Source organism: Haliotis cracherodii, unplaced genomic scaffold (assembly GCF_022045235.1).
Source record: "Haliotis cracherodii isolate W230 unplaced genomic scaffold, xgHalCrac1.p SCAF_7, whole genome shotgun sequence".
In the NCBI taxonomy this organism is placed as follows: Eukaryota; Metazoa; Mollusca; class Gastropoda; order Lepetellida; family Haliotidae; genus Haliotis; species Haliotis cracherodii.
Genome location: NW_027266330.1, coordinates 51,895,306 through 51,967,394, shown reverse-complemented (window position 1 = coordinate 51,967,394; position 72,089 = coordinate 51,895,306). Strand labels below are relative to the sequence as shown.

Sequence of the window (72,089 nt, the reverse complement as noted above, 5' to 3'; positions counted from 1 at the left end):
GCCACAAAACGCAGGCGCACGCTGGAAAACGGGAAACTGCAGACATCAAAAGCACAACCAATCCTCTGCAACGTCCCGACCTTGCTGCGCGACCTCCAAAAATCCATGGAAACATACAAAAAAGGCAAAATCGAGATAACCCTAGCTAACCCCCTAACCCTCTAGGGTTAGCCCTAACCATACCCGTTAGCTCGATTTTCGACTTTAACCCTAACTAAGACAAGTTTAGGTCAAAATGACCCCAAACGAGCCAAACTAGGGTGACAAATCGTCTTTTTAAACCTCCAACCTCCAAACGCACAATCCTAGGGACACCCGAGGCCATTTCTACCTCTTTCCACACCTCGTTCTTTCGAAATAATTTCATCTTTGGAGACGTACCCTAAAGTGACACAAAAGAGTACCAAACACACTCAACCACAACAGAACACAAACCACCCCCACAACCAAACAAACGGCGCACAAAGACCATAGCAATCACAGTAAACAATAACAAATCCCAAAATAATTAAATGAGATTGACAAAAATAAATTGCACTATCTAACCCTAGCTGCAGCGCAAACAAAACGCTCAAAAACGCCACAAAACGCAGGGGCACGCGCTCGACAACGGGGAACTGCAGACATAAAAAACACCACCAATGCTCTGCAACGTCCCAACCCTTCCGCGCGACCTCCAAAAACCCATGGAAACATACAAAAAAGGCAAAATCGAGATAACCCTAGCTAACCCCCTAACCCTCTAGGGTTAGCCCTAACCATACCCGTTAGCTCGATTTTCGACTTTAACCCTAACTAAGACCAGTTTAGGTCAAAATGACCCCAAACGAGCCAAACTAGGATGACAAATCGTCTTTTTAACCTCCAACCTCCAAACGCACAATCCTAGGGACACCCGAGGCCATTTCTACCTCTTTCCACACCTCGTTCTTACGAAATAATTTCATCTTTGGAGACGTACCCTAAAGTGACACAAAAGAGTACCAAACACATTCAACCACAACAGAACACAAACCACCCCCACAACAAAACAAACGGCGCACAAAGACCATAGCAATCACAGTAAACAATAACAAATCCCAAAATAATTGAATGAGATTGACAAAAATAAATTGCACTATCTAACAATAGTTGCAGCGCAAACAAAACGCTCAAAAAACGCCACAAAACGCAGGCGCACGCTGGAAAACGGGAAACTGCAGACATCAAAAGCACAACCAATCCTCTGCAACGTCCCGACCTTGCTGCGCGACCTCCAAAAATCCATGGAAACATACAAAAAAGGCAAAATCGAGATAACCCTAGCTAACCCCCTAACCCTCTAGGGTTAGCCCTAACCATACCCGTTAGCTCGATTTTCGACTTTAACCCTAACTAAGACCAGTTTAGGTCAAAATGACCCCAAACGAGCCAAACTAGGGTGACAAATCGTCTTTTTAAACCTCCAACCTCCAAACGCACAATGCTAGGGACACCCGAGGCCATTTCTACCTCTTTCCACACCTCGTTCTTTCGAAATAATTTCATCTTTGGAGACGTACCCTAAAGTGACACAAAAGAGTACCAAACACACTCAACCACAACAGAACACAAACCACCCCCACAACCAAACAAACGGCGCACAAAGACCATAGCAATCACAGTAAACAATAACAAATCCCAAAATAATTAAATGAGATTGACAAAAATAAATTGCACTATCTAACCCTAGCTGCAGCGCAAACAAAACGCTGAAAAACGCCACAAAACGCAGGCGCACGCGCTCAACAACGGGGAACTGCAGACATAAAAAACACCACCAATGCTCTGCAACGTCCCAACCCTTCCGCGCGACCTCCAAAAACCCATGGAAACATACAAAAAAGGCAAAATCGAGATAACCCTAGCTAACCCCCTAACCCTCTAGGGTTAGCCCTAACCATACCCGTTAGCTCGATTTTCGACTTTAACCCTAGCTAAGACCAGTTTAGGTCAAAAGGACCCCAAATGAGCCAAACTAGGGTTTAAAAACGTCTTTTTAAACCTCCACCCTCCAAATGCACAATACTAGGGACACCCAAGGCCCTTTCTACCTCTTTCAACACCTCGTTCTTACGAAATAATTTCATCTTTGGAGACGTACCCTAAAGTGACACAAAAGAGTACCAAACACATTCAACCACAACAGAACACAAACCACCCCCACAACAAAACAAACGGAGCACAAAGACCATAGCAATCACAGTAAACAATAATAAATCCCAAAATAATTGAATGAGATTGACAAAAATAAATTGCACTATCTAACAATAGTTGCAGCGCAAACAAAACGCTCAAAAAACGCCACAAAACGCAGGCGCACGCTCGACAACGGGAAACTGCAGACATCAAAGGCACAACCAATTCTCTGCAACGTCCCGACCTTGCTGCGCGACCTCCAAAAATCCATGGAAACATACAAAAAAAGGCAAAATCGAGATAACCCTAGCTAACCCCCTAACCCTCTAGGGTTAGCCCTAACCATACCCGTTAGCTCGATTTTCGACTTTAACCCTAACTAAGACCAGTTTAGGTCAAAATGACCCCAAACGAGCCAAACTAGGGTGACAAATCGTCTTTTAAACCTCCAACCTCCAAACGCACAATCCTAGGGACACCCGAGGCCATTTCTACCTCTTTCAACACCTCGTTCTTACGAAATAATTTCATCTTTGGAGACGTACCCTAAAGTGACACAAAAGAGTACCAAACACATTCAACCACAACAGAACACAAACCACCCCCACAACAAAACAAACGGAGCACAAAGACCATAGCAATCACAGTAAACAATAACAAATCCCAAAATAATTGAATGAGATTGACAAAAATAAATTGCACTATCTAACAATAGTTGCAGCGCAAACAAAACGCTCAAAAAACGCCACAAAACGCAGGCGCAGGCTGGAAAACGGGAAACTGCAGACATCAAAAGCACAACCAATCCTCTGCAACGTCCCGACCTTGCTGCGCGACCTCCAAAAATCCATGGAAACATACAAAAAAGGCAAAATCGAGATAACCCTAGCTAACCCCCTAACCCTCTAGGGTTAGCCCTAACCATACCCGTTAGCTCGATTTTCGACTTTAACCCTAGCTAAGACCAGTTTAGGTCAAAAGGACCCCAAATGAGCCAAACTAGGGTTTAAAAACGTCTTTTTAAACCTCCAACCTCCAAACGCACAATCCTAGGGACACCCGAGGCCATTTCTACCTCTTTCCACACCTCGTTCTTTCGAAATAATTTCATCTTTGGAGACGTACCCTAAAGTGACACAAAAGAGTACCAAACACACTCAACCACAACAGAACACAAACCACCCCCACAACCAAACAAACGGCGCACAAAGACCATAGCAATCACAGTAAACAATAGCAAATCCCAAAATAATTAAATGAGATTGACAAAAATAAATTGCACTATCTAACCCTAGCTGCAGCGCAAACAAAACGCTGAAAAACGCCACAAAACGCAGGCGCACGCGCTCGACAACGGGGAACTGCAGACATAAAAAACACCACCAATGCTCTGCAACGTCCCAACCCTTCCGCGCGACCTCCAAAAACCCATGGAAACATACAAAAAAGGCAAAATCGAGATAACCCTAGCTAACCCCCTAACCCTCTAGGGTTAGCCCTAACCATACCCGTTAGCTCGATTTTCGACTTTAACCCTAGCTAAGACCAGTTTAGGTCAAAAGGACCCCAAATGAGCCAAACTAGGGTTTAAAAACGTCTTTTTAAACCTCCACCCTCCAAATGCACAATACTAGGGACACCCAAGGCCCTTTCTACCTCTTTCAACACCTCGTTCTTACGAAATAATTTCATCTTTGGAGACGTACCCTAAAGTGACACAAAAGAGTACCAAACACATTCAACCACAACAGAACACAAACCACCCCCACAACAAAACAAACGGAGCACAAAGACCATAGCAATCACAGTAAACAATAATAAATCCCAAAATAATTGAATGAGATTGACAAAAATAAATTGCACTATCTAACAATAGTTGCAGCGCAAACAAAACGCTCAAAAAACGCCACAAAACGCAGGCGCACGCTCGACAACGGGAAACTGCAGACATCAAAGGCACAACCAATTCTCTGCAACGTCCCGACCTTGCTGCGCGACCTCCAAAAATCCATGGAAACATACAAAAAAAGGCAAAATCGAGATAACCCTAGCTAACCCCCTAACCCTCTAGGGTTAGCCCTAACCATACCCGTTAGCTCGATTTTCGACTTTAACCCTAACTAAGACCAGTTTAGGTCAAAATGACCCCAAACGAGCCAAACTAGGGTGACAAATCGTCTTTTAAACCTCCAACCTCCAAACGCACAATCCTAGGGACACCCGAGGCCATTTCTACCTCTTTCAACACCTCGTTCTTACGAAATAATTTCATCTTTGGAGACGTACCCTAAAGTGACACAAAAGAGTACCAAACACATTCAACCACAACAGAACACAAACCACCCCCACAACAAAACAAACGGAGCACAAAGACCATAGCAATCACAGTAAACAATAATAAATCCCAAAATAATTGAATGAGATTGACAAAAATAAATTGCACTATCTAACAATAGTTGCAGCGCAAACAAAACGCTCAAAAAACGCCACAAAACGCAGGCGCAGGCTGGAAAACGGGAAACTGCAGACATCAAAAGCACAACCAATCCTCTGCAACGTCCCGACCTTGCTGCGCGACCTCCAAAAATCCATGGAAACATACAAAAAAGGCAAAATCGAGATAACCCTAGCTAACCCCCTAACCCTCTAGGGTTAGCCCTAACCATACCCGTTAGCTCGATTTTCGACTTTAACCCTAGCTAAGACCAGTTTAGGTCAAAAGGACCCCAAATGAGCCAAACTAGGGTTTAAAAACGTCTTTTTAAACCTCCAACCTCCAAACGCACAATCCTAGGGACACCCGAGGCCATTTCTACCTCTTTCCACACCTCGTTCTTTCGAAATAATTTCATCTTTGGAGACGTACCCTAAAGTGACACAAAAGAGTACCAAACACACTCAACCACAACAGAACACAAACCACCCCCACAACCAAACAAACGGCGCACAAAGACCATAGCAATCACAGTAAACAATAGCAAATCCCAAAATAATTAAATGAGATTGACAAAAATAAATTGCACTATCTAACCCTAGCTGCAGCGCAAACAAAACGCTGAAAAACGCCACAAAACGCAGGCGCACGCGCTCGACAACGGGGAACTGCAGACATAAAAAACACCACCAATGCTCTGCAACGTCCCAACCCTTCCGCGCGACCTCCAAAAACCCATGGAAACATACAAAAAAGGCAAAATCGAGATAACCCTAGCTAACCCCCTAACCCTCTAGGGTTAGCCCTAACCATACCCGTTAGCTCGATTTTCGACTTTAACCCTAGCTAAGACCAGTTTAGGTCAAAAGGACCCCAAATGAGCCAAACTAGGGTTTAAAAACGTCTTTTTAAACCTCCACCCTCCAAATGCACAATACTAGGGACACCCAAGGCCCTTTCTACCTCTTTCAACACCTCGTTCTTACGAAATAATTTCATCTTTGGAGACGTACCCTAAAGTGACACAAAAGAGTACCAAACACATTCAACCACAACAGAACACAAACCACCCCCACAACAAAACAAACGGAGCACAAAGACCATAGCAATCACAGTAAACAATAATAAATCCCAAAATAATTGAATGAGATTGACAAAAATAAATTGCACTATCTAACAATAGTTGCAGCGCAAACAAAACGCTCAAAAAACGCCACAAAACGCAGGCGCACGCTCGACAACGGGAAACTGCAGACATCAAAGGCACAACCAATTCTCTGCAACGTCCCGACCTTGCTGCGCGACCTCCAAAAATCCATGGAAACATACAAAAAAAGGCAAAATCGAGATAACCCTAGCTAACCCCCTAACCCTCTAGGGTTAGCCCTAACCATACCCGTTAGCTCGATTTTCGACTTTAACCCTAACTAAGACCAGTTTAGGTCAAAATGACCCCAAACGAGCCAAACTAGGGTGACAAATCGTCTTTTAAACCTCCAACCTCCAAACGCACAATCCTAGGGACACCCGAGGCCATTTCTACCTCTTTCAACACCTCGTTCTTACGAAATAATTTCATCTTTGGAGACGTACCCTAAAGTGACACAAAAGAGTACCAAACACATTCAACCACAACAGAACACAAACCACCCCCACAACAAAACAAACGGCGCACAAAGACCATAGCAATCACAGTAAACAATAATAAATCCCAAAATAATTGAATGAGATTGACAAAAATAAATTGCACTATCTAACAATAGTTGCAGCGCAAACAAAACGCTCAAAAAACGCCACAAAACGCAGGCGCAGGCTGGAAAACGGGAAACTGCAGACATCAAAAGCACAACCAATCCTCTGCAACGTCCCGACCTTGCTGCGCGACCTCCAAAAATCCATGGAAACATACAAAAAAGGCAAAATCGAGATAACCCTAGCTAACCCCCTAACCCTCTAGGGTTAGCCCTAACCATACCCGTTAGCTCGATTTTCGACTTTAACCCTAACTAAGACCAGTTTAGGTCAAAATGACCCCAAACGAGCCAAACTAGGGTGACAAATCGTCTTTTAAACCTCCAACCTCCAAACGCACAATCCTAGGGACACCCAAGGCCATTTCTACCTCTTTCAACACCTCGTTCTTACGAAATAATTTCATCTTTGGAGACGTACCCTAAAGTGATACAAAAGAGTACCAAACACATTCAACCACAACAGAACACAAACCACCCCCACAACAAAACAAACGGCGCACAAAGACCATAGCAATCACAGTAAACAATAACAAATCCCAAAATAATTGAATGAGATTGACAAAAATAAATTGCACTATCTAACAATAGTTGCAGCGCAAACAAAACGCTCAAAAAACGCCACAAAACGCAGGCGCACGCTGGAAAACGGGAAACTGCAGACATCAAAAGAACAACCAATGCTCTGCAACGTCCCGACCTTGCTGCGCGACCTCCAAAAACCCATGGAAACATACAAAAAAGGCAAAATCGAGATAACCCTAGCTAACCCCCTAACCCTCTAGGGTTAGCCCTAACCATACCCGTTAGCTCGATTTTCGACTTTAACCCTAGCTAAGACCAGTTTAGGTCAAAAGGACCCCAAATGAGCCAAACTAGGGTTTAAAAACGTCTTTTTAAACCTCCAACCTCCAAACGCACAATCCTAGGGACACCCGAGGCCATTTCTACCTCTTTCCACACCTCGTTCTTTCGAAATAATTTCATCTTTGGAGACGTACCCTAAAGTGACACAAAAGAGTACCAAACACACTCAACCACAACAGAACACAAACCACCCCCACAACCAAACAAACGGCGCACAAAGACCATAGCAATCACAGTAAACAATAACAAATCCCAAAATAATTAAATGAGATTGACAAAAATAAATTGCACTATCTAACCCTAGCTGCAGCGCAAACAAAACGCTGAAAAACGCCACAAAACGCAGGCGCACGCGCTCGACAACGGGGAACTGCAGACATAAAAAACACCACCAATGCTCTGCAACGTCCCAACCCTTCCGCGCGACCTCCAAAAACCCATGGAAACATACAAAAAAGGCAAAATCGAGATAACCCTAGCTAACCCCCTAACCCTCTAGGGTTAGCCCTAACCATACCCGTTAGCTCGATTTTCGACTTTAACCCTAGCTAAGACCAGTTTAGGTCAAAAGGACCCCAAATGAGCCAAACTAGGGTTTAAAAACGTCTTTTTAAACCTCCACCCTCCAAATGCACAATACTAGGGACACCCAAGGCCCTTTCTACCTCTTTCAACACCTCGTTCTTACGAAATAATTTCATCTTTGGAGACGTACCCTAAAGTGACACAAAAGAGTACCAAACACATTCAACCACAACAGAACACAAACCACCCCCACAACAAAACAAACGGAGCACAAAGACCATAGCAATCACAGTAAACAATAATAAATCCCAAAATAATTGAATGAGATTGACAAAAATAAATTGCACTATCTAACAATAGTTGCAGCGCAAACAAAACGCTCAAAAAACGCCACAAAACGAAGGCGCACGCTCGACAACGGGAAACTGCAGACATCAAAGGCACAACCAATTCTCTGCAACGTCCCGACCTTGCTGCGCGACCTCCAAAAATCCATGGAAACATACAAAAAAAGGCAAAATCGAGATAACCCTAGCTAACCCCCTAACCCTCTAGGGTTAGCCCTAACCATACCCGTTAGCTCGATTTTCGACTTTACCCCTAACTAAGACCAGTTTAGGTCAAAATGACCCCAAACGAGCCAAACTAGGGTGACAAATCGTCTTTTAAACCTCCAACCTCCAAACGCACAATCCTAGGGACACCCGAGGCCATTTCTACCTCTTTCAACACCTCGTTCTTACGAAATAATTTCATCTTTGGAGACGTACCCTAAAGTGACACAAAAGAGTACCAAACACATTCAACCACAACAGAACACAAACCACCCCCACAACAAAACAAACGGCGCACAAAGACCATAGCAATCACAGTAAACAATAATACATCCCAAAATAATTGAATGAGATTGACAAAAATAAATTGCACTATCTAACAATAGTTGCAGCGCAAACAAAACGCTCAAAAAACGCCACAAAACGCAGGCGCAGGCTGGAAAACGGGAAACTGCAGACATCAAAAGCACAACCAATCCTCTGCAACGTCCCGACCTTGCTGCGCGACCTCCAAAAATCCATGGAAACATACAAAAAAGGCAAAATCGAGATAACCCTAGCTAACCCCCTAACCCTCTAGGGTTAGCCCTAACCATACCCGTTAGCTCGATTTTCGACTTTAACCCTAGCTAAGACCAGTTTAGGTCAAAAGGACCCCAAATGAGCCAAACTAGGGTTTAAAAACGTCTTTTTAAACCTCCAACCTCCAAACGCACAATCCTAGGGACACCCAAGGCCATTTCTACCTCTTTCCACACCTCGTTCTTTCGAAATAATTTCATCTTTGGAGACGTACCCTAAAGTGACACAAAAGAGTACCAAACACACTCAACCACAACAGAACACAAACCACCCCCACAACCAAACAAACGGCGCACAAAGACCATAGCAATCACAGTAAACAATAACAAATCCCAAAATAATTAAATGAGATTGACAAAAATAAATTGCACTATCTAACCCTAGCTGCAGCGCAAACAAAACGCTGAAAAACTCCACAAAACGCAGGCGCACGCGCTCGACAACGGGGAACTGCAGACATAAAAAACACCACCAATGCTCTGCAACGTCCCAACCCTTCCGCGCGACCTCCAAAAACCCATGGAAACATACAAAAAAGGCAAAATCGAGATAACCCTAGCTAACCCCCTAACCCTCTAGGGTTAGCCCTAACCATACCCGTTAGCTCGATTTTCGACTTTAACCCTAGCTAAGACCAGTTTAGGTCAAAAGGACCCCAAATGAGCCAAACTAGGGTTAAAAAACGTCTTTTTAAACCTCCACCCTCCAAATGCACAATACTAGGGACACCCAAGGCCCTTTCTACCTCTTTCCACACCTCGTTCTTACGAAATAATTTCATCTTTGGAGACGTACCCTAAAGTGACACAAAAGAGTACCAAACACATTCAACCACAACAGAACACAAACCACCCCCACAACAAAACAAACGGAGCACAAAGACCATAGCAATCACAGTAAACAATAATAAATCCCAAAATAATTGAATGAGATTGACAAAAATAAATTGCACTATCTAACAATAGTTGCAGCGCAAACAAAACGCTCAAAAAACGCCACAAAACGCAGGCGCACGCTCGACAACGGGAAACTGCAGACATCAAAGGCACAACCAATTCTCTGCAACGTCCCGACCTTGCTGCGCGACCTCCAAAAATCCATGGAAACATACAAAAAAAGGCAAAATCGAGATAACCCTAGCTAACCCCCTAACCCTCTAGGGTTAGCCCTAACCATACCCGTTAGCTCGATTTTCGACTTTAACCCTAACTAAGACCAGTTTAGGTCAAAATGACCCCAAACGAGCCAAACTAGGGTGACAAATCGTCTTTTAAACCTCCAACCTCCAAACGCACAATCCTAGGGACACCCGAGGCCATTTCTACCTCTTTCAACACCTCGTTCTTACGAAATAATTTCATCTTTGGAGACGTACCCTAAAGTGACACAAAAGAGTACCAAACACACTCAACCACAACAGAACACAAACCACCCCCACAACAAAACAAACGGAGCACAAAGACCATAGCAATCACAGTAAACAATAATAAATCCCAAAATAATTGAATGAGATTGACAAAAATAAATTGCACTATCTAACAATAGTTGCAGCGCAAACAAAACGCTCAAAAAACGCCACAAAACGCAGGCGCAGGCTGGAAAACGGGAAACTGCAGACATCAAAAGCACAACCAATCCTCTGCAACGTCCCAACCTTGCTGCGCGACCTCCAAAAATCCATGGAAACATACAAAAAAGGCAAAATCGAGATAACCCTAGCTAAACCCCTAACCCTCTAGGGTTAGCCCTAACCATACCCGTTAGCTCGATTTTCGACTTTAACCCTAGCTAAGACCAGTTTAGGTCAAAAGGACCCCAAATGAGCCAAACTAGGGTTTAAAAACGTCTTTTTAAACCTCCAACCTCCAAACGCACAATCCTAGGGACACCCGAGGCCATTTCTACCTCTTTCCACACCTCGTTCTTTCGAAATAATTTCATCTTTGGAGACGTACCCTAAAGTGACACAAAAGAGTACCAAACACACTCAACCACAACAGAACACAAACCACCCCCACAACCAAACAAACGGCGCACAAAGACCATAGCAATCACAGTAAACAATAACAAATCCCAAAATAATTAAATGAGATTGACAAAAATAAATTGCACTATCTAACCCTAGCTGCAGCGCAAACAAAACGCTGAAAAACGCCACAAAACGCAGGCGCACGCGCTCGACAACGGGGAACTGCAGACATAAAAAACACCACCAATGCTCTGCAACGTCCCAACCCTTCCGCGCGACCTCCAAAAACCCATGGAAACATACAAAAAAGGCAAAATCGAGATAACCCTAGCTAACCCCCTAACCCTCTAGGGTTAGCCCTAACCATACCCGTTAGCTCGATTTTCGACTTTAACCCTAGCTAAGACCAGTTTAGGTCAAAAGGACCCCAAATGAGCCAAACTAGGGTTTAAAAACGTCTTTTTAAACCTCCACCCTCCAAATGCACAATACTAGGGACACCCAAGGCCCTTTCTACCTCTTTCAACACCTCGTTCTTAGGAAATAATTTCATCTTTGGAGACGTACCCTAAAGTGACACAAAAGAGTACCAAACACATTCAACCACAACAGAACACAAACCACCCCCACAACAAAACAAACGGAGCACAAAGACCATAGCAATCACAGTAAACAATAATAAATCCCAAAATAATTGAATGAGATTGACAAAAATAAATTGCACTATCTAACAATAGTTGCAGCGCAAACAAAACGCTCAAAAAACGCCACAAAACGCAGGCGCACGCTCGACAACGTGAAACTACAGACATCAAAGGCACAACCAATTCTCTGCAACGTCCCGACCTTGCTGCGCGACCTCCAAAAATCCATGGAAACATACAAAAAAAGACAAAATCGAGATAACCCTAGCTAACCCCCTAACCCTCTAGGGTTAGCCCTAACCATACCCGTTAGCTCGATTTTCGACTTTAACCCTAACTAAGACCAGTTTAGGTCAAAATGACCCCAAACGAGCCAAACTAGGGTGACAAATCGTCTTTTAAACCTCCAACCTCCAAACGCACAATCCTAGGGACACCCGAGGCCATTTCTACCTCTTTCAACACCTCGTTCTTACGAAATAATTTCATCTTTGGAGACGTACCCTAAAGTGACACAAAAGAGTACCAAACACACTCAACCACAACAGAACACAAACCACCCCCACAACAAAACAAACGGAGCACAAAGACCATAGCAATCACAGTAAACAATAATAAATCCCAAAATAATTGAATGAGATTGACAAAAATAAATTGCACTATCTAACAATAGTTGCAGCGCAAACAAAACGCTCAAAAAACGCCACAAAACGCAGGCGCAGGCTGGAAAACGGGAAACTGCAGACATCAAAAGCACAACCAATCCTCTGCAACGTCCCAACCTTGCTGCGCGACCTCCAAAAATCCATGGAAACATACAAAAAAGGCAAAATCGAGATAACCCTAGCTAAACCCCTAACCCTCTAGGGTTAGCCCTAACCATACCCGTTAGCTCGATTTTCGACTTTAACCCTAGCTAAGACCAGTTTAGGTCAAAAGGACCCCAAATGAGCCAAACTAGGGTTTAAAAACGTCTTTTTAAACCTCCAACCTCCAAACGCACAATCCTAGGGACACCCGAGGCCATTTCTACCTCTTTCCACACCTCGTTCTTTCGAAATAATTTCATCTTTGGAGACGTACCCTAAAGTGACACAAAAGAGTACCAAACACACTCAACCACAACAGAACACAAACCACCCCCACAACCAAACAAACGGCGCACAAAGACCATAGCAATCACAGTAAACAATAACAAATCCCAAAATAATTAAATGAGATTGACAAAAATAAATTGCACTATCTAACCCTAGCTGCAGCGCAAACAAAACGCTGAAAAACGCCACAAAACGCAGGCGCACGCGCTCGACAACGGGGAACTGCAGACATAAAAAACACCACCAATGCTCTGCAACGTCCCAACCCTTCCGCGCGACCTCCAAAAACCCATGGAAACATACAAAAAAGGCAAAATCGAGATAACCCTAGCTAACCCCCTAACCCTCTAGGGTTAGCCCTAACCATACCCGTTAGCTCGATTTTCGACTTTAACCCTAGCTAAGACCAGTTTAGGTCAAAAGGACCCCAAATGAGCCAAACTAGGGTTTAAAAACGTCTTTTTAAACCTCCACCCTCCAAATGCACAATACTAGGGACACCCAAGGCCCTTTCTACCTCTTTCAACACCTCGTTCTTAGGAAATAATTTCATCTTTGGAGACGTACCCTAAAGTGACACAAAAGAGTACCAAACACATTCAACCACAACAGAACACAAACCACCCCCACAACAAAACAAACGGAGCACAAAGACCATAGCAATCACAGTAAACAATAATAAATCCCAAAATAATTGAATGAGATTGACAAAAATAAATTGCACTATCTAACAATAGTTGCAGCGCAAACAAAACGCTCAAAAAACGCCACAAAACGCAGGCGCACGCTCGACAACGTGAAACTACAGACATCAAAGGCACAACCAATTCTCTGCAACGTCCCGACCTTGCTGCGCGACCTCCAAAAATCCATGGAAACATACAAAAAAAGACAAAATCGAGATAACCCTAGCTAACCCCCTAACCCTCTAGGGTTAGCCCTAACCATACCCGTTAGCTCGATTTTCGACTTTAACCCTAACTAAGACCAGTTTAGGTCAAAATGACCCCAAACGAGCCAAACTAGGGTGACAAATCGTCTTTTAAACCTCCAACCTCCAAACGCACAATCCTAGGGACACCCGAGGCCATTTCTACCTCTTTCAACACCTCGTTCTTACGAAATAATTTCATCTTTGGAGACGTACCCTAAAGTGATACAAAAGAGTACCAAACACATTCAACCACAACAGAACACAAACCACCCCCACAACAAAACAAACGGCGCACAAAGACCATAGCAACCACAGTAAACAATAACAAATCCCAAAATAATTGAATGAGATTGACAAAAATAAATTGCACTATCTAACAATAGTTGCAGCGCAAACAAAACGCTCAAAAAACGCCACAAAACGCAGGCGCACGCTGGAAAACGGGAAACTGCAGACATCAAAAGAACAACCAATGCTCTGCAACGTCCCGACCTTGCTGCGCGACCTCCAAAAACCCATGGAAACATACAAAAAAGGCAAAATCGAGATAACCCTAGCTAACCCCCTAACCCTCTAGGGTTAGCCCTAACCATACCCGTTAGCTCGATTTTCGACTTTAACCCTAGCTAAGACCAGTTTAGGTCAAAAGGACCCCAAATGAGCCAAACTAGGGTTTAAAAACGTCTTTTTAAACCTCCAACCTCCAAACGCACAATCCTAGGGACACCCGAGGCCATTTCTACCTCTTTCCAAACCTCGTTCTTTCGAAATAATTTCATCTTTGGAGACGTACCCTAAAGTGACACAAAAGAGTACCAAACACACTCAACCACAACAGAACACAAACCACCCCCACAACCAAACAAACGGCGCACAAAGACCATAGCAATCACAGTAAACAATAACAAATCCCAAAATAATTAAATGAGATTGACAAAAATAAATTGCACTATCTAACCCTAGCTGCAGCGCAAACAAAACGCTGAAAAACGCCACAAAACGCAGGCGCACGCGCTCGACAACGGGGAACTGCAGACATAAAAAACACCACCAATGCTCTGCAACGTCCCAACCCTTCCGCGCGACCTCCAAAAACCCATGGAAACATACAAAAAAGGCAAAATCGAGATAACCCTAGCTAACCCCCTAACCCTCTAGGGTTAGCCCTAACCATACCCGTTAGCTCGATTTTCGACTTTAACCCTAGCTAAGACCAGTTTAGGTCAAAAGGACCCCAAATGAGCCAAACTAGGGTTTAAAAACGTCTTTTTAAACCTCCACCCTCCAAATGCACAATACTAGGGACACCCAAGGCCCTTTCTACCTCTTTCAACACCTCGTTCTTACGAAATAATTTCATCTTTGGAGACGTACCCTAAAGTGACACAAAAGAGTACCAAACACATTCAACCACAACAGAACACAAACCACCCCCACAACAAAACAAACGGAGCACAAAGACCATAGCAATCACAGTAAACAATAATAAATCCCAAAATAATTGAATGAGATTGACAAAAATAAATTGCACTATCTAACAATAGTTGCAGCGCAAACAAAACGCTCAAAAAACGCCACAAAACGCAGGCGCACGCTCGACAACGTGAAACTGCAGACATCAAAGGCACAACCAATTCTCTGCAACGTCCCGACCTTGCTGCGCGACCTCCAAAAATCCATGGAAACATACAAAAAAAGACAAAATCGAGATAACCCTAGCTAACCCCCTAACCCTCTAGGGTTAGCCCTAACCATACCCGTTAGCTCGATTTTCGACTTTAACCCTAACTAAGACCAGTTTAGGTCAAAATGACCCCAAACGAGCCAAACTAGGGTGACAAATCGTCTTTTAAACCTCCAACCTCCAAACGCACAATCCTAGGGACACCCGAGGCCATTTCTACCTCTTTCAACACCTCGTTCTTACGAAATAATTTCATCTTTGGAGACGTACCCTAAAGTGATACAAAAGAGTACCAAACACATTCAACCACAACAGAACACAAACCACCCCCACAACAAAACAAACGGCGCACAAAGACCATAGCAATCACAGTAAACAATAACAAATCCCAAAATAATTGAATGAGATTGACAAAAATAAATTGCACTATCTAACAATAGTTGCAGCGCAAACAAAACGCTCAAAAAACGCCACAAAACGCAGGCGCAGGCTGGAAAACGGGAAACTGCAGACATCAAAAGAACAACCAATGCTCTGCAACGTCCCGACCTTGCTGCGCGACCTCCAAAAACCCATGGAAACATACAAAAAAGGCAAAATCGAGATAACCCTAGCTAACCCCCTAACCCTCTAGGGTTAGCCCTAACCATACCCGTTAGCTCGATTTTCGACTTTAACCCTAGCTAAGACCAGTTTAGGTCAAAAGGACCCCAAATGAGCCAAACTAGGGTTTAAAAACGTCTTTTTAAACCTCCACCCTCCAAATGCACAATCCTAGGGACACCCAAGGCCATTTCTACCTCTTTCAACACCTCGTTCTTACGAAAATATTCACCTTTAGAGATGTACCCTAAAGTGACACAAAAGAGTACCAAACACATTCAACCACAACAGAACACAAACCACCCCCACAACAAAACAAACGGAGCACAAAGACCATAGCAATCACAGTAAACAATAATAAATCCCAAAATAATTGAATGAGATTGACAAAAATAAATTGCACTATCTAACAATAGTTGCAGCGCAAACAAAACGCTCAAAAAACGCCACAAAAGGCAGGCGCACGCTCGACAACGGGAAACTGCAGACATCAAAAGCACAACCAATCCTCTGCAACGTCCCGACCTTGCTGCGCGACCTCCAAAAATCCATGGAAACATACAAAAAAGGCAAAATCGAGATAACCCTAGCTAACCCCCTAACCCTCTAGGGTTAGCCCTAACCATACCCGTTAGCTCGATTTTCGACTTTAACCCTAACTAAGACCAGTTTAGGTCAAAATGACCCCAAACGAGCCAAACTAGGGTGACAAATCGTCTTTTTAAACCTCCAACCTCCAAACGCACAATCCTAGGGACACCCGAGGCCATTTCTACCTCTTTCCACACCTCGTTCTTTCGAAATAATTTCATCTTTGGAGACGTACCCTAAAGTGACACAAAAGAGTACCAAACACACTCAACCACAACAGAACACAAACCACCCCCACAACCAAACAAACGGCGCACAAAGACCATAGCAATCACAGTAAACAATAACAAATCCCAAAATAATTAAATGAGATTGACAAAAATAAATTGCACTATCTAACCCTAGCTGCAGCGCAAACAAAACGCTCAAAAACGCCACAAAACGCAGGCGCACGCGCTCGACAACGGGGAACTGCAGACATAAAAAACACCACCAATGCTCTGCAACGTCCCAACCCTTCCGCGCGACCTCCAAAAACCCATGGAAACATACAAAAAAGGCAAAATCGAGATAACCCTAGCTAACCCCCTAACCCTCTAGGGTTAGCCCTAACCATACCCGTTAGCTCGATTTTCGACTTTAACCCTAGCTAAGACCAGTTTAGGTCAAAAGGACCCCAAATGAGCCAAACTAGGGTTTAAAAACGTCTTTTTAAACCTCCACCCTCCAAATGCACAATACTAGGGACACCCAAGGCCCTTTCTACCTCTTTCAACACCTCGTTCTTACGAAATAATTTCATCTTTGGAGACGTACCCTAAAGTGACACAAAAGAGTACCAAACACATTCAACCACAACAGAACACAAACCACCCCCACAACAAAACAAACGGAGCACAAAGACCATAGCAATCACAGTAAACAATAATAAATCCCAAAATAATTGAATGAGATTGACAAAAATAAATTGCACTATCTAACAATAGTTGCAGCGCAAACAAAACGCTCAAAAAACGCCACAAAAGGCAGGCGCACGCTCGACAACGGGAAACTGCAGACATCAAAAGCACAACCAATCCTCTGCAACGTCCCGACCTTGCTGCGCGACCTCCAAAAATCCATGGAAACATACAAAAAAGGCAAAATCGAGATAACCCTAGCTAACCCCCTAACCCTCTAGGGTTAGCCCTAACCATACCCGTTAGCTCGATTTTCGACTTTAACCCTAGCTAAGACCAGTTTAGGTCAAAAGGACCCCAAATGAGCCAAACTAGGGTTTAAAAACGTCTTTTTAAACCTCCAACCTCCAAACGCACAATCCTAGGGACACCCAAGGCCATTTCTACCTCTTTCCACACCTCGTTCTTTCGAAATAATTTCATCTTTGGAGACGTACCCTAAAGTGACACAAAAGAGTACCAAACACACTCAACCACAACAGAACACAAACCACCCCCACAACAAAACAAACGGCGCACAAAGACCATAGCAATCACAGTAAACAATAACAAATCCCAAAATAATTGAATGAGATTGACAAAAATAAATTGCACTATCTAACAATAGTTGCAGCGCAAACAAAACGCTCAAAAAACGCCACAAAACGCAGGCGCACGCTCGACAACGTGAAACTACAGACATCAAAGGCACAACCAATTCTCTGCAACGTCCCGACCTTGCTGCGCGACCTCCAAAAATCCATGGAAACATACAAAAAAAGACAAAATCGAGATAACCCTAGCTAACCCCCTAACCCTCTAGGGTTAGCCCTAACCATACCCGTTAGCTCGATTTTCGACTTTAACCCTAACTAAGACCAGTTTAGGTCAAAATGACCCCAAACGAGCCAAACTAGGGTGACAAATCGTCTTTTAAACCTCCAACCTCCAAACGCACAATCCTAGGGACACCCGAGGCCATTTCTACCTCTTTCAACACCTCGTTCTTACGAAATAATTTCATCTTTGGAGACGTACCCTAAAGTGATACAAAAGAGTACCAAACACATTCAACCACAACAGAACACAAACCACCCCCACAACAAAACAAACGGCGCACAAAGACCATAGCAACCACAGTAAACAATAACAAATCCCAAAATAATTGAATGAGATTGACAAAAATAAATTGCACTATCTAACAATAGTTGCAGCGCAAACAAAACGCTCAAAAAACGCCACAAAACGCAGGCGCACGCTGGAAAACGGGAAACTGCAGACATCAAAAGAACAACCAATGCTCTGCAACGTCCCGACCTTGCTGCGCGACCTCCAAAAACCCATGGAAACATACAAAAAAGGCAAAATCGAGATAACCCTAGCTAACCCCCTAACCCTCTAGGGTTAGCCCTAACCATACCCGTTAGCTCGATTTTCGACTTTAACCCTAGCTAAGACCAGTTTAGGTCAAAAGGACCCCAAATGAGCCAAACTAGGGTTTAAAAACGTCTTTTTAAACCTCCAACCTCCAAACGCACAATCCTAGGGACACCCGAGGCCATTTCTACCTCTTTCCACACCTCGTTCTTTCGAAATAATTTCATCTTTGGAGACGTACCCTAAAGTGACACAAAAGAGTACCAAACACACTCAACCACAACAGAACACAAACCACCCCCACAACCAAACAAACGGCGCACAAAGACCATAGCAATCACAGTAAACAATAACAAATCCCAAAATAATTAAATGAGATTGACAAAAATAAATTGCACTATCTAACCCTAGCTGCAGCGCAAACAAAACGCTGAAAAACTCCACAAAACGCAGGCGCACGCGCTCGACAACGGGGAACTGCAGACATAAAAAACACCACCAATGCTCTGCAACGTCCCAACCCTTCCGCGCGACCTCCAAAAACCCATGGAAACATACAAAAAAGGCAAAATCGAGATAACCCTAGCTAACCCCCTAACCCTCTAGGGTTAGCCCTAACCATACCCGTTAGCTCGATTTTCGACTTTAACCCTAGCTAAGACCAGTTTAGGTCAAAAGGACCCCAAATGAGCCAAACTAGGGTTTAAAAACGTCTTTTTAAACCTCCACCCTCCAAATGCACAATACTAGGGACACCCAAGGCCCTTTCTACCTCTTTCAACACCTCGTTCTTACGAAATAATTTCATCTTTGGAGACGTACCCTAAAGTGACACAAAAGAGTACCAAACACATTCAACCACAACAGAACACAAACCACCCCCACAACAAAACAAACGGAGCACAAAGACCATAGCAATCACAGTAAACAATAATAAATCCCAAAATAATTGAATGAGATTGACAAAAATAAATTGCACTATCTAACAATAGTTGCAGCGCAAACAAAACGCTCAAAAAACGCCACAAAACGCAGGCGCACGCTCGACAACGTGAAACTGCAGACATCAAAGGCACAACCAATTCTCTGCAACGTCCCGACCTTGCTGCGCGACCTCCAAAAATCCATGGAAACATACAAAAAAAGACAAAATCGAGATAACCCTAGCTAACCCCCTAACCCTCTAGGGTTAGCCCTAACCATACCCGTTAGCTCGATTTTCGACTTTAACCCTAACTAAGACCAGTTTAGGTCAAAATGACCCCAAACGAGCCAAACTAGGGTGACAAATCGTCTTTTAAACCTCCAACCTCCAAACGCACAATCCTAGGGACACCCGAGGCCATTTCTACCTCTTTCAACACCTCGTTCTTACGAAATAATTTCATCTTTGGAGACGTACCCTAAAGTGATACAAAAGAGTACCAAACACATTCAACCACAACAGAACACAAACCACCCCCACAACAAAACAAACGGCGCACAAAGACCATAGCAATCACAGTAAACAATAACAAATCCCAAAATAATTGAATGAGATTGACAAAAATAAATTGCACTATCTAACAATAGTTGCAGCGCAAACAAAACGCTCAAAAAACGCCACAAAACGCAGGCGCAGGCTGGAAAACGGGAAACTGCAGACATCAAAAGAACAACCAATGCTCTGCAACGTCCCGACCTTGCTGCGCGACCTCCAAAAACCCATGGAAACATACAAAAAAGGCAAAATCGAGATAACCCTAGCTAACCCCCTAACCCTCTAGGGTTAGCCCTAACCATACCCGTTAGCTCGATTTTCGACTTTAACCCTAGCTAAGACCAGTTTAGGTCAAAAGGACCCCAAATGAGCCAAACTAGGGTTTAAAAACGTCTTTTTAAACCTCCACCCTCCAAATGCACAATCCTAGGGACACCCAAGGCCATTTCTACCTCTTTCAACACCTCGTTCTTACGAAAATATTCACCTTTAGAGATGTACCCTAAAGTGACACAAAAGAGTACCAAACACATTCAACCACAACAGAACACAAACCACCCCCACAACAAAACAAACGGAGCACAAAGACCATAGCAATCACAGTAAACAATAATAAATCCCAAAATAATTGAATGAGATTGACAAAAATAAATTGCACTATCTAACAATAGTTGCAGCGCAAACAAAACGCTCAAAAAACGCCACAAAAGGCAGGCGCACGCTCGACAACGGGAAACTGCAGACATCAAAAGCACAACCAATCCTCTGCAACGTCCCGACCTTGCTGCGCGACCTCCAAAAATCCATGGAAACATACAAAAAAGGCAAAATCGAGATAACCCTAGCTAACCCCCTAACCCTCTAGGGTTAGCCCTAACCATACCCGTTAGCTCGATTTTCGACTTTAACCCTAACTAAGACCAGTTTAGGTCAAAATGACCCCAAACGAGCCAAACTAGGGTGACAAATCGTCTTTTTAAACCTCCAACCTCCAAACGCACAATCCTAGGGACACCCGAGGCCATTTCTACCTCTTTCCACACCTCGTTCTTTCGAAATAATTTCATCTTTGGAGACGTACCCTAAAGTGACACAAAAGAGTACCAAACACACTCAACCACAACAGAACACAAACCACCCCCACAACCAAACAAACGGCGCACAAAGACCATAGCAATCACAGTAAACAATAACAAATCCCAAAATAATTAAATGAGATTGACAAAAATAAATTGCACTATCTAACCCTAGCTGCAGCGCAAACAAAACGCTGAAAAACGCCACAAAACGCAGGCGCACGCGCTCGACAACGGGGAACTGCAGACATAAAAAACACCACCAATGCTCTGCAACGTCCCAACCCTTCCGCGCGACCTCCAAAAACCCATGGAAACATACAAAAAAGGCAAAATCGAGATAACCCTAGCTAACCCCCTAACCCTCTAGGGTTAGCCCTAACCATACCCGTTAGCTCGATTTTCGACTTTAACCCTAGCTAAGACCAGTTTAGGTCAAAAGGACCCCAAATGAGCCAAACTAGGGTTTAAAAACGTCTTTTTAAACCTCCACCCTCCAAATGCACAATACTAGGGACACCCAAGGCCCTTTCTACCTCTTTCAACACCTCGTTCTTACGAAATAATTTCATCTTTGGAGACGTACCCTAAAGTGACACAAAAGAGTACCAAACACATTCAACCACAACAGAACACAAACCACCCCCACAACAAAACAAACGGAGCACAAAGACCATAGCAATCACAGTAAACAATAATAAATCCCAAAATAATTGAATGAGATTGACAAAAATAAATTGCACTATCTAACAATAGTTGCAGCGCAAACAAAACGCTCAAAAAACGCCACAAAAGGCAGGCGCACGCTCGACAACGGGAAACTGCAGACATCAAAAGCACAACCAATCCTCTGCAACGTCCCGACCTTGCTGCGCGACCTCCAAAAATCCATGGAAACATACAAAAAAGGCAAAATCGAGATAACCCTAGCTAACCCCCTAACCCTCTAGGGTTAGCCCTAACCATACCCGTTAGCTCGATTTTCGACTTTAACCCTAGCTAAGACCAGTTTAGGTCAAAAGGACCCCAAATGAGCCAAACTAGGGTTTAAAAACGTCTTTTTAAACCTCCAACCTCCAAACGCACAATCCTAGGGACACCCAAGGCCATTTCTACCTCTTTCCACACCTCGTTCTTTCGAAATAATTTCATCTTTGGAGACGTACCCTAAAGTGACACAAAAGAGTACCAAACACACTCAACCACAACAGAACACAAACCACCCCCACAACAAAACAAACGGCGCACAAAGACCATAGCAATCACAGTAAACAATAACAAATCCCAAAATAATTGAATGAGATTGACAAAAATAAATTGCACTATCTAACAATAGTTGCAGCGCAAACAAAACGCTCAAAAAACGCCACAAAACGCAGGCGCACGCTCGACAACGGGAAACTGCAGACATCAAAGGCACAACCAATTCTCTGCAACGTCCCGACCTTGCTGCGCGACCTCCAAAAATCCATGGAAACATACAAAAAAAGTCAAAATCGAGATAACCCTAGCTAACCCCCTAACCCTCTAGGGTTAGCCCTAACCATACCCGTTAGCTCGATTTTCGACTTTAACCCTAACTAAGACCAGTTTAGGTCAAAATGACCCCAAACGAGCCAAACTAGGGTGACAAATCGTCTTTTAAACCTCCAACCTCCAAATGCACAATCCTAGGGACACCCGAGGCCATTTCTACCTCTTTCAACACCTCGTTCTTACGAAATAATTTCATCTTTGGAGACGTACCCTAAAGTGACACAAAAGAGTACCAAACACATTCAACCACAACAGAACACAAACCACCCCCACAACCAAACAAACGGCGCACAAAGACCATAGCAATCACAGTAAACAATAATAAATCCCAAAATAATTGAATGAGATTGACAAAAATAAATTGCACTATCTAACAATAGTTGCAGCGCAAACAAAACGCTCAAAAAACGCCACAAAACGCAGGCGCAGGCTGGAAAACGGGAAACTGCAGACATCAAAAGCACAACCAATCCTCTGCAACGTCCCGACCTTGCTGCGCGACCTCCAAAAATCCATGGAAACATACAAAAAAGGCAAAATCGAGATAACCCTAGCTAACCCCCTAACCCTCTAGGGTTAGCCCTAACCATACCCGTTAGCTCGATTTTCGACTTTAACCCTAGCTAAGACCAGTTTAGGTCAAAAGGACCCCAAATGAGCCAAATTAGGGTTTAAAAACGTCTTTTTAAACCTCCAACCTCCAAACGCACAATCCTAGGGACACCCAAGGCCATTTCTACCTCTTTCCACACCTCGTTCTTTCGAAATAATTTCATCTTTGGAGACGTACCCTAAAGTGACACAAAAGAGTACCAAACACACTCAACCACAACAGAACACAAACCACCCCCACAACAAAACAAACGGCGCACAAAGACCATAGCAATCACAGTAAACAATAACAAATCCCAAAATAATTGAATGAGATTGACAAAAATAAATTGCACTATCTAACAATAGTTGCAGCGCAAACAAAACGCTCAAAAAACGCCACAAAACGCAGGCGCACGCTCGACAACGGGAAACTGCAGACATCAAAGGCACAACCAATTCTCTGCAACGTCCCGACCTTGCTGCGCGACCTCCAAAAATCCATGGAAACATACAAAAAAAGTCAAAATCGAGATAACCCTAGCTAACCCCCTAACCCTCTAGGGTTAGCCCTAACCATACCCGTTAGCTCGATTTTCGACTTTAACCCTAACTAAGACCAGTTTAGGTCAAAATGACCCCAAACGAGCCAAACTAGGGTGACAAATCGTCTTTTAAACCTCCAACCTCCAAATGCACAATCCTAGGGACACCCGAGGCCATTTCTACCTCTTTCAACACCTCGTTCTTACGAAATAATTTCATCTTTGGAGACGTACCCTAAAGTGACACAAAAGAGTACCAAACACATTCAACCACAACAGAACACAAACCACCCCCACAACCAAACAAACGGCGCACAAAGACCATAGCAATCACAGTAAACAATAATAAATCCCAAAATAATTGAATGAGATTGACAAAAATAAATTGCACTATCTAACAATAGTTGCAGCGCAAACAAAACGCTCAAAAAACGCCACAAAACGCAGGCGCAGGCTGGAAAACGGGAAACTGCAGACATCAAAAGCACAACCAATCCTCTGCAACGTCCCGACCTTGCTGCGCGACCTCCAAAAATCCATGGAAACATACAAAAAAGGCAAAATCGAGATAACCCTAGCTAACCCCCTAACCCTCTAGGGTTAGCCCTAACCATACCCGTTAGCTCGATTTTCGACTTTAACCCTAGCTAAGACCAGTTTAGGTCAAAAGGACCCCAAATGAGCCAAACTAGGGTTTAAAAACGTCTTTTTAAACCTCCACCCTCCAAATGCACAATCCTAGGGACACCCAAGGCCATTTCTACCTCTTTCAACACCTCGTTCTTACGAAAATATTCACCTTTAGAGATGTACCCTAAAGTGACACAAAAGAGTACCAAACACATTCAACCACAACAGAACACAAACCACCCCCACAACAAAACAAACGGCGCACAAAGACCATAGCAATCACAGTAAACAATAACAAATCCCAAAATAATTGAATGAGATTGACAAAAATAAATTGCACTATCTAACAATAGTTGCAGCGCAAACAAAACGCTCAAAAAACGCCACAAAACGCAGGCGCACGCTCGACAACGGGAAACTGCAGACATAAAAAGCACAACCAATCCTCTGCAACGTCCCGACCTTGCTGCGCGACCTCCAAAAATCCATGGAAACATACAAAAAAGGCAAAATCGAGATAACCCTAGCTAACCCCCTAACCCTCTAGGGTTAGCCCTAACCATACCCGTTAGCTCGATTTTCGACTTTAACCCTAACTAAGACCAGTTTAGGTCAAAATGACCCCAAACGAGCCAAACTAGGGTGACAAATCGTCTTTTTAAACCTCCAACCTCCAAACGCACAATCCTAGGGACACCCGAGGCCATTTCTACCTCTTTCCACACCTCGTTCTTTCGAAATAATTTCATCTTTGGAGACGTACCCTAAAGTGACACAAAAGAGTACCAAACACACTCAACCACAACAGAACACAAACCACCCCCACAACCAAACAAACGGCGCACAAAGACCATAGCAATCACAGTAAACAATAACAAATCCCAAAATAATTAAATGAGATTGACAAAAATAAATTGCACTATCTAACCCTAGCTGCAGCGCAAACAAAACGCTGAAAAACTCCACAAAACGCAGGCGCACGCGCTCGACAACGGGGAACTGCAGACATAAAAAACACCACCAATGCTCTGCAACGTCCCAACCCTTCCGCGCGACCTCCAAAAACCCATGGAAACATACAAAAAAGGCAAAATCGAGATAACCCTAGCTAACCCCCTAACCCTCTAGGGTTAGCCCTAACCATACCCGTTAGCTCGATTTTCGACTTTAACCCTAGCTAAGACCAGTTTAGGTCAAAAGGACCCCAAATGAGCCAAACTAGGGTTTAAAAACGTCTTTTTAAACCTCCAACCTCCAAACGCACAATCCTAGGGACACCCAAGGCCATTTCTACCTCTTTCCACACCTCGTTCTTTCGAAATAATTTCATCTTTGGAGACGTACCCTAAAGTGACAAAAAAGAGTACCAAACACACTCAACCACAACAGAACACAAACCACCCCCACAACAAAACAAACGGCGCACAAAGACCATAGCAATCACATTAAACAATAACAAATCCCAAAATAATTGAATGAGATTGACAAAAATAAATTGCACTATCTAACAATAGTTGCAGCGCAAACAAAACGCTCAAAAAACGCCACAAAACGCAGGCGCACGCTCGACAACGGGAAACTGCAGACATCAAAGGCACAACCAATTCTCTGCAACGTCCCGACCTTGCTGCGCGACCTCCAAAAATCCATGGAAACATACAAAAAAAGGCAAAATCGAGATAACCCTAGCTAACCCCCTAACCCTCTAGGGTTAGCCCTAACCATACCCGTTAGCTCGATTTTCGACTTTAACCCTAACTAAGACCAGTTTAGGTCAAAATGACCCCAAACGAGCCAAACTAGGGTGACAAATCGTCTTTTAAACCTCCAACCTCCAAATGCACAATCCTAGGGACACCCGAGGCCATTTCTACCTCTTTCAACACCTCGTTCTTACGAAATAATTTCATCTTTGGAGACGTACCCTAAAGTGACACAAAAGAGTACCAAACACATTCAACCACAACAGAACACAAACCACCCCCACAACCAAACAAACGGCGCACAAAGACCATAGCAATCACAGTAAACAATAACAAATCCCAAAATAATTGAATGAGATTGACAAAAATAAATTGCACTATCTAACAATAGTTGCAGCGCAAACAAAACGCTCAAAAAACGCCACAAAACGCAGGCGCAGGCTGGAAAACGGGAAACTGCAGACATCAAAAGCACAACCAATCCTCTGCAACGTCCCGACCTTGCTGCGCGACCTCCAAAAATCCATGGAAACATACAAAAAAGGCAAAATCGAGATAACCCTAGCTAACCCCCTAACCCTCTAGGGTTAGCCCTAACCATACCCGTTAGCTCGATTTTCGACTTTAACCCTAGCTAAGACCAGTTTAGGTCAAAAGGACCCCAAATGAGCCAAACTAGGGTTTAAAAACGTCTTTTTAAACCTCCACCCTCCAAATGCACAATCCTAGGGACACCCAAGGCCATTTCTACCTCTTTCAACACCTCGTTCTTACGAAAATATTCACCTTTAGAGATGTACCCTAAAGTGACACAAAAGAGTACCAAACACATTCAACCACAACAGAACACAAACCACCCCCACAACAAAACAAACGGCGCACAAAGACCATAGCAATCACAGTAAACAATAACAAATCCCAAAATAATTGAATGAGATTGACAAAAATAAATTGCACTATCTAACAATAGTTGCAGCGCAAACAAAACGCTCAAAAACGCCACAAAACGCAGGCGCACGCTCGACAACGGGAAACTGCAGACATAAAAAGCACAACCAATCCTCTGCAACGTCCCGACCTTGCTGCGCGACCTCCAAAAATCCATGGAAACATACAAAAAAGGCAAAATCGAGATAACCCTAGCTAACCCCCTAACCCTCTAGGGTTAGCCCTAACCATACCCGTTAGCTCGATTTTCGACTTTAACCCTAACTAAGACCAGTTTAGGTCAAAATGACCCCAAACGAGCCAAACTAGGGTGACAAATCGTCTTTTTAAACCTCCAACCTCCAAACGCACAATCCTAGGGACACCCGAGGCCATTTCTACCTCTTTCCACACCTCGTTCTTTCGAAATAATTTCATCTTTGGAGACGTACCCTAAAGTGACACAAAAGAGTACCAAACACACTCAACCACAACAGAACACAAACCACCCCCACAACAAAACAAACGGCGCACAAAGACCATAGCAATCACATTAAACAATAACAAATCCCAAAATAATTGAATGAGATTGACAAAAATAAATTGCACTATCTAACAATAGTTGCAGCGCAAACAAAACGCTCAAAAAACGCCACAAAACGCAGGCGCACGCTCGACAACGGGAAACTGCAGACATCAAAGGCACAACCAATTCTCTGCAACGTCCCGACCTTGCTGCGCGACCTCCAAAAATCCATGGAAACATACAAAAAAGGCAAAATCGAGATAACCCTAGCTAACCCCCTAACCCTCTAGGGTTAGCCCTAACCATACCCGTTAGCTCGATTTTCGACTTTAACCCTAACTAAGACCAGTTTAGGTCAAAATGACCCCAAACGAGCCAAACTAGGGTGACAAATCGTCTTTTAAACCTCCAACCTCCAAATGCACAATCCTAGGGACACCCGAGGCCATTTCTACCTCTTTCAACACCTCGTTCTTACGAAATAATTTCATCTTTGGAGACGTACCCTAAAGTGACACAAAAGAGTACCAAACACATTCAACCACAACAGAACACAAACCACCCCCACAACCAAACAAACGGCGCACAAAGACCATAGCAATCACAGTAAACAATAACAAATCCCAAAATAATTGAATGAGATTGACAAAAATAAATTGCACTATCTAACAATAGTTGCAGCGCAAACAAAACGCTCAAAAAACGCCACAAAACGCAGGCGCAGGCTGGAAAACGGGAAACTGCAGACATCAAAAGCACAACCAATCCTCTGCAACGTCCCGACCTTGCTGCGCGACCTCCAAAAATCCATGGAAACATACAAAAAAGGCAAAATCGAGATAACCCTAGCTAACCCCCTAACCCTCTAGGGTTAGCCCTAACCATACCCGTTAGCTCGATTTTCGACTTTAACCCTAGCTAAGACCAGTTTAGGTCAAAAGGACCCCAAATGAGCCAAACTAGGGTTTAAAAACGTCTTTTTAAACCTCCACCCTCCAAATGCACAATCCTAGGGACACCCAAGGCCATTTCTACCTCTTTCAACACCTCGTTCTTACGAAAATATTCACCTTTAGAGATGTACCCTAAAGTGACACAAAAGAGTACCAAACACATTCAACCACAACAGAACACAAACCACCCCCACAACAAAACAAACGGCGCACAAAGACCATAGCAATCACAGTAAACAATAACAAATCCCAAAATAATTGAATGAGATTGACAAAAATAAATTGCACTATCTAACAATAGTTGCAGCGCAAACAAAACGCTCAAAAAACGCCACAAAACGCAGGCGCACGCTCGACAACGGGAAACTGCAGACATAAAAAGCACAACCAATCCTCTGCAACGTCCCGACCTTGCTGCGCGACCTCCAAAAATCCATGGAAACATACAAAAAAGGCAAAATCGAGATAACCCTAGCTAACCCCCTAACCCTCTAGGGTTAGCCCTAACCATACCCGTTAGCTCGATTTTCGACTTTAACCCTAACTAAGACCAGTTTAGGTCAAAATGACCCCAAACGAGCCAAACTAGGGTGACAAATCGTCTTTTTAAACCTCCAACCTCCAAACGCACAATCCTAGGGACACCCGAGGCCATTTCTACCTCTTTCCACACCTCGTTCTTTCGAAATAATTTCATCTTTGGAGACGTACCCTAAAGTGACACAAAAGAGTACCAAACACACTCAACCACAACAGAACACAAACCACCCCCACAACCAAACAAACGGCGCACAAAGACCATAGCAATCACAGTAAACAATAACAAATCCCAAAATAATTAAATGAGATTGACAAAAATAAATTGCACTATCTAACCCTAGCTGCAGCGCAAACAAAACGCTGAAAAACGCCACAAAACGCAGGCGCACGCGCTCGACAACGGGGAACTGCAGACATAAAAAACACCACCAATGCTCTGCAACGTCCCAACCCTTCCGCGTGACCTCCAAAAACCCATGGAAACATACAAAAAAGGCAAAATCGAGATAACCCTAGCTAACCCCCTAACCCTCTAGGGTTAGCCCTAACCATACCCGTTAGCTCGATTTTCGACTTTAACCCTAGCTAAGACCAGTTTAGGTCAAAAGGACCCCAAATGAGCCAAACTAGGGTTTAAAAACGTCTTTTTAAACCTCCACCCTCCAAATGCACAATACTAGGGACACCCAAGGCCCTTTCTACCTCTTTCAAAACCTCGTTCTTACGAAATAATTTCATCTTTGGAGACGTACCCTAAAGTGACACAAAAGAGTACCAAACACATTCAACCACAACAGAACACAAACCACCCCCACAACAAAACAAACGGAGCACAAAGACCATAGCAATCACAGTAAACAATAATAAATCCCAAAATAATTGAATGAGATTGACAAAAATAAATTGCACTATCTAACAATAGTTGCAGCGCAAACAAAACGCTCAAAAAACGCCACAAAACGCAGGCGCACGCTCGACAACGGGAAACTGCAGACATCAAAGGCACAACCAATTCTCTGCAACGTCCCGACCTTCCTGCGCGACCTCCAAAAATCCATGGAAACATACAAAAAAAGGCAAAATCGAGATAACCCTAGCTAACCCCCTACCCTCTAGGGTTAACCCTAACCATACCCGTTAGCTCGATTTTCGACTTTAACCCTAGCTAAGACCAGTTTAGGTCAAAAGGACCCCAAATGAGCCAAACTAGGGTTTAAAAACGTCTTTTTAAACCTCCACCCTCCAAATGCACAATCCTAGGGACACCCAAGGCCATTTCTACCTCTTTCAACACCTCGTTCTTACGAAAATATTCACCTTTAGAGATGTACCCTAAAGTGACACAAAAGAGTACCAAACACATTCAACCACAACAGAACACAAACCACCCCCACAACAAAACAAACGGCGCACAAAGACCATAGCAATCACAGTAAACAATAACAAATCCCAAAATAATTGAATGAGATTGACAAAAATAAATTGCACTATCTAACAATAGTTGCAGCGCAAACAAAACGCTCAAAAAACACCACAAAACGCAGGCGCACGCTCGACAACGGGAAACTGCAGACATAAAAGGCACAACCAATTCTCTGCAACGTCCCGACCTTGCTGCGCGACCTCCAAAAATCCATGGAAACATACAAAAAAAGGCAAAATCGAGATAACCCTAGCTAACCCCCTAACCCTCTAGGGTTAGCCCTAACCATACCCGTTAGCTCGATTTTCGACTTTAACCCTAACTAAGACCAGTTTAGGTCAAAATGACCCCAAACGAGCCAAACTAGGGTGACAAATCGTCTTTTAAACCTCCAACCTCCAAATGCACAATCCTAGGGACACCCGAGGCCATTTCTACCTCTTTCAACACCTCGTTCTTACGAAATAATTTCATCTTTGGAGACGTACCCTAAAGTGACACAAAAGAGTACCAAACACATTCAACCACAACAGAACACAAACCACCCCCACAACCAAACAAACGGCGCACAAAGACCATAGCAATCACAGTAAACAATAATAAATCCCAAAATAATTGAATGAGATTGACAAAAATAAATTGCACTATCTAACAATAGTTGCAGCGCAAACAAAACGCTCAAAAAACGCCACAAAACGCAGGCGCAGGCTGGAAAACGGGAAACTGCAGACATCAAAAGCACAACCAATCCTCTGCAACGTCCCGACCTTGCTGCGCGACCTCCAAAAATCCATGGAAACATACAAAAAAGGCAAAATCGAGATAACCCTAGCTAACCCCCTAACCCTCTAGGGTTAGCCCTAACCATACCCGTTAGCTCGATTTTCGACTTTAACCCTAGCTAAGACCAGTTTAGGTCAAAAGGACCCCAAATGAGCCAAACTAGGGTTTAAAAACGTCTTTTTAAACCTCCACCCTCCAAATGCACAATCCTAGGGACACCCAAGGCCATTTCTACCTCTTTCAACACCTCGTTCTTACGAAAATATTCACCTTTAGAGATGTACCCTAAAGTGACACAAAAGAGTACCAAACACATTCAACCACAACAGAACACAAACCACCCCCACAACAAAACAAACGGCGCACAAAGACCATAGCAATCACAGTAAACAATAACAAATCCCAAAATAATTGAATGAGATTGACAAAAATAAATTGCACTATCTAACAATAGTTGCAGCGCAAACAAAACGCTCAAAAAACGCCACAAAACGCAGGCGCACGCTCGACAACGGGAAACTGCAGACATAAAAAGCACAACCAATCCTCTGCAACGTCCCGACCTTGCTGCGCGACCTCCAAAAATCCATGGAAACATACAAAAAAGGCAAAATCGAGATAACCCTAGCTAACCCCCTAACCCTCTAGGGTTAGCCCTAACCATACCCGTTAGCTCGATTTTCGACTTTAACCCTAACTAAGACCAGTTTAGGTCAAAATGACCCCAAACGAGCCAAACTAGGGTGACAAATCGTCTTTTTAAACCTCCAACCTCCAAACGCACAATCCTAGGGACACCCGAGGCCATTTCTACCTCTTTCCACACCTCGTTCTTTCGAAATAATTTCATCTTTGGAGACGTACCCTAAAGTGACACAAAAGAGTACCAAACACACTCAACCACAACAGAACACAAACCACCCCCACAACCAAACAAACGGCGCACAAAGACCATAGCAATCACAGTAAACAATAACAAATCCCAAAATAATTAAATGAGATTGACAAAAATAAATTGCACTATCTAACCCTAGCTGCAGCGCAAACAAAACGCTGAAAAACGCCACAAAACGCAGGCGCACGCGCTCGACAACGGGGAACTGCAGACATAAAAAACACCACCAATGCTCTGCAACGTCCCAACCCTTCCGCGCGACCTCCAAAAACCCATGGAAACATACAAAAAAGGCAAAATCGAGATAACCCTAGCTAACCCCCTAACCCTCTAGGGTTAGCCCTAACCATACCCGTTAGCTCGATTTTCGACTTTAACCCTAGCTAAGACCAGTTTAGGTCAAAAGGACCCCAAATGAGCCAAACTAGGGTTTAAAAACGTCTTTTTAAACCTCCAACCTCCAAACGCACAATCCTAGGGACACCCAAGGCCATTTCTACCTCTTTCCACACCTCGTTCTTTCGAAATAATTTCATCTTTGGAGACGTACCCTAAAGTGACACAAAAGAGTACCAAACACACTCAACCACAACAGAACACAAACCACCCCCACAACAAAACAAACGGCGCACAAAGACCATAGCAATCACAGTAAACAATAACAAATCCCAAAATAATTGAATGAGATTGACAAAAATAAATTGCACTATCTAACAATAGTTGCAGCGCAAACAAAACGCTCAAAAAACGCCACAAAACGCAGGCGCACGCTCGACAACGGGAAACTGCAGACATCAAAGGCACAACCAATTCTCTGCAACGTCCCGACCTTGCTGCGCGACCTCCAAAAATCCATGGAAACATACAAAAAAAGGCAAAATCGAGATAACCCTAGCTAACCCCCTAACCCTCTAGGGTTAGCCCTAACCATACCCGTTAGCTCGATTTTCGACTTTAACCCTAACTAAGACCAGTTTAGGTCAAAATGACCCCAAACGAGCCAAACTAGGGTGACAAATCGTCTTTTAAACCTCCAACCTCCAAATGCACAATCCTAGGGACACCCGAGGCCATTTCTACCTCTTTCAACACCTCGTTCTTACGAAATAATTTCATCTTTGGAGACGTACCCTAAAGTGACACAAAAGAGTACCAAACACATTCAACCACAACAGAACACAAACCACCCCCACAACCAAACAAACGGCGCACAAAGACCATAGCAATCACAGTAAACAATAATAAATCCCAAAATAATTGAATGAGATTGACAAAAATAAATTGCACTATCTAACAATAGTTGCAGCGCAAACAAAACGCTCAAAAAACGCCACAAAACGCAGGCGCAGGCTGGAAAACGGGAAACTGCAGACATCAAAAGCACAACCAATCCTCTGCAACGTCCCGACCTTGCTGCGCGACCTCCAAAAATCCATGGAAACATACAAAAAAGGCAAAATCGAGATAACCCTAGCTAACCCCCTAACCCTCTAGGGTTAGCCCTAACCATACCCGTTAGCTCGATTTTCGACTTTAACCCTAGCTAAGACCAGTTTAGGTCAAAAGGACCCCAAATGAGCCAAACTAGGGTTTAAAAACGTCTTTTTAAACCTCCACCCTCCAAATGCACAATCCTAGGGACACCCAAGGCCATTTCTACCTCTTTCCACACCTCGTTCTTACGAAAATATTCACCTTTAGAGATGTACCCTAAAGTGACACAAAAGAGTACCAAACACATTCAACCACAACAGAACACAAACCACCCCCACAACAAAACAAACGGCGCACAAAGACCATAGCAATCACAGTAAACAATAACAAATCCCAAAATAATTGAATGAGATTGACAAAAATAAATTGCACTATCTAACAATAGTTGCAGCGCAAACAAAACGCTCAAAAAACGCCACAAAACGCAGGCGCACGCTCGACAACGGGAAACTGCAGACATAAAAAGCACAACCAATCCTCTGCAACGTCCCGACCTTGCTGCGCGACCTCCAAAAATCCATGGAAACATACAAAAAAGGCAAAATCGAGATAACCCTAGCTAACCCCCTAACCCTCTAGGGTTAGCCCTAACCATACCCGTTAGCTCGATTTTCGACTTTAACCCTAACTAAGACCAGTTTAGGTCAAAATGACCCCAAACGAGCCAAACTAGGGTGACAAATCGTCTTTTTAAACCTCCAACCTCCAAACGCACAATCCTAGGGACACCCAAGGCCATTTCTACCTCTTTCCACACCTCGTTCTTTCGAAATAATTTCATCTTTGGAGACGTACCCTAAAGTGACACAAAAGAGTACCAAACACACTCAACCACAACAGAACACAAACCACCCCCACAACCAAACAAACGGCGCACAAAGACCATAGCAATCACAGTAAACAATAACAAATCCCAAAATAATTAAATGAGATTGACAAAAATAAATTGCACTATCTAACCCTAGCTGCAGCGCAAACAAAACGCTGAAAAACGCCACAAAACGCAGGCGCACGCGCTCGACAACGGGGAACTGCAGACATAAAAAACACCACCAATGCTCTGCAACGTCCCAACCCTTCCGCGCGACCTCCAAAAACCCATGGAAACATACAAAAAAGGCAAAATCGAGATAACCCTAGCTAACCCCCTAACCCTCTAGGGTTAGCCCTAACCATACCCGTTAGCTCGATTTTCGACTTTAACCCTAGCTAAGACCAGTTTAGGTCAAAAGGACCCCAAATGAGCCAAACTAGGGTTTAAAAACGTCTTTTTAAACCTCCACCCTCCAAATGCACAATACTAGGGACACCCAAGGCCCTTTCTACCTCTTTCAAAACCTCGTTCTTACGAAATAATTTCATCTTTGGAGACGTACCCTAAAGTGACACAAAAGAGTACCAAACACATTCAACCACAACAGAACACAAACCACCCCCACAACAAAACAAACGGAGCACAAAGACCATAGCAATCACAGTAAACAATAATAAATCCCAAAATAATTGAATGAGATTGACAAAAATAAATTGCACTATCTAACAATAGTTGCAGCGCAAACAAAACGCTCAAAAAACGCCACAAAACGCAGGCGCACGCTCGACAACGGGAAACTGCAGACATCAAAGGCACAACCAATTCTCTGCAACGTCCCGACCTTCCTGCGCGACCTCCAAAAATCCATGGAAACATACAAAAAAAGGCAAAATCGAGATAACCCTAGCTAACCCCCTACCCTCTAGGGTTAACCCTAACCATACCCGTTAGCTCGATTTTCGACTTTAACCCTAGCTAAGACCAGTTTAGGTCAAAAGGACCCCAAATGAGCCAAACTAGGGTTTAAAAACGTCTTTTTAAACCTCCAGCCTCCAAATGCACAATCCTAGGGACACCCAAGGCCATTTCTACCTCTTTCAACACCTCGTTCTTACGAAAATATTCACCTTTAGAGATGTACCCTAAAGTGACACAAAAGAGTACCAAACACATTCAACCACAACAGAACACAAACCACCCCCACAACAAAACAAACGGCGCACAAAGACCATAGCAATCACAGTAAACAATAACAAATCCCAAAATAATTGAATGAGATTGACAAAAATAAATTGCACTATCTAACAATAGTTGCAGCGCAAACAAAACGCTCAAAAAACACCACAAAACGCAGGCGCACGCTCGACAACGGGAAACTGCAGACATAAAAAGCACAACCAATCCTCTGCAACGTCCCGACCTTGCTGCGCGACCTCCAAAAATCCATGGAAACATACAAAAAAGGCAAAATCGAGATAACCCTAGCTAACCCCTTAACCCTCTAGGGTTAGCCCTAACCATACCCGTTAGCTCGATTTTCGACTTTAACCCTAACTAAGACCAGTTTAGGTCAAAATGACCCCAAACGAGCCAAACTAGGGTGACAAATCGTCTTTTTAAACCTCCAACCTCCAAACGCACAATCCTAGGGACACCCGAGGCCATTTCTACCTCTTTCCACACCTCGTTCTTTCGAAATAATTTCATCTTTGGAGACGTACCCTAAAGTGACACAAAAGAGTACCAAACACACTCAACCACAACAGAACACAAACCACCCCCACAACAAAACAAACGGCGCACAAAGACCATAGCAATCACAGTAAACAATAACAAATCCCAAAATAATTGAATGAGATTGACAAAAATAAATTGCACTATCTAACAATAGTTGCAGCGCAAACAAAACGCTCAAAAAACGCCACAAAACGCAGGCGCACGCTGGAAAACGGGAAGCTGCAGACATCAAAAGCACAACCAATCATCTGCAACGTCCCGACCTTGCTGTGCGACCTCCAAAAACCCATGGAAACATACAAAAAAGGCAAAATCGAGATAACCCTAGCTAACCCCCTAACCCTCTAGGGTTAGCCCTAACCATACCCGTTAGCTCGATTTTCGACTTTAACCCTAACTAAGACAAGTTTAGGTCAAAATGACCCCAAACGAGCCAAACTAGGGTGACAAATCGTCTTTTTAAACCTCCAACCTCCAAACGCACAATCCTAGGGACACCCAAGGCCATTTCTACCTCTTTCCACACCTCGTTCTTTCGAAATAATTTCATCTTTGGAGACGTACCCTAAAGTGACACAAAAGAGTACCAAACACACTCAACCACAACAGAACACAAACCACCCCCACAACCAAACAAACGGCGCACAAAGACCATAGCAATCACAGTAAACAATAACAAATCCCAAAATAATTAAATGAGATTGACAAAAATAAATTGCACTATCTAACCCTAGCTGCAGCGCAAACAAAACGCTGAAAAACGCCACAAAACGCAGGCGCACGCGCTCGACAACGGGGAACTGCAGACATAAAAAACACCACCAATGCTCTGCAACGTCCCAACCCTTCCGCGCGACCTCCAAAAACCCATGGAAACATACAAAAAAGGCAAAATCGAGATAACCCTAGCTAACCCCCTAACCCTCTAGGGTTAGCCCTAACCATACCCGTTAGCTCGATTTTCGACTTTAACCCTAGCTAAGACCAGTTTAGGTCAAAAGGACCCCAAATGAGCCAAACTAGGGTTTAAAAACGTCTTTTTAAACCTCCACCCTCCAAATGCACAATACTAGGGACACCCAAGGCCCTTTCTACCTCTTTCAACACCTCGTTCTTACGAAATAATTTCATCTTTGGAGACGTACCCTAAAGTGACACAAAAGAGTACCAAACACATTCATCCACAACAGAACACAAACCACCCCCACAACAAAACAAACGGAGCACAAAGACCATAGCAATCACAGTAAACAATAATAAATCCCAAAATAATTGAATGAGATTGACAAAAATAAATTGCACTATCTAACAATAGTTGCAGCGCAAACAAAACGCTCAAAAAACGCCACAAAACGCAGGCGCACGCTCGACAACGGGAAACTGCAGACATCAAAGGCACAACCAATTCTCTGCAACGTCCCGAATTGCTGCGCGACCTCCAAAAATCCATGGAAACATACAAAAAAAGACAAAATCGAGATAACCCTAGCTAACCCACTAACCCTCTAGGGTTAGCCCTAACCATACCCGTTAGCTCGATTTTCGACTTTAACCCTAACTAAGACAAGTTTAGGTCAAAATGACCCCAAACGAGCCAAACTAGGGTGACAAATCGTCTTTTAAACCTCCAACCTCCAAACGCACAATCCTAGGGACACCCGAGGCCATTTCTACCTCTTTCAACACCTCGTTCTTACGAAATAATTTCATCTTTGGAGACGTACCCTAAAGTGATACAAAAGAGTACCAAACACATTCAACCACAACAGAACACAAACCACCCCCACAACAAAACAAACGGCGCACAAAGACCATAGCAATCACAGTAAACAATAATAAATCCCAAAATAATTGAATGAGATTGACAAAAATAAATTGCACTATCTAACAATAGTTGCAGCGCAAACAAAACGCTCAAAAAACAACACAAAACGCAGGCGCAGGCTGGAAAACGGGAAACTGCAGACATCAAAAGCACAACCAATCCTCTGCAACGTCCCGACCTTGCTGCGCGACCTCCAAAAATCCATGGAAACATACAAAAAAGGCAAAATCGAGATAACCCTAGCTAACCCCCTAACCCTCTAGGGTTAGCCCTAACCATACCCGTTAGCTCGATTTTCGACTTTAACCCTAGCTAAGACCAGTTTAGGTCAAAAGGACCCCAAATGAGCCAAACTAGGGTTTAAAAACGTCTTTTTAAACCTCCACCCTCCAAATGCACAATCCTAGGGACACCCAAGGCCATTTCTACCTATTTCAACACCTCGTTCTTACGAAAATATTCACCTTTAGAGATGTACCCTAAAGTGACACAAAAGAGTACCAAACACATTCAACCACAACAGAACACAAACCACCCCCACAACAAAACAAACGGCGCACAAAGACCATAGCAATCACAGTAAACAATAACAAATCCCAAAATAATTGAATGAGATTGACAAAAATAAATTGCACTATCTAACAATAGTTGCAGCGCAAACAAAACGCTCAAAAAACGCCACAAAACGCAGGCGCACGCTCGACAACGGGAAACTGCAGACATAAAAAGCACAACCAATCCTCTGCAACGTCCCGACCTTGCTGCGCGACCTCCAAAAATCCATGGAAACATACAAAAAAGGCAAAATCGAGATAACCCTAGCTAACCCCCTAACCCTCTAGGGTTAGCCCTAACCATACCCGTTAGCTCGATTTTCGACTTTAACCCTAACTAAGACAAGTTTAGGTCAAAATGACCCCAAACGAGCCAAACTAGGGTGACAAATCGTCTTTTTAAACCTCCAACCTCGAAACGCACAATCCTAGGGACACCCAAGGCCATTTCTACCTCTTTCCACACCTCGTTCTTTCGAAATAATTTCATCTTTGGAGACGTACCCTAAAGTGACACAAAAGAGTACCAAACACATTCAACCACAACAGAACACAAACCACCCCCACAACAAAACAAACGGCGCTTAAAGACCATAGCAATCACAGTAAACAATAACAAATCCCAAAATAATTAAATGAGATTGACAAAAATAAATTGCACTATCTAACCCTAGCTTCGGCGCAAAGAAAACGCTGAAAAACGCCACAAAACGCAGGCGCACGCGCTCGACAACGGGGAACTGCAGACATAAAAAACACCACCAATGCTCTGCAACGTCCCAACCCTTCCGCGCAACCTCGAAAAACCCATGGAAACATAAAAAAGCAAAATCGAGATAACCCTAGCTAACCCCCTAACCCTCTAGGGTTAGCCCTAACCATACCCGTTAGCTCGATTTTCGACTTTAACCCTAACTAAGACCAGTTTAGGTCAAAATGACCCCAAACGAGCCAAACTAGGGTGACAAATCGTCTTTTTAAACCTTCAACCTCCAAACGCACAATCCTAGGGACACCCGAGGCCATTTCTACCTCTTTCAACACCTCGTTCTTACGAAATAATTTCATCTTTGGAGACGTACCCTAAAGTGACACAAAAGAGTACCAAACACATTCAACCACAACAGAACACAAACCACCCCCACAACAAAACAAACGGCGCTTAAAGACCATAGCAATCACAGTAAACAATAACAAATCCCAAAATAATTAAATGATATGAACAAAAATAAATTGCACTATCTAACCCTAGCTTCGGCGCAAAGAAAACGCTCAAAAACGCCACAAAACGCAGGCGCACGCACTCGACAACGGGGAACTGCAGACATAAAAAACACCACCAATGCTCTGCAACGTCCCAACCCTTCCGCGCGACCTCCAAAAACCCATGGAAACATACAAAAAAGGCAAAGTCGAGCTAACCCTAGCTAACCCTCTAACTCTCTAGGGTTAGCCCTAACCATACCCGTTAGCTCGATTTTCGACTTTAACCCTAGCTAAGACCAGTTTAGGTCAAAAGGACCCCAAATGAGCCAAACTAGGGTTTAAAAACGTCTTTTTAAACCTCCACCCTCCAAATGCACAATCCTAGGGACACCCAAGGCCATTTCTACCTCTTTCAACACCTCGTTCTTACAAAAAAAATTCACCTTTAGAGATGTACCCTAAAGTGACACAAAAGAGTACCAAACACATTCAACCACAACAGAACACAAACCACCCCCACAACAAAACAAACGGCGCACAAAGACCATAGCAATCACAGTAAACAATAATAAATCCCAAAATAATTGAATGAGATTGACAAAAATAAATTGCACTATCTAACAATAGTTGCAGCGCAAACAAAACGCTCAAAAAACGCCACAAAACGCAGGCGCAGGCTCGACAACGGGAAACTGCAGACATAAAAAGCACAACCAATCCTCTGCAACGTCCCGACCTTGCTGCGCGACCTCCAAAAATCCATGGAAACATACAAAAAAGGCAAAATCGAGATAACCCTAGCTAACCCCCTAACCCTCTAGGGTTAGCCCTAACCATACCCGTTAGCTCGATTTTCGACTTTAACCCTAGCTAAGACCAGTTTAGGTCAAAATGACCCCAAACGAGCCAAACTAGGGTTTAAAAACGTCTTTTTAAACCTCCACCCTCCAAATGCACAATCCGAGGGACACCCAAGGCCATTTCTACCTCTTTCAACACCTCGTTCTTACGAAAAATATTCACCTTTAGAGACGTACCCTAAAGTGACACAAAAGAGTACCAAACACATTCAACCACAACAGAACAGAAACCACTCCCACAACAAAACAAACGGCGCACAAAGACCAAAATATTTAAATAAGTTTTACAAAAATAAATTGCCCTATCTAACCCTAGTTGCGGCGCAAACAAAACGCTCAAAAACGCTACGCGCGCGCACAACAACGGGGAACTGCAGACATCAAAAACACCACCAACGCTCTGCAACGTCCCGACCCTGTCGCGCGACCTCTAAAAATCCACCGAAACATCAAAAGAAAAGCAAAATCGAGCTTACCCTTTCAACAAGTTGTTTAGCTACTGCAAATGAAATGTTTCTTTCGCGACGACTGACAAATCTAGCCAAACATTAAAATGACACATATGCTACGATCAAAAACGTGGAAGAAATAAATATACTTTGAAAGACGTTGTCTTACATACCCTCTCAGGGGGACAATAATTTTACACTACTTTAACCCCTTCGAGGATGTACCCACTAACAATCTCAGTTACTGATTTATTCAACCAATTTATAAAAACATAATTATTTACAACAACAAAAATAAAAAAAATATGGATTAATTGAATTTCCTTAAAAAAACAACAAGAATTAAGTGAGAACTTACCTGCGTAAAAAGATCCTTGATTCCTGTAACATTAAAATATTGATCCCATGTGATGGAAAAATCAATGTAGTCAAACAGGACATGCTTGACCATGATTCTTTCATCACAAGGGATGCAGAATGGAGGATCCTCACCTTTCAACAATTTTTCATGAGTATATCTAGAATGGCCCATGCGGCATCATCTTAATACGACCTCTTCAAATCTGGACTGACAACCAAGTAGGTATAACCGATATTTGCATGTAGTTTATTTATTCCCACTTCTTCTGCATTAGATCTCTGATGAAACGTCTAATAACAGGTTTATAATCACTATAGGGTATAAGAAGTGGAGTCGCAGATTTGTTGAGTGAGTGAGTGAGTTACCATAGATATCAGCAATATTTCAGCCATATCGTGACTTTCAAAGGTCATACATAATAAATACAATAGATATATAAATATAATAGTAAACTATATAATCAAGCCAACAAGGGACAGTAAAATAACTAGACTTATCACGGATTCTAATTTTAAACTAGGATAGAAGCATAAAATCACATCACTAGACAGAACAAAACATTATAAAAAAGAGCTATAGATCGCCAGCAACTGAAGGTAGATCACCATACTGGTGACCATGGGGACTTACAGTACCTTTGCGGTGTGGTCGGGTAGCCTAGTGGTTAGAAGACCAGGGTTCGATTCCCTACATGGGTACAATGTGTGAAGCCCATTTCTGGTGTCACCCGCCGTGATATTGTTGGAATATTGCTAAAAGCGGCGTAAAACAATACTCACTCACTCACTACAGTACCTTTGCTACCTGCATGGATCCCAATAGGATTTACATCATCCCTTCAGTTGTTCCCTTCAAATCTGAACTGACAACCCAAGTAGGTGTAACCGATGGTTGGTTTAATTTCATGTAATTTATTGATAACCACTTGGGTGTCCCACTTCTGTTGCATTACATCTCTGATGTAACATCTAATAACAGGTTTGATGTCTTTGAATGGGATCAGAAGTGGTGTCACAGATTTGTTGAGTGCTGCTTTTGCAGCAGCATCGGCCTTTGTGTTACCATTGATTCCATCATGGCTTGGTAACCAACAGAAAACGATGTTGTATTGGCCAGTAGCAAGATCATTAAACAATTCAACAATTTCTATTAAAAGTGGATGTGAGGCGGACATGTTTTTAATAGCTTGAATGCAAAAAAAGAGAGTCTGAAAAAAATATGAACTGTTAATGTTTAGTTTGGCCGTGGATGTATTTTAGAGCTGTTAAAATAGAACGTTTATCTGGTAATTTGGTTGAGATAGTTCTGATTCCAATGACGGTTGCGCTCGCAACAACGTCACCATCCTTGGATCCCTCTGTAAATGTAGATTTATGAGTACCACACGTGCTTCGTAATTCATTATATTGCTGTTGATAAACTAGTTGATTTGTTTCGGATTTCCTGAGTTTACTTAATGTTAGGTCCACCTCTGGCTTTACTAACTGCCAGGGTGGAGACGTAAACAGCCGAATGGGGGCTATATTTTCAAGATTGATTTGGGCAGCAGAAACATCAGATTGTATTCTTATTCCAAGTGGTGGAATAAGATAAGCCTTTTTATTGTAGAGATTTTTGTACAGAGGATTAAAAACACAGTCATATGCTGAATTGGATTCAGTAGAACGTAATTTGGAGATACACTGTAAAGATAATTTATCGTCTCGGTGTTTAAGGGATGGCTCATCAGCTTCCACATACAAACTGTGAATAGGTGAAGTTCGGAAGGCTCTAAGACAAAGCCTCAGGCCTTGGTGATGCATGGTGTCTAATAATTTTAAATTGCTCTTACAAGCCCAACCATAGATGATGGAGCCGTAATCAAGCATAGAGCGTATAAGAGCGCAGATTTGTTGAGTGCTGTCTTAGCAGCAGCATCAGACATTGTGTTACCAACGATCCCAACATGGCTGGGTAACCAACAAAAAACGATGTCGTATTGGCCCGTAGCAAGATCATTAAATAACTCAAGAATTTCAACTAAAAATGGATGTTTACATGACATATTTGTAATAGCCTGAAGGCACGAAAGAGAATCAGAATAACTAATGAATTGTTTATATTTGGATTGTTTCTTAATATATTCAAGTGCTGTTAGAATTGCGTTTGCTTCTGCTGTGAATATCGAACTGTTATCGGGTAATCATGAAGATATTGTTCTGATCCAATGACAGTGGCACTAGCAACTGCGCCACCATCCCTGGATCCATTTGTAAATATAGATTTATAAGTGTCATAAGAGTTTCGTAATTGATTGTATTCTTGTTAAAAAATTAGTTGATTCGTATCTGATTTCTTAAGTTTTGTTAATGTGAGGTCCTCATTTGGTCTAACCATTTGCCAAGGAGGTGATGAAAACAGTTGTGTGGGAGCTATATCTTGAAAGTTAATCTTCGCAGCGGAAACGACTGATTTAATTCTTATTACAAGTGGTGGAACAAAAGATGTTTTATTATTGTAAATATTTTCGTCTCATAAACAGGAGGAATCTAATGACCAGCTGATTGAGGGCCCATTCAAAAACTAATCTGGTTGAAGGTCTAGATGAATGGTGAAAGTGGTTTGTTTGACGAATACTGTTCCCGTCATCCGCTGACACAAGTCGCAACCAATGACAAACAGATTTCCCAGTTCGGTTGTCTTTACGTCCAGCTGCAGCAGTTGCGTGCTGGGGACAAATATTTACCTGGGGTCCCAACATGGATGAGTGAGTGTGGGTGTTTTCAACATATTGAACATTATATATGTCAAATGACAAAGGAAAGACACACGTGGCAGTTCTAGCAACTTTAACCACTGTTATGATGTCAGCCTCAGCCTTTCCAAACACTACAAAGGGATGCAACTCTCCATATCCTTCGAACATAAGCAAATGTAGTTGAGGGGTCTAATTGACAGCCAAAACAACTCAAACACAATAAATAGGGTACAGTTATCAAACGCGCAGTCGATTGATAGAGCCGGGCCCATTCAATGTCCCATCCAAATACTTCAAAGGGTCAAAGTTGTGTGTCGGGCGAAGACTGTTCCACACAGGGACGCAAATCATGGCCAACAGCTTGTTCAATTCGGTTGCCCACTTCGTCCAGTAATGGGTTGCTTGGGACACATTTTAATACTGGTCCCCACTGGAATGAGTGTGTAGTTGTAGTGATAAAGTCACGACCTTCCAGTTAAATGCAGGAGAAAAACCAAAAGTGGGGGTTTAAAGAACATTAACAATTCTTTTCTTACCAACAACCAAGGCTGTTAAGGGATCAGCAGATCCAAATCTGACAAAGGAATGCAACTCTGCATAGCCTTCGAACATGTGGTAAACTTTGCCAAAATGACACGTTACAAGAAAGGCGTTAACGAAGGTCAACGTGATCTTTACCATGGTATTTGATTATCGTAGCTCTGTCACACGAAATTGTACAACAAAATGCAAGGGGAAGTTGGAATTTATTTATTTACTTATGAATTTGTAATCTATAAAACCCTATACAATCCACGAAATCAATAAGTCCATAAACATCCATCACACGGATAAGCATGTGATTATTTAAACAACATAAAACAAATTTCGAGACAGGGATTAGAAGTAAACAGCAACATAGGCCAGAATACCTCACATTGTGAATAATAGTCAGTTGCTGCGTTAATAAAAGCATCTCAACTGACAACAAAAGCAAATAATCTACCTCAGGCCCTTGGTGTTTCACAACATTTCTAGCATAGCCTCCAGGTCTCTATACAGATAAACCTAACTACCAAACATCCATGACACTGTAGGTAGACACTACATAATAATGACAACCTAACCAAACACAACATTCGTAATTAAAATCTGTAGAAGACAAATTCATCAAAATAACTGCGAAGTGGAAAACTCGTATTAAACTCAAACCGCATTACTCAAACAGTTGATTAGATAAACTTACTTCTACCGTTGACACATCAATGAATGTATACACAAGAGTTAAATGGTTTGTTGATGTGACAACCACAGAGCATCTACTGCAAGAATACCGGTAATACATAAACAGGGACAAATATTATTAACGATAATTAACTCCATGTATAACCATCGAAACAAGTCAGCATCGACGATCACATAACATCTTGACGACTGATGACAGAAACCGTAAGTTTTAGTGTGCCTAGGAAAATAGAAATATATTTTACCCCATCTATCATTGTTCCAGGAGACTCAGTACTGGTCTTATTAGTCCTACTTTGGAGAAGTCCCCAGTATTGTGCCCTAACTGTCGTTGCTGGCGACGTATAGCCTGACTAATATGTTGCATCCTTGTCCTGTAGTCACTATGTTCCCTAAACAGTAAATCTGTGATATATACTACTGAACAATATTAAAGAACCTCCGATTTATTCATAACTATAGTTAATCTGCCATGGTTGCTGATTATTGCTAGAGCCTTCCAATTGAGGGTGTTCTTAAAGTGGCATACTACTGGTGACTATTTGGTGACAAGTTTGCAAATAGTGCACTTGTTCAATGCATAAGATGGGTGAAATATTGCGGACTTGACTTAAAGATTTAACTCACCCACCAACATAATGTAAAAAAAAGGTGCATTTTACGTTCTAAACATTCATGTTATAGTTTTTCATGCTTAATTTCAGACTATTCCACTTTTTGTCACTGTGTCACTGGTCGTGCAATTGAACGTCACAGATTGGATTTAACCAACCAATCAAGCATATGTTCGTTTTAATGTTTTGTTTCAAACAACCATTTCTGCCATCAATGTGTTTTTCTTTTTTTCTATTAATAGTGTTGTTAGTACCGATTGTTTTGTATCATATCGGGAAATAAACTTATATTATCCAAAAGTACAACGAATATATTCGCATTATGGACATGTTTTTATTTCAGTGCTTGTGAAATTGAAGACAAAGCTCTGGAGACGTTCAACCCTATCAGAACTTAAGATGATGCATCTTCAGACCTACCTGCTGCTGATAGTGGTTTCGTCAGGGTTGATTCTAGCAAAACGAAGACGAATCACATTTATGAATTGCCAATCAGCAAAATCCAACAGAAACCTTGTGACAACAACACCGGCCCAAACAAAGATAGAGTGTTCCGTGATCTGCCTGAATGACCCTGAATGTCTTTCAGCCTCCTTCTGCAAGGCGGACGGTGGCTACACGTGTCAACTGAGCCGGTTTTATGCAGATGGAGACTGTTCCCAGCTTGTAGCTGATGGTGACTGTAGCCTGACTGCTATAGTAAGTTACCAGCCTTTTGCCTCACGAGTGAGTGAGTGAGTAATTCAGTGAGTGAGTGAGCCATATCGTGACGAAACAGTTATAATAATTTTATCAATAATTATTATTTATCTAGATTTAAAAGCTGTCAACGATGAACAGTATAATAACTGGAGTATTACAGTTTCGATTTTAAAACGAGTTAAGAATATTTAAAAGAATCCATTATCATTCAAGAATACAATATAAAAAGAGACTATAGATCCCCTTCAACCAAAGTTTAGCCACCTTACTAGGGACCGTGGGGACAGACGATACGTCCGCTACGTGCATGGTCCCCAAGCAGGATTTACACCAACCCTTCAGCTGCTAGCGGTGATACGGAATTTAGCCATCAATTAAAATTACAAAGATTCCCCATTTACAACTGTGGCATGATGAGATCTTACATATCCCCTCGGGGTTACGCTACTTCAACCACCTTTGAGGATACAGCCACTTACCATCTAAGTTACAAATTATTCATTACCAATACCATACTCAACAACAAAAGTTCCTGTGACACCAATATTGTAGTGTATTTTTCAAACAAGTAAAGTTTGATTTTCGATATTGCAGTACATGTATGGAATCAAGTCACAAAAACGCAACTGCCACAGAAAAGAATGCATTTCATGCAAAAGTTGACTTTTATGCAAGCCCCATGCATTTCACTACCCAAGAATGGGTATAAAAACATGTGCGTTAACGGGATTCCATATGCATAGTTTAGCATCGTGCTGACAACAATCACTCAGAAAAACAACAAAAATTACGCAATGCCACACCTATCGAGTCAACGTGATGTTGCAAGACAACTTAACGTCCACAGAAACGCCATTTGGTGTGTATGGCAACGTTGACAACAGACGAATGCAGCCAGAGAACATACTCGGAGTGGTAGGCCACGCGTAACCAAGGCAAAACATTTGGAATCGAACAACACACCTACTAAATCGATTCCAGCCAGCATCAGTGACTGCAAGAAGCATCCCTGGCCTTCAACGAATACCTTCACAAACCGTACGTCGCCGCCTCAGATGTGCAAGGATTGTCGCCAGAAGACCCGCCAGACGTCCCATTTTGACAGGAAACAACAGTCAAGCACGTCTACAGTGGTGCAGACACCGTGTACGCTGGACGGCCATGCAGTGGGGACAAGATCTATTCACTGACGAGTCTCGTTTTCAACTCAGCCACAGCGATGGACGGATTCGAGTGTACCAACGTCAAGGCGAACGTTACGTCAATCATTGTGTCATGGAATAAGATCGGTTCGGTGGCGGCAGCGTGATGGTATGAGGTTTGATTACAGCAAGACAGAGGACCCGTTTGATAGTGGTAGAGGGAAATCCCAATGAACAGTGCTCCCGAGACGAGATCATCAGCCCTGATTTGTGAATCAACATTTTGGCATGTTCATGTTTTTGATTAAATCACGCATTTTCTGAGGTCAGTGTGGCAAATTAAACCATTGAACACTTACAGGGGTCTTTTATCTGTTGCAAACCGAAATTGTTTCAGATTTGGTAAAAAACATAACTTTGCATTAGTTCTTATTCAATGTCACAGGAACTTTTGTTCAGTGTATAAAATATAACTATTTACACGTTTCAAAACTTCATAACTTCAATATCTTTGTACAAAACAAATAATAAATGAGAACAGGACATGCTTGACCGTGATTCTTTCATCACAAGGGATAAATAATGGAGGATCCTCACCTTTCAACAAATACTCAAATAATCTTCGGTGTAACGAGAATGGTCAATAGACATCATCGTAAAATGACCTCTTCAAAATCTGGACTGTCAACCAAAGCAGGTGTAACCCATACGGATATGTGATCCAATAACTGGCTTGTTATCACTGTAGGGAATCAGAAGTGGTGTTGTTACCATTGATGCCAACATGACTTGGTAACCAGGGAAAAAACGATGTCGTATTGGCCAGTAGCAAGTTCGTTAAATAATTCAAGAATTTCGATTAAAAGTGGATGTTTTGAAGAATGATTTGCAACTGCCTGAAGACAGGAAAGAGAGTCGGAAAATATTTAAAAAAATGTTTATGTTTTGATTGTTTACGAATGTACTCTAGTGATGGGAATAAAGCGTTTGATTCGGCTGTAAAAATGGAACAGTTATCTAGCGTTCTGGATGATATAGTCCTGGATCCAATGACAGTGGGTTTTGCAACTGCGTCACCATCCCATGAGTGAATGAAAAGTGAAAAGTTTAACTATCAAAAATGAAACAATCTTAAAATTTGGCCTTCAGATCGCAAGCAACTCAATTTCGGTGACCTATAAGTACTAAGAATCTGATAACAGTCACATCTTAATGACAGAAGTAATCGAAATGGTAACGATGCCTGATATTTCACAGGTGAACCCGTGTGAAAATGGAGGGAGTTTCTTTCCCCAAAACAGAACATGTCAGTGTGTTGACGGCTTTGTTGGGGACTACTGTCAGAGGCGCTACCGAGGTGGGTATATTGCTGATACTACATGGCAATCTTATCATCCTTTGTACTTGCACATTGGTGTGATCAATATTCTGTTTCACTCTCTCGGTAACATCCAAATGATGCTTCTGTTGTAACAAAAACGATGACCATGTTTACAACGTGTAGCTTGGCATTCTTTGCCCTTACCACTGCACGCTTTAGAAGAGACGTCATATTGCACGCTTGGCAGATACACGTCCATTGTGAAGCAATCAGAAAGGAAAGCACAAAGTTACAAGTCCAAGAGAACTTCATGTCTCTTGTACAACATGTAATTGTAATAGTAATCGCACTTACGACATAGTCCAAGTTTAGTTAGTCATATATATTTTTACTTTATTGAATTGCCAACGCTAAATCATTGTCCACTCCCTCACTACATATCGTTCTCTCGATGCTTTATGGTTTGTCTTATGTTCAGTCTGAAATAACGATCATGCAATCATTTAATTTGTCCTCGTCTGTACACGTGGCCGTGACACTGCCGATTGAGTCTTCGTAGATATTATATTACTACATAAGTATTCTTTCTCATTTCATTTCAGACTGCACGGAAACCACAAAGAGTAAACTTTCCTTCATTCAGCCACTGGAGTCAGACTATATCTCCGAGATATATTGTCTGAATTACCCAAATCTGCCAAAACAACCTACCCCCATCACGACTTACACCGACACTTATAGCGGAAATTTTACACGGACGTGGCAGGCGATGAGACAGGGTATTCCACGTCAAATCCATTACTACTTTCTCGGCCTTGAAAATCTACACCACTTAACGAAACAGGGTGTGTATGATCTGTGGGTTTTCCTGTTTGTTAACAATAAAAGTGCGGGGAGCATATGGTACAAAAATGTGGGCGTTGACTCTGTAGAAGAAGGCTATGCATTGCACTGGGATTACATTGAACATGGGAACTGGGGCAGCTATGACGACAATCCTTATATGGATGGGTTCGGTGGTGTAGGTGATGTCACGACGAACATAAACGGAGCACGTTTTGGGACCTATGACAACGACGTCAGTGGCTGTGCCGGTTTCAAAGGAGCTGGATGGTGGTATAACCCTCTCGGATGCACAATGTTGAAATTTGACCCCGATGGACTATATTGGCCAGTTAACAGAACTGGGACAGTTGAATTAGAGAAAATAGACTATGTTCATATGATGCTCTTGCCAGTGTACTGGTATGTGGAAGACGACCTTGTTCTTTAATAACGTTAACGAGTTATTATTTAACATTGCTCACCAGGTAATATTCCAGCAAAATATGTGATGTGTTCTTTTAATGTCGGATAAAAATCTGATGAAGGACATTTCATCAAAGTATGATATAATTGATCCATCGTGTAAACTTGATCTCAATGGGTTTTTTGTTTTGTTTTGTTTGTTGTTAAACGCTGCACTCAGCAATATTCCAGCCATGTGACGGTGGTCTGTAAAATAATCGAGTGTTGACCAGACAATCCAGCCACCCGTTCCCCCTAGCCGAACATTAAAACAACACATATTCTATGAATAAAAACGTGGTAGCAATAAATACACTTTGAAAGACGTGGTCTTACATACCCTCCCAGGGGGACAATAATGACAAATTTAGCAAACATTAAAACAACACATATGCTACGATTAAAACTGTAGTTGGAATAACATACTTTGAATGACATGGACTAATGATACCCTCTCAGGGGGACAATAATTTGACACTACTTTAATCCCTTTCGAGGATAAAGCCACTAACAATCTCAGTTATTAATTTTATTTAACCAATTATAAAAAAAACAACAACACTGACTATATACAGGATATATCATTCAAAATTTATGTAATAATTCAATTTCCTTTAACAGATCGATGATTAGGTGAGAACTAAGATAAAAAAGATCCATGAAGAGTGAAACTTTGAAATAGTTATCCCTTGTGACTGAAAAATCTATACAGTCCTCCTTGACTGTGATTCTTTCATCACAAGGGATGCAAAACGGAGGATCTTTACCCTTCAACAAATACTCGTGTGTATATCTGCCATGGCCAATATGACATCGTTGCATTATGACCTCTTCAAATCTGGACTGACAACAAAAGTAAGTGTAACCGACATTTGGTTTTATTTCGTGTAATTAATTGATACCTACCTGGGTTTCCCACTTCTTTTGCATTAGATCTCGGATGTAAGATCTAATACCAGTTTTATAATCACTGTATGGGATCAGAAGCGGTGTCACAGAATTGTTGAGTGCTGCTTTTGCAGCAGCAGCAGCCATTGTATTACCAACGATTCCAACATGGCTGGATAACCAACATAAAGCAATGTCGTAATGGCCCGTAGCTAGGTCATTATAAAACTCGACAATTAATAGTGGATGTGTACTGGGCATATTTTCAATAGCCTGACGACAGGAAAGAGAGTCTGAACATATTATGAACGGCTTATGCTTAGATTGATTATTAATATATTTAAGAGCTGTTAAGATGGCGTGAGATTCTGCCGTGAAAATTGAACTATCATGTGGCAACCTGAACGATATTGTTTTGGATCCACTCACTCACTGTCCTGGATCCAAAAATAGTAGCGTTAGCAACTGCGTCATCATCCTTGGATCCTTCTGTAAACCTAGTTTTGTACGTATCATATGTATGTCTTAGTTGATGGTATTCTTGTTGATAAATTAGTGGATTAATTTGTGATTTCTTTAGTTTTGATAATGTCAGGTCTACCTCTGGCTTTATTAGTTGCTAAGGAGGTGAAGATAGCAGGCGGTGATGAGAAATGTTTTCAAGGCGTATATCCGCATTAGATATTGCAGTTTTCACCTCATTCAAAGAGGGGGGAATAAGAGAAGATTTCGTTTGGTTAAGCTCCTCATATAGGGTATGAAAAACGCAATCATATGCAGGATTTGACTGATTTGAAGATAACTTGGTAATGTACTGTAAAGATAATTTTAGACGTCAGAGTTTAAGTGATGGTTCGTAGGCCTCTACATATAAACTGTTAATGGAAGAAGTTCTGAAGGATCCAAGGCAGAGCCGTAGTCCTTGGTGATGTATAGAATCCAGTATTTTTAGATTGCTTCTGCAGGCGCCCTCATTAACGATGGAGCCTTAATCCATATTTGAATAGATGAGAGCTCAATATAGTTGGAGGAGGGTCTTCTGATCACCTCCCCACTTTGAATATGAAACGACAAGTGCTTTCAGGCATTTAGTTTTAAGGTATTTGATATGGGGTTTAAGTGTCAAGTGGCTATCAAAAATAAGTCCCCGGAATTTAGCTTCCTTTACAATTTTGATAGGTGTGCCATCCAAATATAGTTCAGGGTCTTGATGTGACTTGATATTTTCGACAAAAATGTGTAATGTTAGTCTTGGCTTTAGAAAATTTAAAGCCATTTTCCAGTGCCGATTTTTAAATTTTATTAAGGCATAACTGTACTTGTCTTTCAACTGAATGCATATTTATACCACGACAAGATATGTTAAAATCATCGACGAAAAGTGACCCATCGGTAGAGTCATTTATAACCTTAGACAGGCTATTTATCTTAATTCTAAATAATGTAACAGACAAGATACTGCCTTGTGGGACACCCTGATCCTGCTTATAATGGTCAGACATGGTTGAGCCCACAGGGACTTGAAATTGTCTGTTAGTTAAAAACTTGGATATAAATTGAGGCAAACGACCTCACAATCCAAAATCATGTAAATCCTTTAAAATACCATGCTTCCATGTAGTGTCGTTAGCTTTTTCTAGATCGAAAATGTAGACACTGCATGTTGATTATATTGCATTTTTAACAAATGACTCTAATCTAAATAAATGGTCAACAGTACTTCGGTTTTTACAAAAAAAACACATTGAATATTTGTGATTAAATTATTGGATTCCAAGTACCATGTTAATCTATTGTTGACCATGCGTTCCATGTTTTTGCAAACGCATCTGGTCAATGTAATGGGTCTATAGTTTGAGGGATCACTTCGATCCCGTCCAGGTTTTGGTATGGGTACAACTATGGCATCACACCAGGAAGAAGGAAACTTACCTGATGTCAATATATCATCAAAAATTAACAAAAGGGTTTCTAAACATGGTTCTGGTAAGTCCTTCAGAAGTTGATTGTGTGTATATTATCAGCTCCTGTAGCAGTATCATAAGCTTGTCCGAGAGCAGTATGAAGTTCATGGATTGAAAATAGTTCATTATAATCTTCCCCATGATCTAATTTAAAATTTATAAATTTCATCAGCAATTTTGTTTCGTTCATCAGAATAATTGAACAGGGTCAGGAACGTTGATAAACAAATCAGGTGTTAATTTGTTTAACGAAAGTAGTTCAAACTAAGGCCATTTTGCTTTCGATAAATTCCGTCTTGAGGATGGCGGAACATCCGATGGGGTAACCGGTTTCAGAATGGTTGGAAAGTGGTCACTTCCACAGAGGTCATCGTGGACTGACCACTCAAATTCATTTAGCAGATCTGGGTCTGTATTAGACAAATCAAGTGATGAGTAAGTACCTGTACCAGGATGTAGATAAGTGTTCGAACTGTCATTAAAAATTCATAAAAACTTCTACAATCTTTTCCTTGCTACATGTATGGACAATACCCCAGTGTGGATTATGCCCGTTCAAATCTCTCATTATGATACAGGGCTTAGGAAGCTGGTCATAAAGAGCTTGAAGTTCACTTTGCTGAAGTGAAGACGACGGAGGAATGTAAAGTCAGCACAAAGTAAAAACGATGTGCATGGTGATACGAGCTGCAACAGCTTGAAGAGGGGTATTGTGAAGAACAGGACTATGTATAACGCCCTGACTCACAAAGATGGAAGATCCCCCAGTTGCCTTAGCTTCTGGAAGAGAAGAGAAACGATATGAATCATATATTCTGATATAGAGTTGATCCGTATTTTTCAAGAATGTTTCTTGTAAACAAAATGCTGATGGCTCCAAATCTTGAGTAAATAACTGTAAATCATTGTAATTGTTCTTCAGTCCTCTGCACTTCCACTGTAGAACATGGCTGTGACCATTCATGTGCTATGGTTCAACAGGTGAACGCGAGCGTGATGGAGGGTCACTCTTAAGAACAGGGAGTGAAGGGCTGACCTCCATGTCCAAAGGTTCAAACTGAGAAGAAGGCACCTCCAAGTGTTGGAGGGCCCTGGTCCTTCTTCTCACTTGTCTCTTTTGATGTCTGGTTAGTTGGGCAACGCCCTAAACTCTTTCATTTTCCTAAACATATTCTGGGTCTGATGTCATGTCTGATTGTTGTGCCAGTTGGACATCTGTTTGTGTTTCTGATACTGATGTTGTTGGTACAGAGACAATTGGTTCAAGAATGATCTGATCATCATTTACCCAACTGACTAACTTTTGGCAAGACATAGGGACACTGGTAGGTTTAACAACGGGACGATAAGAAGAGGAAACTGCATCTGAATAAGTAATTGTTGAAGTAGCTTAAGAAGGGATAGGAACAAGTCGCCTCATATGACAAGCATTGCGGTGCTGAGGACATATTCTAACCCGGGTCCACACGGGAGAAGAGCTATTAGCATTACCCAGCATTCACCATGGGGAGGTTGCTCTTCACGAGTGCCATACTGGGATGTAGATATGTGTTTGAACCGTCATAATGGATACACAAGTCGTTGTTATAAATGAAATCTTCCAAACGTTTTTACCCTTGTTATTTATTTGAACACTACCCCAGAGTGGATTGTGCCCATTTAAATCGCCCATAATAATACAGGGCTTGGGGAGTTGATCATAAAGAGCTTGATGTTCAGAGTGTCGAAGGGAAGAAGATGGTGGAATATAGAGCGAACACTAAGTAAAAACTATGTGTAAGGTTACACGGACCGCAACAAGTGAAGGGGAGTAGCAAGATGGACGGGACTGGATATCTCCATGAATATTGAAGAACCCCCAAAAACTTTTGGGGTCTAAAAGACATTGTAGGAGGTATAACCTCTTATATCGAATTTATCAGTGTCTTTGTGATATGTATCTTGTAGACATATCGCCGCTGGTTTGAAACCCTGAATTAAAAGTTATTAATCATCATAACTTTTGTTAAGCCCTCTACAGTTCCATTATATTAAATGTGATGATTAAGTCATGGTGGCTCAGTGGGTGATCTCTCATGTGTCAAAAAAGAACAGTAAAATAACTAGAAGATCACAGAATATTATTTAAAACTAGTATACAGCCTTAAAAAGATTTCACTTTATGTAACGATACAATATAAAAAAGGCTATAGATCGCCAGCAACTGAAGATAGATCACCTCACTAGGGACCATGGGAACTTACAGTACTTTTGCTACCTACATGGACCCCAACAGGATTTACACCATCCCTTCAGGTGTTGGCGATGGCTGACACAATTAGCCGAACATTAAAACAACACATATTCTACGATTAAAAACGTAGTAGCAATAAATACACTTTGAAAGACGTGGTCTTACATACCGTCTTAGGGGGGCAATAATTTTACACAACTTCAATCCCCTTCGAGGGTACAGCCACGGTTATCAAATCTATTTTATCAATTATAAAAACTATATTATATACAAAACATATCAATCAAAATTTAAGTAACAATTCAATTTCATTTAAAAAGTCAATAATTAAACGAGCACTGATATTAAAAAGATCCTTTAAGAATGAAACTTTAAAATAGTTATCCCTTGTGATGGCAATATCAACACAGTCAAGCAGGACATGCTTGACCGTGATTTTCACATCACAAGGGATACAAAAAGGAGGATCCTCGCCTTTCAATATATATTCATAAGTATATCTGCTATGGCCAATACGATATCGTCGCATTATGACCTCTTCAAATCTGGACTGACAACCCAAGTAGGTGTAGCCAATAGTTGGTTTAATGTCATGTAATTTATTTACACCCACTTGAGTGTCCCATTTCTTTTCCATTAGATCACGGATGTAAGATCTAATTACGGGTTTATAATCACTGTATGGAATAAGAAGTGGTGTCACAGATTTGTTGAGTGCTGCCTTAGCAGCAGCAGCAGCCATTGTGTTCCCAGTAACTCCAACATGGCTGGGGAACCAACAGAAAACGATATCGTATTGGCCAGTAGCAAGATCATTAAACAATTCAACAATTTCTATTAAAAGTGGATGTGTGGAAGACTTGTTTTTAATAGCTTGAATGCAAGAAAGAGAGTCTGAAAAAAGAATGAACTGTTTATGTTTACTTTTGGCTGTGGATGTATTTTAGAGCTGTAAAAATAGCATTTGCTTCTGCTGTGAAAATAGAACATTTATCTAGTAATCTGGTTGAGATAGTTCTGGATCCAATGACGGTGGCGCTGGCAACAGCGTCACCATCCTTGGATCCATCTGTGAATATAAATTTATGAGTATCATACATGCTTCGTAATTCATTATATTGCTGTTGATCAATTAGCTGATTTTACCCGTGGCTTCACTAACTGCCATGGTGGAGAAGTGAACAGCCTAGTGAGGGCTAATTTTTCAAGATTGATTTGGGCAGCAGAAACATTAGATTGTATTCTTATTCCAAGTGGTGGAATAAGAGATGTCTTTTTATTGTAGAGATTTTTGTACAGAGGATTAAAAACACAGTCATATGCTGGATTTGATTTTGTAGAACGCAATTTCGATATATATTGTAAAGATAATTTAATGCGTCGGTATTTAAGGGATGGCTCATCAGCCTCCACATAAACTGTGAATAGGTGAAGTTCGGAAGGCTCCAGGCCTCAGACCTTGGTGATGAATGGTGTCTAATAATTTTAAATTGCTCTTACAAGCCCCACCACAGATGATGGAACCATTATCAAGTTTAGAGCGTATAAGAGCTGTGTATAGTTGAAGGAGGGTTTTCTGATCCCCTCCCTACCTGGAACTTTTAACAAATCTAGGGCTTTCAGACATTTATGCTTTAAGTATCTTATATGTGGTAAAAATGTTAAATGATGATCGAAAATTATACCCAAAAATTTCGTTTCTTTTACAACTTTAATGGGTTGTTATCTAATATTAGTTATGGGTCTTTCTGAGGTTTATATTTTCTGCAAATGTGAATACAGTTTTAGATTTGGAAAGTTTAAAGCCATTTTCTAGACACCATTTTTGGATTTTGTATAAACACAATTGCATTTGCCTCTCAATCATATGCATGTTTTTACCACGTCAAGAAACATAAAAGTCATCCACAAACAACGATCCATCAAATTGAATAACTAAAAGGTCAATGGTACTGCGATTTTTACAAAATTCACATTGAATATTTGTGATTAAATTATTGGATTCTAAGTACCAAGTTAATCTATTATTGACCATGCGTTCCATGGTTTTGCAAACGCAGCTAGTCAATGAAATGGGTCGATAATTGGAAGGTTCAGTATGATCATGTCCAGGCTTAGGTATGGGAACAATGATAGCTTCACGCCATGAAGCAGGGAATTCTCCTGACGTTCAGATTTTATCAAATATTATCAAAAGGGTTTCTAAACAGGGTAGCGGGAAATGGTTTACGAGTTGATAGTGTATATTATCAGACCCTGCAGCAGTATCATGAGCCTGCCCAAGTGCAGTTTGGAGCTCATGAATGGAAAATACTTCATTGTAATCTTCTCCGTTATCTAAATTAAAATGTAAAGGTTTCTTTTCCTGCAGATTTTTGTATTTTTGAAATTGAGGGACATATTTAGACGGGGAAGAATGTTTAGCCAGAGTTTCACCAAGTTTATTTGCAATATCTGATGTATCAGTTAATAAGTGATCCCCATCTTTCAGATGATTGATGCTTGATTTAGAACCCTTAACTATTATTTTCTGAATCATGTTCCATACCTTGGACATAGGCGTCCGTGAATTTATCTTGGATACATAATTTTGCCAAGATTGACGTTTGTTTTGTTTGAATGTGTACCTTGTTGTAGCATTTACAATTTTAAATTTATTGAGATTATGGACCATTGGATGGCGCCGGAAATATTGTTCAGCTTTTTTCCGTGCCTTCCTAGCTTGTCCAGACAAGAGTAAGTACCAGTTGCAGGATGAAGATACGTGTGAGAACCATCATTAAAAAGGAATAAATCATTATTTAAGAACAAATCCTCCAGTAATTTTCCTTTAGTATTAGTGACATTACTACCCTAAAGTGGGTTATAACCATTCAAATCTCCCATGATGACACATGGTTTGGGGAGCTGGTCATACAGTGCCTGAAGATAAGATTGTTGAAGAGAACAGGATGGTGGTACATATAACGAACACAAAGTAAAAACAATATTCAATGTTACACGTACTGCAACAGCCTGAAGAGGGGTATTGAGAGGTACAGGACTATGGTGAATGCCCTGCCTCATCATAACAGAAGATCCTCCAGTTGCTTTATCACCCGGTGGGGAAAAGCAATGGTAGGAATCATATTGTCATAAAACGAAATTATCTGTAGGTTTAATGAACGTTTCTTGCAAGCAAAATGCCGATGGTTTAAAATCTTGAATTAAGAGCTGAAGATCATTAAAATTGGTCCGAAGTCCTCTACAATTCCATTGTATAAAAGAGGGAGAGCAACTCATTGAGGTTCAATTGGAGATCGCGAGTGGGGGGGGGGGGGGGTCCTCTACGCTGTAATGGTAGCGATGGTGTGACCTCCATGTCTAGAGGTTCAAAGGGGTTATGAACCTCTAGGGGATCTATCATTGAAGCTTAAGGCCTTTTGCTTCTTTTCTTATCTTTTTTGTTGTTTTATTTCTTTTTTACTTAAACGAACATTTGTTGTTTGTTTAGACTAGGATTCTGGCACAGGTTCAGATTCTGGATCAGGGTCGGGAGGGAGGTCTGGTGGCCGAGACTGAGAGGTAGATGGTGTATCAGTCTGAGTTTCAGTTGTTGGTACAGTCATCTCAAGTGGGAACAGCATTGTTTGTTGGTCTTAGACCCAGCTAATTGATGTCTGACATGCACTATTTACCTTTTGGATAGAAGAAAAGACTGCGACAGAGTATGGTTTCGAAAATAAATTAGTTGGAGCCTGGTCTGCTACAAATGTATTGGCATCGGAGAAAGAAATATTATGGGCTTATTTGATTTTAAATTTGATTCTCGCTCAAATGTTGGACAGGACTTGGAATATGACATGTGGTCACCATTGCAGTTTGCAAACATGATGTCATTGGTGCAATCGGCGTTATCATGTTTACAACCACAGCAGGAGCAAATTGGAGAGGAGGTACAAGACCTGACTCCATGTCCAAAACGTTGACACTTGAAACAACGGAGGGGAGTTGGTATATTCATATACACCCCGATGCTAAAATATCCAGCTTTGATGTTTGTTGGAAGTTTTGAAAGAGCAAAAGGGAAAAGATAAGTATTAGTTTTTACTACTCTGCCATTATCTTTTCTGGTGAATCGTTTGACCGATGACACCCCTTAAGATTTCAGTTCCATCGGAATCTCCTCTTCAGACATGACAGACAGACATTTAGCCTGATCACGAACAATGCCTCTGCAACTACTATCTCAGTATCTGCAAAGTGGTGTGCCTTGAGCAGATTGAGAGACTGTTGTCTCTTGGCACATTCTATTAGTAGAGAACCTAACCGTAAACGAGTGACGCTCTTAACATCACCACATATACCTTGAACTGCTTTTGAAACAACATTTGGGTTTATCTTGAGTGACAGGCCATTAAACACCCTTCCAAAACTAGAAATCGAGGCGATGAATCTGCATTAGTAACACAATTTTCATCATCAGAAGATGAAACTGTATCTGTGTCAACCAGCCTTCTCTTTTTTTTGTAACAAGAACCAGTGATTTGTGGGGAAGCCATGATGAAAGAAAACGGATTCGACAACCCTGCTCCCCACCCACCATGGAGTGTCAACAAGGACAGTGTTGCAGTGGAAGCCATCTACATACACTAGGGCTACAAGAGTGCGATACTCAAGCAACACCAACACAGGTAGCTAATACTGACAAACAAAATAAAAGACAGGTTGGTTCTACCCTATACAATTATCTGAAGACAATCAGAACCTGGAAGTCAATAATGCCAGATTGGCCAATGAGCCACCGCCTTCTGGCATAGGACGCTAGGCTAAGTTTAATATGTGCAGAATGCCATAATATACCATATTTACTGCATGATGTACTTATATAATCAAGACTGACATTGACCATGCACAGGACATGGCATGACTAGCCGCTTGAAGTAAGGGTCACAGAGGTGTGTTCGGCGAAAGGAATCCCGTCCTCCGCCGACATAGGGGCGCAACCCATGGCAAACAGGTTGCCCAATTCGATCGCCTTTTACGACCAGCAATAGGGTGCTGAGGGCACATTCTACCCCGGGTCCACACAGGGGAAGATCTATTAGCGTTACCCAGCACTCACCACGAGGAGTTTGCTCTTCAGTGCCGATTAAAATGTGAATAAACCTTTAGTTTCTATTTGAAATTAAAGGACATTATCATGGGGAAACCAATTGAAATACATAGGTCTGATACCTGAATACTTAATAATGAGTGTTTTTGTTCTCTAAGTCAACTTCTTGGGATGATGTAGGGTATTACAACACGAAATTGTCATGTAGAATACATATGTTTACAGAGGAGTCTGCATGTCCCTGTCGACCAGTCACAACACAGAAAACATAATTTGCCCTGGATTTATGTTTAAATAAAAAAATGTGCCATGGACATGCTGAGCAACCAAACTTTGGAATATGTACTCACTTTACATAGATATAGCCACACACATTACTAACAAGACAAATTCCGGATAATGATTGCTACGTAATGATGAAGACCTGGCACAGATTTAATGAAACTAAACACAGTACGTTGCAAAAAAAGAATAAGTTTAACGTCCACCTGAATGTTTGATTGGAAATACTTTTGGGGAAAGGGATGTCTTGAAAAGATGTCCAAATAGAGTGAGTGAGTGAGTTAAAATTGCATTATTTCAGCCATACAGAGACGAGATCAGGTTAAGATATTCACAATTGAATCATTTATGCAAAGTTATCAGCTTATTTGTTATGTGGTTGCCTTTATTCAAATGGTTTGCCTATGATGACATCATAATAGATCCGGGTTAGTATTGGTCTGAAGCAACCCATGCTTGACGTAAAAGGCGACTATGCTTGTTGAATGAGGCGACTAGCGTGATTGGGTGGTCAGACTCATGCATGTCATCGTATTCCAATTGCGTACATTGATGCTCATGATGTTAATCAGTGGAGTGTCATGAATACCGTGGCATTACACGTGGTTATGTTAAGTGAGATACAGGGACGTATCTCAATTAAAACTAAGAAACTTGTTTTGTGGAATATTGTTTGTCTAATAAACGCCTAACTAAACGATAGGAACTGAATAAATTTTGTGTTGCTGCTGATGTATTTCTGCAAGTGATTGATTCACACAGTATTACACATTCAACTGAAATTATTGTACGTATTCATGTTATGTGATTTTTACCACCGTATTTCCAAAGGTTTAATTAAATAGTTTTAATGGTAAATATTGACCCTCTACTTTGTGTAGTTGATAAATAATAAACAGAAAGAGGATGTGGAGGTATGTGATATTTTTGTGTGTGGCCCACCAGAAAGACAAATATTTCATGCTGGAAGATGTTGCTGAGAAACAAATGTGAGGACTGTCTTCATATCAACACTGACATCATTTATACTAAAAGAATTAGTTTTGCAAATAATCAAGATCTTTAAATGTAAATTAAAATGATATTGCCCATTTAATCGACATATTTTGATATTAAACAATGTATTTCCGTTTGTAAAGAAGTATGAGATGCGTGAGCATCACATTGTGGATGTTTGTTGGCTATTTACTGAATGTGTTTTATGACATACAGTAACATAAACTGGGCGGCAAAAGAAAGTATAGGTCGAGTTCCATGATCAATAAAAAAATAACATGGAGGGGTTTTGTTGTGAATTATAATAATGTAATCTAGGTAGGGGTAATAAATGATGGATCAACCACAGTTTGAATGAAATTGTGCAATCACATGTAATGTAAGCTCAAGGTAAACAATGGTGGGGTGAGAAATTTCATTTCAAAAGTTGTCTGTAATGTCAGCAAAAAATCGCCAGACACACTACAAGTTCATTGTCGACACAGTTGCCTTCAAAAGCGTGTATGACCTCCAGCTGCCTCAATGCATGCTGTGATACGTCTTCTGATGACATGGACTGGAATCCGTTGCCACTCGTCTCTCAGGGCCTGCTGCTGTTCTTGTCTGTTGACGGGAGGCTGATGGCGTGCTCTAATCTGTCTGTCACGATGGTCCCACAGATGTTCAATAGGATTCATATCGGGTGAGTGGGCAGGCCAGGGCAAAACGTCAACGTTCTGCTGGTTTAGAAAGTTCCGAGTCAGTCTTGCAGTATGGGGCCTGGCTTTGTCCTGTTGAAACAATGTCCCCTGCTGTTGGTTTTGTAAGAACGGAAGCACAACTGGCTGCAACACTTGGTCTCTGTACTGCACAGCGTTCAAGTTTCCCTGTACAATCACCAAATTAGTCTTCTGATCTCCACAAATACCGCCTCACGCCATGACACCTCAGCCGCCGAATGGATGGACCTCTCGAATACACATCGGAGCCAAACGCTCCCCTCTGCGTTTTTATACCCGTTCTCTGCCGTCATTTCGAAACAAGTTAAACCGACTTTCTTCAGTAAACAGCCCTCGACGCCAATTTCTCACTTGCCAGCGTCGAACCTGCCTCGCCCATCGCAGTCTCAGGCGTCGATGTTGAGCAGTCAGTACCATTCCTCGGAAAGGACGATACGCTCGGATTCCAGCAGCACAAAGTCGTCGTAGTACTGTACGTTGGCTAATGGGATGTCCGTATCTGACCATCTTCCCGTGGTGTTGTCACTCGGTGTCGTCCGGTGCTAGGCCTGTCCTGTGTCCTCCCTGTCTGCCTGTACCGTTAAATCATCCTGGCTACTGTCAGTGGAGTACAACCAAACCTGGCAATTTGGGCCTGTGTTGCCGCCATTTCGGCCATACCGATTGCTCTCTCTCTGCTCCTGTGACAGTAGTGGCATTTCTTTTGTGTACTTTCATCACGTGTGGTTATACCCTGCATACGAACGCATCTATACAGCTAACATGCACGTGCAGTTTATGCCATAGGCGGGAAACCTGTTTCACCATTTTTTGGTCACCGCACGAGCGCCATCAAAGGTGGCACGTTCGGGTGAGGGTTTTTTTGGTACCTGTTCCTGGGCAGTAATATTCCCAATACCCACTTTCCACTAGTTATCGCTGTTTTTAGGAAAAGTACAAATTGCCAACCTATACTTTCTTTTGCCGCTTAGTTTATAATTTGTTCGCATATAAAAATGCTTCAAACAAATAAGCGTATATTAGACACGCTGTAAACGCTGTTTTCTCGGCCTATTGATTCCACGAAAAAAAAAATAGAAACAGAATATGTTCTTGTTGAAACCAGCATACGCTGGCAACCGTCTTATACAGAAAACATTTCAATCGATTCGCGTTTCCAAATCAAAATCTGCTCGTCCCTACGTTAAAGCAAGGAAATCCTACTCACAGACACAATGTTAGAGGTCCATTTAGGCTTACCAAAAAGCAAGTCAAATTCCATTATTAGCCTGGGTGTCGAGTTTCTGAACATGAGGGTTTGAAAGTCTGGCGTCCCTATGTGGTTATGTGAAGCTCAAAGGCCACGTAGATGTGCACACAAATTACAATCAGCGTAAAAGTATATTATTCGTGCCTGGTTGAACATGGATTATATTGATTCGTCTCAGCCAACAATTTACACAGCTGGAAACATGTCGCGGGTTCAGATCGGGTGAAGTTGAACAAACCTAAAGCTCGGGCTAAGGCACTTAAGTTCACCTCGATGTTTAGTCAACAATGTGTATCTTTGTGACGAGCTTGTAGCCATATATTTAAACTTGTTCTAGTTGCTATGTGACTGAAATGATGCTGATGCGATGTTGAATATAAACTCACTCATCAGTTGCATTTAAAACGTCGGAAACAAGAGTCATCATAAGATGATAAATCAAGCCGACCTCAACAGTAGCAACAGTCTATAATGCGGGGGATATAGTTATCTGATATCTGGTCTGTCTGTCCGTTCGTTCGTCCATCGGTCCATATTTCGTTTCAGGAGCATAGCTTGAAAATCGTGAAAGATTTTTTCATCCAAATAGTGTACGTGTTTTAATGAAGTTTTATTACCCTTCATAATTTAAGATTTTTTGTAATATTAATTTTTCCCTGTTTCCTTGGACACAAGGTAGACTTGGCTGAAATAGGGGTAGGTGTCGTTTCCAGAGCAGAACTGAAATACGATTCAACATTTTGCATCCTAACTAGGTACATGTATTACCAGGGTTGTATTTTGGTGTTTATGAATTTAATTGTTGTCTGTTTCCATGGTAACACCTTTTGTTCATAGTGGGGTGTTTGTTCGGACCGATTTTCATAGACTAATAAGTACTCTTTCTAGAAATTGTGCACACACAAGGGCCAGGTTTTAGATATCCGTTTCCATGGCAACATATTTGACGTTGACGCTGTTCATATTGGTTGGTTGATTTGTATGTTGTTTAACGCCAAACTCGGCAATATTCCAGCTATGTGACAGCGGTCTGCGTAAATAATTGAGTCTGGACCAGACAATCCAGTGAGTTATATCATGAGCATCGATCCAGGCAAATGGGGTCGATAACATGCATAAACCAAGTCAGGGAGCCTGACCACCCGATCCTCTTACGACAAATATAGTCGCCTTTTACGGCAAGCATAGGTAGCTGAAGACCTGTTCTAACCCGGATCTTTGTGTGAGTCACTCCGCCCGTACGGGCTATGAAAGTGTCATTTTGATTTTGTGTCTTCTACAGTTTTTATTTTAAGTCAAAGGAGATGTAAGGTCTAATGACACTGTGAGATATGTGCATGAGAACATATATTCGATTATTCGTGGTTTGATGAAATTCCTTCTTGCAATCACGTTTTAGTTTGTTCGTTGTTATTTTGCATGCATAATATACAACACATGTGAACCTTGGATTTATTGTTATGGACATGGATTCATCTGTGTTATTTATTGCATTACAGACAACACCGCTTATAACCAAAAGCCAATACTAATAATGAGGCTTCTTCAAGTCTGTCTGATACTAGTTGTTCACACGTGGCTCATCTCTGCTAGAAGAAGACGTGTTCCGTTCATTAATTGTCCATCATCAAATACAAATAGTGACTTGATTACAATATTGCACGCTCGAAGTAGTATTGAGTGCTCTGTGATCTGCCTGAATGAGCCAGACTGTCTGTCAGCCTCCTACTGCAAGACTACCGATGGCTACCCGTGTCAGCTGAAGCTGTGCTGGGTTTGTTGCTGAGGGGGACTGCAGTCAAACTGCTATGGTGAGTTTTATATAGTTATTATAAAATGTGAGTTGTACACCTTTATATAGTGAGTGTGTTGGGTTTAACGCCGCCATGTTATCACTGAAAACACGGTTTGTCAGCTTGAATTGTTAGGAAAGCCCAATGTGATGCTGGTCCCTACGAGCGAATGGCGATGGCTAATCCTCCCATGGCCACTATAATAATAAAACGAAACAAGGAATTTTAAATGTTTGACTGAGTGAATGACTGTTGCGAAACACCGCAGTGAACTACCAAGTAATGTCATGTTAGTGGCTGTGCCTTCAATGTTGGTGCTAGTGATGTTAGTGGCTGTGCCTTCAATGAGAGTTGAAGTCGTGTCAAATAATTGTTCCCCTGACGGTATGGAGATACAATGTCTCCACCACTGTAATAATCTTAGATTGCTGTTGTGGTTAACGTGTTCGCCCGTCACGCCGAAGGTCCGAGAACCGGCCGGCCAAGAGTTACTACCCCTGCACAGGATCGCTACATTCGACTGTTCCACCAACGTCATCGCAATGCCACAGGTACGAAGACTGCAGGACGAATCCCTGGTTTGAAGAGGATATCGGACCAGACTGTCAGGAACCATCTTCGCGAGGCTGGAATCCCATCCAGACCAGTTATCGCCCCTTTCTGCATCAGATCCATCAACGACGACGCTTGCTTTGGTGTCATACGTTACAGCCTTGGAATTTGAGATTTTGTGGTTTAGCGATGAATCACGATTTCTTCTTCACCGGAAGACAACGTGTTTATTGTCGTCGAAATGAACGTTTTGCCCCACATTGTGTACGTGAATTCGACAGTTTCGGTTGCGATAGTGTCATGGTGTTGGGGCCCATACCCTGCAATCGACCGAAATCTGCACGACAGTTTACTAACACGATTTCGATTTCGGTGCGCCATGCATAGAAAACATTTGCACCGCCAACTCGTTGTCCGCATACATTTTCCAAGTCTACATCCGAAATGGGAAACGTCTGAGACCTGCATCACTTCAGGCTTTCCTGCCACATCAAGCTGACACGCCGTGATATAACTGGAATAATGTTAAAAGCGGCGTTAAACCCAACTCACTCACGCACTCCAGCTATATGAAGGCGGTCTGTAAATAATCGACTCTGGACCAGAAAATCCAGTGATTAGTATCTAAGCATCGATCCACGCAGTTGGGATCGATGACATGCATCAACCAAGTCAGCGAGCCTTGACCACCCGATCTCGTTTGTCGCCTTTTACGACAAGCATAGTCGCCTTTTACGGCAAACATTGGTTGCTGAAGACCTATTCTACTCCGGATTCACAATAACTAACTTATTATCATCGCAATATCGCTGCAATATCACAGATGCGAAGTACAATTTCAACCAACTCATTCTAGTAAAGTTATTACAAATTCGACACAATTTATGGATAACAACTTCTTTATTCCTGTAAAGGCGACGTTTTGGTATAGATCCTTATCAATTCTGTGCAATGTTCCTCATTCAGTCTTGCTTGCCAACGGTATAAGGATCTATACCGAAACGTCGCCTTGACAGTATTAAAGAAGTTGTTATCTATAAATTGTGTATACTTTGTCATCAGTCAACTTCTTAGTAATGCCTATCAAACAATTAAGTAAAATCACCCTGAGAGGGTACATAAGTTCCACATCATTCATAGTAAAATTAAAACTATCAAATTTTAATCGTAGTATATGTGTTAGTTTTAACTGGTGCCTAAAACTGATTACAATCGCCAGCGGCTGAACGGATGGTGTAAATCCTGATGGGGAACATGCACGTGTGGAACCGTGCAGAAGTATCTAAGTCCTCATGGTCCCTAGTATGGTGATTACCCTTCAGTGACTGACGATCTCTAGCCCATTTTTATATTGTGTTATCTAATACTTACTAACTTTTAATATTCTCAACTAGTTTTAAATCAAATCTGTGATATACTAGTTATTGTACTGTCCATCGTTGGCAGGTTTTTATTTCGTCTCAATATATGTCTTATTAATGTACTTCTCGTCACGATATGGCTGAAATACTGCCGATGTGACGTTAAATCTTAACTCACTCACTCACTAGTATCGTGATCTTCGTTCAGTTGCTGGAGATTTCTATCCCGTTTTTATGTTGTTTTGTCGAATGAGAGTTTATTCTTTTACATGCACTCAAATTAGTACAACAAAATGTACCGCATAAATATATTTGTTAGAGATGATTATTCAATAACTATATCTCGTCGCAACAAAGCTCAAATATTGCTGACGTTAAATTTTGACTCGCTCACTTATGACATTCTGTTCCCCTTAGCTGGCATGGCGGTTTCATAAGTCAAATGCTTTAGCCCGATACAGACTTTTGCACTTCCACCATGGTCATGTTTTGTCCTCTGACAACCCCTTGAAATATGGCAAGCGCCTTCCTAGTTTAAAAAACGTCGTTTTTTCCACAACTTATTGTTGTTTTGATTAGTCAGGTGTGTAGATTACATAGCCTCAGAAATCTGTGATACTTTACTTGCAATGTAACTGTTCATTTGACAGAATTATGCGTAACAGGAAGGGTTTACTGTTCATATTCAGAATATTGTTGAAACAATGCCGACATACCCTCATTATGTGACTCACATGACTTGTTTTGACTTGTCAACATTGTTTCACAAGAGGTGAGGTGAGGTGAAATGGGGTTTAAATTCGCGTCCACGATTATTGCACTTATATAGCGACGTGCATGTATGTGTGTGTGTATTTGTGTGTCTGCTTGTACTAGTCCGGACTGATGCCGATTTATAGTGCTAGCTCACTGAGATACCATGCCGCAGTTTAACATAAATATTCCACTCCGACGCAGTATACTGACTCCGAGCCGACCAGTCCTTGTTTTAGCCCCTTAATGCCGAGCGCCAGACAGGGTAACAACAAGTACCATCTTTAAACGTCTTTTGGTATGACGCGGTCGGGGATCGAACCCCGGACCTTCCGTTCTCCGGGCGGATGTTTCACAAGATATTGTCAAAGTCATATTGATAATTACTTATTCGCATAAAGTAATTGTTTGTGAATTATCTTTGTCAGGAAAGATGTCATTAATCCACTTCTGTGTTCTTATGATTTAATGTGCAAGCATTCACTTAAGAAAGAGAAGCGTATGTTTCTTTATTCTTTGCAGGTCAATCCATGCGAGAACGGGGCGACTTTCTTCTCTCACAACAGGACATGTCTCTGTGCCGATGGCTTCGTCGGTGATTACTGTCAAAGGCGCTACAGAGGTGGGTATTATACCAAGAAAGGTGATGCTCGTTTTGCACGCCTTACATCTGAGGATATACGCAACTGCCTGTACTCTTACTAATGCAATGTTCACATGACCGTTCGTGATTTTTTAAAATAACATGTTGGTAAAATATTTGTCCAATTGATCAGTTGAAGTAATCGAGTTTGTTTTATGCTGCTTTTAGCAATATTTTCAGCAATGACCCCAGAAAATGGCTTCTGACATTCCATCAATTTGGGGAATAAATTCGCTGGCCATCGGCAAGATGTGCGAACGAGGTTACCACGAGGTTATACCGACGACCATTGACATGTTTACAGAATGTCCTAGAATGTCAAGTCTGATTTTTGTTTGTTTGTTGTTTAACGTCGCACATAGCAATACTCAAGCTATATGACGGCCGTCTGTATATAATAGTGTGGACCAGACAGTACAGTGATTGACATCTTGAGCATCGATCCACGCAATTGGGGTACGTTGAAATGCATCAACCAAGTCAGCGATTCTGACCACCTGTTCCCTTTAGTCGTCTCTTATAAGCATGGGTTGCTGAAGACTATTCTATCCCAGATCTTCACGGGTCAGTTAATTTCCTCCAGCTACACTAATGATAAACCTTTACTTTCTTATAACAAGTTACTGTGACAAAGGACATTTCAGTTGGGGGTGGGGCCAGGACCTGAACACAAAGAGTCTTCATTTTACCATGCATCAAACGGAAACTAAAGTTAATAAAGTGAATGGAAACATTAATATCTCTGACAAAATATTGAACTCTGTGAATAACTACTCATGGGTTGATGATAAAGATCTACTCTCTGCGTTCCCAGGTTATGGCAGAACAAAGTTTAAACTGAGGGAGATTCTATGGAGCGAAAATACTACACATAACAACAGTTCACAACAGTCTTCGTCAAATGATCCATAGTACAGAAAAACCTTTGTTTTATTTTAATCGATAAAACATTGTTTGGTCTAGATTCTGATTTACTATGTCTGTGCCTTTATACATCCAGAAATATCTACCTGGTGTGTGCACCAAACCACATTTATGCTGTTAAAATGAAATTAATACATTAGAAAAAATCGTAGGTTTACAAGATTTTATATCCCATGTGGCGGAGACCTCAATACACGAACAGGAACTTAAGCTGATATTGTTGAAGATGGTATGATCTCAATCTTAAGCACATCTCTGCCCATGCGATCGTAAACAACTCTGGATCAAGTTTTCGGGACTTAAATACACTTACTATGAATTATGTTCTGCATTAAATATACTTACTATGACCGGATGATGTGATTCTTACTCACAAATTCGAGATTTGACTTCCATAAGCACAAACGGTGGTGGATTAGATTGCATACTTTCTTCTGCAACTCTGAATATTCAATTGACTTTTATCTTCTGGAATGGATTCGACCACACTCCTCTCCATGTCATCGATCCCAATTGCGTGGAACGATGCTTATGATATCAATCACTGGATTGTCTGGTCCAGACTCGATTATTTACAGACCGCCGCCATATAGCTGGAACATTGCTGAGTGCGTCGTTAAACAACAAACCAACCAAGCAACCCAATGAAAAATCATTTTCTATTTGGGATAGCACTTTCTTAGAAAGGTTCAACCTCTAGTACTTCTTCAAGTTGATACCATCCGAACCCACACTACCAGGGTGAGACACCTAATCGCCAGCACTCAAAGGAAGGGCTCTAACCCACTCAGCCACCGAGGCTTCCACTGAAATGAACTCCGACAACTACTAGTCTAGATATTTTGTGTACCGCTCCGACAAGTGTATATTGGTACGGCTCACATAGCCGAAAGCTATGAATGCACAATGTCATTGTGATAGCATACAATGGCAAACAGCTCAATCAGTTTACCATCTCGAAATCCTTCACGAGTGCCTGATAGAGGTTAGGAACATTACACATCTTTGTGCTTTCTCAATGCTTTTAAAATGAGCCCAGAAATTACTCGTCTACAGTAGTTTGCTAAGAACCACGTTGTTGTAAAGTATACTCCTTGTCAGGGAATGCGTTCGCTCTCTCTGAGGATATGAAATAATTTTGTTACAAGATACAGATTTTAGTCAAAATAGTCAGTTTTTCTCGTTTTTAAACCAAATCCTTCTGATGTGTAACTTATATTTTATATCAACCTTTTATGTTTGTTCTGTATGTGTTCATATTGGAATTGTTATTAACTGGTTCTATGGCTGTAAAAGAGATGATGCGACTTAAAGAAATATTTATTTATTAATTCATACATGCATCATTGTTCATTCATTTACTGGCCCGTGAAGATCCGTTATAGAATAGGTCTTCAGCAACCCATGCTTGCCGTAAAAAGCGACTATGCTTGTCAAAAGAGGCGACTAAGGAGATCGGGTGGTCAGGCTCGTAGACATGATACATGCATGTCATCGATCCCAAATGCGTTTATCGATGCTCAAGTTGTCAATCACTGGATTGTCTTGTCCAGACTCGATTATTTACAGACCGCTGTCATATAGCTTGAATATTGCGGTGTGCGGCGTTAACCAACCAACAAATCATTCATTTACTTGTTTAGTAGTTAATGTCAGTTCTACCTCTGAAATGAAGACAATCTACGTCTTCGCGGTCTATGCTTTCCCTGGAAGATGGCTGAATACATCGGGTGGTCAGGGTCGTTGACTTGTCTGTTTGCAAGTAACAGTATCCCATCGTCTATCGATGCTCATGAAGTTAATCACTGGATTGTCTGGGTGAGACTCTAGGATGCACATACCACTGGAATAATGAGTGTGGCTTTAAACAACGAGACCCGTGAAGATCCTGGGTAGAATAGGTCTTCAGCAACCCATGCTTGTCGTAAAAGGCGACTGACGGGTTCGGGTGGTCGGGTTCGGGTGGTCAGGCTCGCAGACATGATGCATGCATGT

At 41.8% G+C, this 72,089-nt stretch overlaps 1 protein-coding gene across 1 annotated transcript; it reads left to right on the top strand.

The window, feature by feature from the left end:
- The first annotated feature begins 49,273 nt into the window (after positions 1–49,273).
- Positions 49,274–50,628, top strand: LOC139448982 (angiopoietin-related protein 2-like). Its single transcript, XM_071230479.1, has 2 exons — positions 49,274–49,391; positions 49,958–50,628. Exons 1-2 carry the CDS (start codon positions 49,274–49,276, stop codon positions 50,626–50,628), a joined length of 789 nt encoding a protein of 262 aa, XP_071086580.1.
- The last annotated feature ends 21,461 nt before the right edge of the window (positions 50,629–72,089 follow it).

Bases quoted from the DNA above. Each gene is read 5' to 3' on its own strand.
- LOC139448982 (XM_071230479.1), top strand. From the start codon at position 49,274: ATGCCTGATATTTCACAGGTGAACCCGTGTGAAAATGGAGGGAGTTTC. The intron at 49,392-49,957 runs GTGGGTATATTG...ATTTCATTTCAG, and splicing joins CTGTCAGAGGCGCTACCGAG to ACTGCACGGAAACCACAAAG.